The sequence below is a fragment of the Triticum aestivum genome, chromosome 4B, assembly GCF_018294505.1.
Source record: "Triticum aestivum cultivar Chinese Spring chromosome 4B, IWGSC CS RefSeq v2.1, whole genome shotgun sequence".
In the NCBI taxonomy this organism is placed as follows: Eukaryota; Viridiplantae; Streptophyta; class Magnoliopsida; order Poales; family Poaceae; genus Triticum; species Triticum aestivum.
In genome coordinates, this window is record NC_057804.1 from 176,601,091 (window position 1) to 176,673,179 (window position 72,089).

A 72,089-nucleotide genomic window follows, 5' to 3' on the forward strand; every position below is an offset into this window, starting at 1 on the left:
TGGTGTTTGATCATATCTCGCTTGTGAGAGAGGTTTATTAGTCAACAGGTGTGAACCTTTTAGATCCGTGTGTGCTTTACAAATCTCTATGTCATATTGTAGATGCAGCTTCCACGCGCTACTTGGAGCTATTCCAAACAACTGCTCTACTATATGGATCCGATTTACTAATCAGAGTCATCCGGATTAGTTTCAAAGTTTGCATCAACGTAACCCTTTACGACGAACTCTTTTATCACCTCCATAATGGAGAAAATTCCTTAGTCAACTAGTTACTAAGGATAAGTTTGACCACTGTCATGTGATCTATTCCTGGATCACACTTGTACCCCTTGACTGACTCATGGCAAGGCACACTTCAGGTGCGGTACACAACATAGCATACTTTAGAGCCTACGTCTAAAGCATAGGGGACGACCTTCGTCCTTTCTCTCTCTTCTGCCGTGGTCAGGTCTTGAGTCTTACTCAATACTAACACAACCAAGAACTCCTTCTTTGCTGATCTATTTTGAACTCCTTCAAAATCTTGTCACGGTACGTGTTCGTTTGGAAGTGCTATTAAGCGATCTTGATCTATCCTTATAGATCTTGATGCTCAATGTTCAAGTAGCTTAATCCAGGTTTTCCATTGAAAAACACTTTTCAAATAACCCTATATGCTTTCCAGAAACTCTACATCATTTCTGATCAACAATATGTCAACAACATATACTCATCAGAAATTCTATAGTGCTCCCACTCACTTCTTTGGAAATACAAGTTTCTCATAAACTTTGTATAAACCCAAAATCTTTGATCATCTCATCAAAGCGTATATTCCAACTCCAAGATGCTTACTCCAGTACTTAGAAGGATTGCTGGAGCTTTGCATACTTGTTAGCATCTTTCAGGATTGTCAAAACCTTCCGGTTGTATCACATACAACCTTTCCTCAAAAAAATCGTCGAGGAAACAATGTTTTGACATCCTATCTGCAAGATTTCATAAATAATGCAGTAACTGCTAATATAATTCCAACAGACTCTTAGCATCGCTACAAGTGAGAAAGCCTCATCGTAGTCAACTCCTTGAACTTGTCGAAAAATATCTTAGCGACAAGTTGAGCCTTCTTAATGGTGACACTTACCATCATTGTCTGTCTTCCTTTTAAAATCCATCTGTACCCAATAACCTTACGACCATCAAGTAGTTCTTCCAAAGTCTACACTTTGGTTTCTAGACATGGATCCTCTCTCGGGCTTTATGGCCTCTAGCCATTTGTCAGAATCTGGGCCCACCATCGCTTCTCCATAGCTCGTAGGTTCATTGTTGTCTAGCAACATGACCTTCAAGACATGATTACTGTACCACTCTGAAGTAGTACGCATCATTGTCACCCTACGAGGTTCGGTAGTGACTTGATCCGAAGCTTCATGATCACTATCATAAGCTTCTACTTCAATTGGTGTAGGCGCCACAGGAACAACTTCATGTGCCCTGCTACACACTAGTTGAAGTGACAGTTCAATAACCTCATCAAGTCTCTGCCATCCTCCCACTCAATTCTTTCGAGAGAAACTTTTCCTCGAGAAAGGACCTGATTCTAGAAACAATCCCTTTTGCTTCCGGAACTGAGACAGGAGGTATACCCAACTGTTTTGGGTGTCCTATGAAGATGCATTTATCCGCTTGGGGATCGAGCTTATCAGCATGAAACTTTTTCACATAAGCATCGCAGCCCCAAACTTTTAAGAAATGACAGCTTTAGTTTCTCCAAACCATAGTTCACACGGTGTCATCTCAACGGAATTATATGGTGCCCTATTTAAAGTGAATGTGGTTGTCTCTAATGCCTAACCCATAAATGATAGTGGTAATTCGATAAGAGACATCATGGTATGCCACCAATAGGGTGCATCTATGATGTTCGGACACACCATCACACTATGGTGTTCCAGGCGGTATTAGTTGTGAAACAATTTTCACAATGTCTTAATTGTGTACCAAACTCGCAACTCAGATATTCATCTCTATGATCATATCATAGACATTTTATCTTCTTTTCACGATGATCTTCATCTTCACTCTGAAATTACATGAACCTTTCAATAATTCAGACTCGTGTTTCATCAAGTAAATATACTTAGCATCTACTCAAATCATCTGTGAAGTAAGAACATAACGATATCCACTGCGTGCCTCAGCACTCATTGGACAACACACATCAAAATGTATTACTTCCAAGAAGTTGCTTTCTTGTTCCATCTTACTGAAAAACGAGGCTTTCAGTCATCTTGCCCATGTGGTATGACTTGCATATCTCAAGTGATTCAAAATCAAATGAGTCCAAACGATCCATCTGTATGGAGTTTCTTCATGCGTACATACCAATAGACATGGTTCGCATGTCTCAAACTTTTCAAAAACGAGTGAGTCCAAAGATCCATCAACATGGAGCTTCTTCATGCGTTTTATACCAATATGACTCAAATGGCAGTGCCACAAGCAGGTGGTACTATTATTACTATCTTATATCTTTTGGCATGAACATGTGTATCACTACGATTGAGATTCAATAAACCATTCATTTTAGGTGCAAGACCATTGAAGGTATTATTCAAATAAACAGAGTAACCATTATTCTCCTTAAATGAATAACCGTATTGCGATAGACATAATCCAATCATGTCTATGCTCAACGCAAACACTAAATAACAATTATTTAGGTTTAACACCAATCTCGATGGTAGAGGGAGTATGTGATGCTTGATCACATCAAGCTTGGAAACACTTCCAACACATATCATCATCTCACCTTTAGCTAGTCTGCGTTTATTCCGCAGCTTTTATTTTGAGTTACCAACACTTAGCAACCGAACCGGTATCTAATACCCTGGTGCTACTAGTAAAGTACACATTAATATAATGTATATCCAATATACTTCTATCGACCTTGCCAGCCTTCTCATCTACCAAGTATCTAGGGTAGTCCTGCTCAGTGACCGTTCCCCTCATTACAGAAGCACTTAGTCTCGGGCTTGGTTTCAACCTTGCCCTTTCCCTTCTTGAAACTAGTGGTTTCACTAACCATCAACAATTGATGCTCCTTCTTGATTTCTACTTTCGCGGCGTCAAACATTGCGAATATTTCAAGGATCATCATATCTATCCCTGATATGTTATAGTTCATCATGAAGCTCTAATAGCTTGATGGCAGTGACTATGGAGAATCATCACTATCTCATCTGGAAGATTAACTCCCACTCGATTCAAGTGATTGTAGTACCCAGACAATCTGAGCACATGCTCAACAATTGAGCTTTTCTCCCTTAGTTTGTAGGCTAAGAAACTCATCGGAGGTCTCATACCTGTTAACGTGGGCACGAGCCTGAAATCCCAATTACAGCCCTTTGAACATCTCTTATGTTCCGCGACGTTTCAAAATCGTCTTCAGCGCCACAATTCTAAACCGTTTAACATTACTGAACTATCACGTAGTCATCAAAACGTGTATGTCAGATGTTCGCAACATCCACAGACAACGTTTGAGGTTCAGCACACCAAGAGGTGCATTAAGGACATAAGCCTTCTGTGCAGCAATGAGGACAATCCTCAGTTTATGGACCCAGTCCGCATAATTGCTACTATCAACTTTCAACTAAATTTTCTCTAGGAACATATCTAAAATAGTAGAACTAAAGTGCGAGCTACGACATAATTTGTAAAGACCTTTTGACTATGTTCATGATAATTAAGTTCATCTAATCAAATTATTAATGAACTCCCACTCAGATAGACATCCCTCTAGTCATCTAAGTGATACATGATCCGAGTCAACTAGGCCGTGTCCGATCATCACGTGAGACGGACTAGTCATCGTCGGTGAACATCTTCATGTTGATCGCATCTACTATACGACTCATGTTCGACCTTTCGGTCTCTTGTGTTCCGAGGCCATGTCTGTACATGCTAGGCTCGTCAAGTCAACCTAAGTGTTTCGCGTGTGTAAATCTGGCTTACACCCGTTGTATGTGAACGTTAGAATCTATCACACCCGATCATCACGTGGTGCTTCGAAACAACGAACTTTCGCAATGGTGCACAGTTAGGGGGAACACTTTCTTGAAATTTTAATGAGGCATCATCTTATTTACTACCGTCGTTCTAAGCAAATAAGATGCATCAACATGATAAACATCACATGCAATCAAATAGTGACATGATATGGCCAATATCATTTTGCTCCTTTTGATCTCTATCTTCGGGGCTCCATGATCATCATCGTCACCGGCATGACACCATGATCTCCATCATCATGATCTCCATCATCGTGTCTCCATGAAGTTGTCTCACCAACTTATTACTTCTACTACTATGGCTAACGGTTTAGCAATGAAGTAAAGTAATTACATGGCATTATTCAGTGACACGCAGGTCATACAATAAATAAGGACAACTCATATGGCTCCTTCCGGTTGTCATACTCATCGACATGCAAGTCGTGATTCCTATTACAAGAATATGATCAATCTCATACATCACATATATTTCATTCATCACATCCTTCTTGGCCATATCACATCACATGGCATATGCTGCAAAAACAAGTTAGACATCCTCTAATTGTTGTTGCAAGTTTTTACATGGCTACTATAGGTTTCTAGTAAGAGCGCTTCTTACCTACGCCAAAACCACAATGTGATATGCCAATTGCTATTTACCCTTCATAAGGACCCTTTTCATCGAATCCGTTCCGACTGAAGTGGGAGAGACACACACCCGCTAGCCACCTTATGCAACAAGTGCATGTCAGTCGGTGGAACCTGTCTCACGTAAGTGTACGTGTAAGGTCGGTCCGGGCCGCTTCATCCCACAATACCGCCGAAACAAGATAGGACTAGTAATGGTAAGCATATTGAACAAAACCAACGCCCACAACAACTTGTGTTCTACTCGTGCATAGAAACTACTCATAGACCTAGCTCATGATGCCACTGTAGGGGAACGTAGCAGAAATTCAAAATTTTGTATGCATCACCAAGATCAATCTATAGAGATTCTAGAAACAAGAGAGGGAGAGGATGAGTGCATCTTCATACCCTTGAAGATCGCGATGTGGAAGCATTACAAGAACGCGGATGAGGGAGTCATACTCGCGGCGATTCAAATCGCGGAAGATCCGATCTAACGTCGAACGGACGGCGCCTCCGCGTTCAACACACGTACAGCCCGGGGACGTCTCCTCCTTCTTGATCCAGCAAGGGGAGAGGAGAAGTTGAGAGAGAGCTCCGGCAGCACGACGGCATGGTGGTGGAGCTTGCAGTTCTCCGGCAGGGCTTCGCCAAGCACTACCGAGGAGGAGGTGGAGTTAGAGAGGGGGAGGGCTGCGCCAGGGGCAAGGGTGAAGCTCCCATGCACGTCCCCACTATATATAGGGGTGGAGGGGGCTGGTTTCTTGCCCTCCAAGTCCATTGGGGCGTTGGCAAAGGTGGGAGGAAAGAAATCCCATCATTTCCTTCCCCACCGATTGTTATCCCCCCTTTTTAGGGATCTTGATCTTATCCCTTCGGGATATGATCTTATTCCTTCTAAGGGGGGATCTTGGTGCGCCTTGACCAGGGGTGTGGGGCCTTGCCCCCACTACCCACGTTCATGTGGGTCCCCCCATGCAGGTGGGCCCCACTCTGGAACCTTCTAGAACCTTCCCGGTACAATACCGAAAAATCCCGAACATTTTCCGGTGGCCAAAATAGGACTTCCCATATATAAATCTTTACCTCCGGACCATTTTGGAACTCCTCGTGACGTCCGGGATCTCATCCCGAGACTCCGAACAACATTCGGTAACTGCACACTAATTCCCATAACAACTCTAGTGTCACCGAACCTTAAGTGTGTAGACCCTACGGGTTCGGGAATCATGCAGACATGACCGAGACAGCTCTCTGGCCAATAACCAACAGCGGATCTGGATACCCATGTTGGCTCCCACATGTTCCACGATGATCTCATCGGATGAACCACGATGTCAAGGATTCAAGCAATCCCGTATACAATCCCCTTTGTCAATTGGTATGTTACTTGCCCGAGATTCGATTGCCGGTATCCCAATACCTCGTTCAATCTCGTTACCGGCAAGTCACTTTACTCGTTCCATAATGCATGATCCCATGACTAACTACTTAGTCACATTGAGCTAATTATGATGATGCATTACCGAGTGGGCCTAGAGATACCTCTCCGTCATACGGAGTGACAAATCCCAGTCTCGATTCGTGCCAACCCAACAGACACTTTTGGAGATACCTGTAGTGCACCTTTATAGCCACCCAGTTACGTTGTGACGTTTGGTACACACAAAGCATTCCTACGGTATCCAGGAGTTGCACAATCTCATGGTCTAAGGAAATGATACTTGACATTAGAAAAGCTCTTAGCAAACGAACTACACGATCTTGTGCTATGCTTAGGATTGGGTCTTGTCCATCACATCATTCTCCTAATGATGTGATCTCGTTATCAATGACATCCAATGTCCATGGTCAGGAAACCATAACCATCTATTGATCAATGAGCTAGTCAACTAGAGGCTCACTAGGGACATGTTGCGGTCTATGTATTCACACATGTATTACGGTTTCCAGTTAATACAATTATAGCATGAACAATAGACAATTATCATGAACAAGGAAATATAATAATAAGCATTTTATTATTGCCTCTAGGGCATATTTCCAACGGAATAGTGAAACTCAGTGGGACTGATCTGGTTCAAAATGTGAACATTAGGGTTTTTGTTGGGACCAATATGGTCAACTCGGTGGGACCGATGTGCTAGGGTTAAGGCAAAACCTCATCTCGGTGTGACCAAATGCATGAACTCGGTGAGGCCGATTTCAGCAATAAGCAAACAGAGACTTGGTCAAGCAAACTCGGTGGGACCAATTGCACATCTCGGTGAGACCAAAATAATAGCAACAGGTAACAGAGAGTTTGCCAGCCCATCTCGGTGAGACCAAGATCCTATCGGTGAGACTGAACTAATTAGGGTTTCTGGCAGTGGCTATAACAATGAACTCGGTGGCGCCGGATGAATCAAATCGGTGGGGATGAGTTTGACTTTAGGTTTTGAACATATGTGGAAATGAGAAAGTGGTTGCAGGCTTTGGAGCATATCACTAAGTGATGACCCACAAGTATAGGGGATCTATCATAGTCCTTCCGATAAGTAAGAGTGTCGAACCCAACGAGGAGCAGAAGGAAATGACAAGCGGTTTTCAGTAAGGATTTCTCTGCAAGCACTGAAATTGTAGGTAACAGATAGTTTTGTGATAAGATAAACTGTAACGGGTAACAAGCAATGAAAGTAAATAAAGTGCAGCAAGGTGGCCCAATCCTTTTTGTAGCAAAGGACAAGCCTGGACAATTTCTTATAATGAGAAAAGAGCTCCCGAGGACACATGGGAATTATCGTCAAGCTAGTTTTCATCACGCTCATATGATTCGCGTTTGGTACTTTCACAATTTGATATGTGGGTGGACCGGTGCTTGGGTACTGCCCTTACTTGGACAAGCATCCCACTTATGATTAACCCCTATTGCAAGCATCCGCAACTACAAAAGAAGTATTAAGGTAAACCTAACCACAGCATTAGACATGTGGATCCAAATCAGCCCCTTACGAAGCAACGCATAAACTAGGGTTTAAGCTTCTGTCACTCTAGCAACCCATCATCTACTTACTACCTCCCAATGCCTTCCTCTAGGCCCAAATAATGGTGAAGTGTCATGTAGTCGACGTTCACATAACACCACTAGAGGAGAGACAACATACATCTCATCAAAATATCGAACGAATACCAAATTCACATGACTACTAATAGCAAGACTTCACCCATGTCCTCTGGAACAAACATAACTACTCACATAGCATATTCATGTTCATAATCAGAGGAGTAATAATATGCATTAAGGATCTGAACTTATGATCTTCCACCAAGTAACCAATTAGCATCAACTACAAGGAGTAATCAACACTACTAGCAACCCACAGGTACCAATTTGTGGTTTGGATACAAGATTGGATACAAGAGATGAACTAGGGTTTTGAGAGGAGATGGTGCTGGTGAAGATGTTGATGGAGATTAACCCCCTCCCGATGAGAGGATCGATGGTGATGACGATGGTGATGATTTCCCCCTCCCGGAGGGAAGTTTCCCCGGCAGAACAGCTCTGTCGGAGCCCTAGATTGGTTTCGCCAAGGTTCCGCCTCGTGGCGGCGGAGTTTCGTCCCGTAAGCTTGCCTCTGATTTTTTTTCCAGGGTAAAAGCCTTCATATAGCAGAAGATGGGCACTGGAGGGCCACCAGGGGGCCCAGGAGATAGGGGCGCGCCCAGTAGGGGTGGGCGCGCCCCCCACCCTCCTGGCCTGGGTGTGGGCCCCCTCTGGTGTTTTCTTCGCTCAATAATTCTTATTAATTCCAAAACTGACTTCCGTGGAGTTTCAGGATTTTTGGAACTGTGTAGAATAGGTTTCCAATGTTTGCTCCTTTTCCAGCCAGAATTCCAGCTGCCGGCATTCCCCCTCTTCATGGTAAACCTTGTAAAATAAGAGAGAATAGCCATAAGTATTGAGATATAATGTGTAATAACAGCCCATAATGCAATAAATATTGATATAAAAGCATGATGCAAAATGGACGTATCACTAAGCACTTTGAGCAAGTAGACCATTAAGCAATGCCTCATCCCCTTTTAATAGTATTGGCTTTTCCTATGGACTCAATGTGATCTTGGATCATTAAAATAGAAATGAAGAGTCTTGAGCTTTTGCCAATATTTGTCATTAGCATCTTGAAGGGGTTCCACATCCTCTTGTCCATGCCACGCCTTTGTTGAACTCTCTGAAATATACTAGATGAAAATGTTAGTCCAATAAGAGATATGTTGACATTAATTACCAAAATCACCCAGGGAGCACTTGTGCTTTCAATCTCCCCCTTTTTGGTAATTGATGACAACATACATCAAAGCTTTAGATAAATATATGAAGAGTAACAAGTAAAGCTTTGGGAAGACATGTAACATGCATTAGCTCCCCCTACATGTATGCAATCATGTGAATATAGACTATGAAAGCATGTAAATGCATAAGCATGTTAGAGAAAGCAATGAGCTACATGTATCTTGGCTATATGCATCTGAGTAAATGAAGTAAATACAGAAGATGTACCTTCATGCTCATGAGTCCTTCTTGCAAACAATATGTACATCAGCAAGAGATCATCATGCACATGAGTGTGATGCATATACTTACCTTGTGGTCTTGAGATGACTTGGGAAAGGATGAACCTGAGAAAACAGGGTTAGATAACACAAGAACACCTACTACTCAAAGCAAGTTCAGGAAACCACAAGAGTACCAAGATTGGGATGACATGTAGCGAGTGAGTACTTCGTACTCTATTTGGATATAGACATGTCCCCAAGGAATAAAGACATGCAATGAATTCCAAAGATTTTCTTCCCTTAGATATGAACTCTTTCTCCCCCTGAATCTTATATTGGATAATGGGAGAAGATAGGGTAATAGAAAATCAGAGCAAAGACACAAAGAAACATCTACTAACATATCTTCCCCTCTTGAAGGCATGTGACTTCTCTTCTCTATGGATAATAGGCATCTAGAGAAGCTTAAAGTATGATTTCTCTCTTATGTGACAAGCTTTGATATGCTCGCTCTCCCCCTTTGACATCAATTTCCAAGCATGCATCTTCTGGAGCGTGAGTCAAATTGGATTGGTCCTTGAGTCACATGACAAAGCAGCATGTAGTTTAAGATGCGAATAGAGGATAAGAATCATCGAGTGGAGCTGGAAAAGATATGCAGGATGCAATGGCAAAACGTTTTCTGCAGCATTGAAATCATTAACGCCGATTTGTTTTCATCGGTGACACCAAGTTGTCGAGGTCACAGAGGATCCTGATCCGTGCAACCGAGTTAGACCGTGTCAGTTTGACCGATGATCTATGCACAAGAGTTCCTTGTACCTCGGTTAGACCAATAGGTTTGGATCGGAGAGACCGAGTTCAATACAGAGGAAATATTTTGTCATCTCAGCTCACTTGGCAAATAATATCTCACAAAGATTTGCAAGGAATTAACTAAAGGATTTGCAATGAACTAGATGCAGGGGATGCATAAAATAACAGAGAAAAGAAATGAAATCTAGATGAAGTTTTTCTTTTGAAAGGGGAACAAACAAGCAAGAGACAAATGCAAGAACACAAAGAAACACTAGAGAACTTCATCTAGAATTGGTCGACGACAAAGTCACCTATGTTAGAGTATATTGACTTAGGAGTTAAGTGAGGTCACTTGATCATAGGTCATACTCATCATTTAAGCTCAAAATGGGGTTGCCATTTTTCGTTTAAGCACTTTGATGTATTCACATCTTGTTGAGTTGCTTTGACTCATGACTTGGGGTAAAGCTTCTCTATGATGGAATAACATACCTTGGTGGTGGTGTTGATCTTGATCATGTAGTTGAACTTGTGTAGGATGCTCAAGGTTGATGTAGTTCATCAAGAGTTGGGAGCACCGCTTGTAGTTTGAGTTCATCTACCTATATGGGTTAGTTTTGCAAGGAAGAGCACTTGTGTATCCAAAATGACAATCATGAAATTTGATATCAAATGAGATTTGATACATAGAAATTGTCAAAGGATATGTTGAAAGGATTCATGCTTCCTTGTCTTCAACCACCATATTGTAGAGACTTGGTGATGTAGAGATTGCTCAAGATGTGAGTGAGTTGCAATATCATAGATTTGGGCTTATCCAAGTACCTACAATGGTTAGATAACATGCAAGGGTACAAGTATATCCAAGACATATGATCATCATCATAAGAGAAACATCAAGGATTAGTCATAGAAAGTCTCATGTCTTGCATGCGTCCAAATGGAGTTTCTACTCCAAGTTTGAGGCATCAATGATGTTCAATTCACCTCTCAAATGGCAAAATACTTTCTCATCAAGTGGTTTGGTGAATCCGCCAATTGCTTATCAGTACGAACATGCTTAAGATTGATGTCACCTTTAGCAACATGATCTCGGATGAAATGATGCTAAACTTCAATATGCTTAGTCCGATAATGTTGCACGGGATTGTGAGAAATATTAATAGCACTTTAATTGTCACAAAGCAATGGAACATGTTTCACATGTATCCCATTATCTTTAATAGTTTGGTCATCCAAAGTAATTGAGCACAACATGAACCGGCGGCAATGTATTCCGCTTTGGCGGTTGATAAGACTACCGAGTTTTGTTTCTTGGGGGACCAAGACACAAGAGATCTACCAAGAAATTGACAAGTTCCCAAAGTGGACTTTCTATCAACCTTGTCACCGGCATAGTCTGAATCAGAGTAGCCAACAAGATCAAAAGAAGACCTCTTAGGGTACCAAATGCCAAAATTTGGTGTATGAATTAAGTATCTCACTACCCTTTTCACAGCCTTAAGATGACATTCTTTGGGGGCTGCTTGATATCATGCACACATGCACACACTTAGCATAATATCAGGATGGGAGGCACATAGATATAACAATGAACCAACCATAGAACGGTAAATCTTTTGGTCAATCGGTTCGCCATCCTTAGTCAAGTCAATATGTCCACTAGCAGGCATGGGTGTTTTCATACCTTTGCTTTCTTGCATGTTGAACTTATTGAATAAGTCCTTGGTATACTTTGTTTGGGAAACAAAGGTACCTTCCTTAGTTTGCTTGATTTGCGACCCAAGAAAGAACTTGAGTTCACTCATCATAGACATCTCAAACTTCTCCGACATTAGCATTCCAAACTTTTCACTAAAATGATGGTTAGTCAAACCAAATATGATATCATTCGCATAAACTTGACACACAGATAATTCACCATCAACCCTTTTAGTAAAAAGTGTAGAATCATTTTTTCCCATTTCAAAGTTTTTTCAATGATAAACTTAGTTAAGCATTTGTACCACGCTCTATGAGCTTGTTTAAGACCATAAAAAGCTTTTGAAGTTTGTAAACATGATCAGGTTTCTTAGGATTAACAAAGCTGGGAGGTTGTTTAACATAAACTACCTCCTCAATTTCACCATTTAGAAAAGCACTTTTAATGTCCATTCGGTATAATGTGATATCATGGTGATTGGCATAAGCAAGTAAGATGCGAATGGATTCAAGTCTAGCAACGGGGGCATTCAATCATATCACCAAGTATTGCGCGAGTTTTTGGGAGATCATCTTCCACATGTTGATGTCCATGTACACTCAAGTTGGATCCTGTCATGTTAACTCTCGAAAACAAGTGGTCAAAAGAAAAAATAATATGTGTAAAACACTCAGCTCACCTTCTTCCTTACCCAAATTCTAATGATTCCTTGGCGTTTGTGTGGTGGTAGCAAGATAGGAGTGGATGGGTGAATGAAAGGAAGGAAGCTGATGGTTTCTAGGTGGATCTGGGTGGGGTAAAATGAGGAGGGCTAGTGCTGAGATCCAATCGATACAAACCAAATGAACAAGAAAAATGTGTAGATCCTTGCACCATGTTTGAGCTACAACACTTGCCACTACAACTTCTGAAATTTTTCACCAAACTGAATATGATTGCACACTTGCTCAACACTTTCTCTTCACTTTTTTTTGCTCTTTTTTTTGCTTTTTTCACTCTTTTTCTCTCTCTTTTTTTTTTGCTTTTTTGCAACACAATAGATCCAACAACAAGACTCAAAGAAAAATAGCAGCAACTTTGGATAGAACTTGGTTCCAACAGCAACAACTAGATCTCAGCAAACAAAGGCTTGGATTTTTTTGTGGCTTTTTGGCTTTGGACTCTAGGACAAGGAAAATCAAACTAAAAAGGATAGATCTAGCAACAAAGAATACAAATTCTACCGTGTAAACCTTGCTCTGATACCATATGATGCGACACTGTCTTCGGAGAAGAGGGTGTACAAGGAGAGCCCGATCTTCACGATGTAGGATCGTTAAATGGATGGGGGATAACTAGCTGCAAGTAGCCAAAATGGAAAATAAGTATTATGACCCGACGAGGAGGATTCTCACCAAAGCCTGCAATCCAAACATCCGCCGATCCACAACCCGCAATACTATCCCACACAACCACGCTCAAGTCGTGGACCATGGGATAAGTGCAATCCGCAAGGGAAACCATGAACTCTAACCCACACAACACGATCTAGTCATGGAGCATGAATTTGGAGCAATTTCTCAAGGAATCACGAGAATAAGGGTAACAAGAGCTCTCCAGTCTCAGGAGGAGTCTATGTCTTTGGTCTTTGATAGAAATGGAAAAAGTCCCTAAAGAAGGGAAGAGACAGCCTATTTATAATCGGGACAACCCCCCTGGATAGGTGTGAAATCAAACTAGCTTTGGGAACCAGCTTAGGTGTGAAAGAGAACCAGCTTTGGTTTGACTAAATGGCTTAGAGACTTAATGAGGTAGCTTCTGGAAATCTCTTGTTGGAGGTGGTTGGCAATTCCCGACCAAACATTGTTCACTGGGGTCGAACAATGTTTCCTTCAGCATCAAACTCGAGTTCTGGAAACCTTTCACAAGTTAGTATATCCAAGCTCATGCAAAACATTGTTTCGTTAGAATCGGGACAATGTTTCGTCAGTAGACAACTTATTTCTTCATGAACTCCTAACTTTGTTTCTTCGCCATAAAACATTGTTTTGCACGGACTGAAATGTGTTTGGCCTTCTTTGATATTGCACCTAAGTTCAACCAACAACAAAGGAGATGAAAGTGCATCCATGTGTTGAAGATTATAGTATGAACATAAGTTAGCGTTCACCTGCCAATGTATTCGTTTGACACGAATTATTATGATTTCTCCTTTGATGACCGAGGATGTATAAATGGTTGTCATGTCCTCATCATCAACCCCCCTCTTGAAAAGGAGTTGTCCTTGACTCTAAGGGTTCAATGGTTTTTATGTCCTCATCACCATCCTTGCGGATTTTAGGTTTATGTCCTTGCATATTTATTCATAATGAGTTTGTGCTGGTGTCTTTTTGTCTCTTTTGTTGGTGTAGTCCCTTATAACTTTGAAGTCATGCTTTGATGTTCTATTGAAAATCTTGTGATTCAACACCTTGTATTTTTATAGGTGATCATTCTCGGTCCAAGTGCGTTTAACAATCATGGCTTCCCATCCTTTGCAACGAGCCACTCAAGGGGGTTTCCGAAACTTATGAAGATAGTTAAAGTTTGTGCAGGTCTATGAGTGGCGGCTTGTAATTTTAGGTGACTATATTCTCTTTACCAAAGCCTTGGTATGTAAGAGGCGAGATGGTGGTGAAGGTGTTTGCACTCGATTCACTCTCACTAGCTAATTAACAGGTTTGATTACAACAGGGGAGTACAAGGATGAAGAACAGGAAGGCAGAATTGGGGATTAGGGTAGCCGCCACCGTTGCCTTGATCCTCTGGATACCGAGCCCTCTAGTGGTGATGCTATTAAGTAGTGGCGTGGGGGCTGGGCCTCACCGCACCCATGTTGGCCCAGTCACTTGCGGGTTGGGCCTCTTGATCCTGGCGGGTCTGGTGGGAGAGCCCGGCGAGCCTGGGATTGTGGGTCCTCCTTGTCAGCCTGGTCATGGGGAGCAGGGATGCTGACATCCCCTCCCCGTTGTGAGGAGGCTTGCCCCCAAGTCTCAGCCGCCGGAAAACGATCTTTCAAAGCTTCCTTGTCTTCCCAGCTGTTAGGGATGTTTGCTTGGTTTGACCAGTAGATGAGCACTTGTTCGATCATTGAGCCATTCTTCTTGCGCCATCGATTTCCAAGCACTGCGACAGGGACTGCAGGAACGTCAAAATGAACTAGGAGTTCTGAAGTTGAGGTCATACCCGGAACAAGGCAGTGGCGCAGTTGGGAGACGTGGAAGACTGGATGCACTTGAGATTGCTTTGGGAGGTCCAGTTTGTATGCCACTTCATTGATCTTGGCGATGATTTTAAATGGGCCATAATCCTTGAATGACAGCTTGTGGTTGGCACGCCGTGCAACCGAGGTCTGGATGTATGGCCGTAGTTTCAAGTATACAGAATCACCAACCTCAAATGCTCGATGCGAACTGTGTTTGTCCGCTTGCACTTTCATGTGATGTTGGGCTCGGTGAAGATGTTGCTGAAGTAGGTCTTGGATCACGGCGCGGTCGTCGAGCCACGTTTGCAGGGTAGGCACCGTACATTCGGTGGTGTTTGTGATGCCCCAGTGTCGCGGTTCGTGTTGAAAGGAGACATTCCAATGCTTGAATGGTGGGAAGAATTGTACCAAAACTGGGCGAGAGGGATCCAGTAGCTCCAGCGGCGCGGGCAGGCATGCACAAAACACCGTAGATAAGTCTCAGCACACTGGTTGACGCGTTCGTTCTGCCCATCCATCTGTGGATGGTTGGATGTGCTCATGCGTAACTCATTGCCGGCATACTTGAAGAGATTGCACCAGAACATGCTTGTGAACACCGGGTCACGGCCTGAAACGATGGCCCCTGGAAGTCCATGGATGTTGCAGGTGTTGTTCATATAGAGCAGAGCCACCTTGGATGTAGTATACGGGTGGGCGAGAGGAACAAAATGAGAAAACTTGGTGTGCTTGTCGGCCACCACCCATAAGCAATTGAATTTACCAGATTGTGGGAGTCCATCGATGAAATCCGTGGTGATCATATCCCATGGTTGTTGAGGGATTGGCAAGGGTTCCAGGAGTCCACGGGACGCTGCTCTGTCAAGCTTGGCTTGTTGACAAATGGGGCAGCAACGCACATAGTGCAGTACTTGAATCTTCATCTTGGGCCATGCAAACAGGCGGCGAATGCACCGGAAAGTAGCAGGGAATCCAGAGTGCCCACCTACTGGACTGTCATGGAATGCAGCCATGCTCTTCTGTTGGATTGTAGTGGATCCCCCGAACCAGATGCGCCCGCGGAAACGCAGAATGCCGTTCTGGAGTGTGAAACGCCCTTTGGGGTCCTCTCTGATGGCCAGTTGCTCGAGAAATTTTTGCGCCTGAGGGTTGCAATTGTAACTGGCCATCACGTCTTTGAGCCAGCTGGGTTGACAGGAAGTGATGGCGAGCAACATTGTAGTTGGTTTGGAGCGTGAGAGGGCATCAGCTGTTGTGTTCTTGGTGCCTTCTTGTATCTGATTGTGTAACGCGGACCCAGGAGTTTGGTGAATGCTCGTTGTTGCCGAGGTGTTGTTAGCCATTGCTCCTCAAGGTGGATCAAGCTTTTCTGGTCTGTATGGATGATGAATTCACTGTGTTGCAGGTATGGACGCCATTGCTCCACTGCTACCACGATGGCAAGGTACTCTTTCTCATAGGTGGAGAGGCCCTGGTACCTCGGACTCAAACTTTTGCTCATGAAAGCAATGGGATGACCATCCTGCTGTAGCACTGCGCCAATGCCCCTGTCACACGTGTCTGTTTTGATCACAAAGGTCTTGGTGAAATTTGGCAGGGCTAGGACAGGGGTTGAGGTGAGCTGCTGCTTCAACAACTCAAATGCTTGTGTTGTGTTGTCTTTCATAACAAACGGGGGTCCCTTCTTCAAGAGATTGAAAAGAGGTCTGGCGATTACAATGAATCCGTGAACGAACCTGTGGTAGTAACCTGCCAATCCCAAGAAACGGTGGACCTCCCTGGCGTCCTGTGGTGTGGACAACGCCTGGACCGCCTGGATCTTGCTAGGCTCTATAGAGACACCTTTGTCGCTGATCACATGGCCCAGGTACGAGAGTTGTTGTTGCCCAAATTCACATTTGTTGATCTTCAGCTTCCACCGATCCCTGCGAAGGAGATGGAGGACTTGCCGCAAGTGGTCGAGATGCTCTTCCCATGACTTGCTGAAGACGAGGATGTCGTCGAATAATAGGAGGACACAGTGCCTTAGCAAAGGGTGAAATGTGTCTGTCATTGCTCCCAAGAAGGTTGTTGGGCCACTCGCCAATCCAAACGACGAAACTTTGAACTCGTAATGCCCGGTATGTGTTTGAAATGTTGTTTTGAATTCCTCTCCTTCCGCAAGCCTGATCTGATGGTAGCCCGATCTCAGGTCGAGCTTAGTGAACCATCGTCCAACAGTTCTTCTATGATGGGGATGGGAATTTGCTGACACATGTCGTTGCGTTGAGATGTTTGTAATCGATGCAGACACGCCACGTACCATCTTTCTTCTTGACCAGAATTGCTAGCGATGAGAAACTGCTATGGCTTCGTTGGATGACTCCGGACTACAACAATTCCTCCACTTGCCTTTCGATCTCCGACTTATGCTCGGGCTTGTGCCGATAGGGGCGAATATTGACAGGTTGGGATCCGGGCATGAGGGGGATTTTATGGTCACAGGCGCGGCGTGGTGGCAGTCCTGTAGGTTCCCCAAAGACGTCTTGGAATTATGTCAATAGTTGCTGCAGCTCTAGTGGTGGTGGTGTCGGTTTGCTCTGTTGTTCGTCAGCTACTGGATACAGGAGAGCGATATGCAACAGTGAGCCTTGGTGGTACAAGTTCTGCAGCTGGAGGTTGGTGATCAGATGGCAAGTGGACGAGTTGGCTTCATGGCCGAACAGACGAGCTCCCAGTGGTGTTGGAATTTGGATAATCTTGTTCCTCCAGTCCACTATCATGGGACTGTGTTGTTCCAGCCAGTCCATCCCTAGGATGGCGTCGTACGTTCCCAGGGAGAGAACTTTCAAGTCAGTGGTAAAATCCTGCCCTTGTGACGACCATTGACAGCCATGTATGCTCGCAGAGCAGGTGAGCTCACCACCGTCAGCGATGCGGACACGACATTGTTGGCAAAGTGGAATCACTCCGGCTAACTGATCGGCCAGCCGTTGGTTGATGAAGGATGTAGAGCTGCCGCTGTCCACCAACATAAGGACTTCGTACCCTTGGATGGATGCGAGCAGTTGGAATGCCTTGGGAGAAATGCTGACGTCCAGTGCTGCTCGCGAGATAGCCATGACGGAGTCAGTCGGAGGCTCGGTGGTGTTGTGGTCGATGGCCGCATCGATGCTGAAGAGTTCCAGCATCTCTTCGACCACATGGAGCTGCACGATGGTGGGGCAGACGTGCTCGTGGCCCCAGCGCTCTCCGCACTTGAAGCACAGGCTACGGGCGCGCCTGTAGTCTCGGAGCGCCTTGATTTTGGTGTTGTCGACGCGCGCGGCTTCCGTGCCACGGTGATCCGTCGCTGTCGTTGTAGTCGTTGATGCCCCCGGTCGCGCCGAAGGTGGCGGTGGAGGTAGGGGCAAGGGCAGCCCCATGCGCGCAGACGCGTCCTGTGCCCATTGGGAGATGTGCACTGTCCCTTCAGCCACTTCCTCCTAGAGAAGTGCCAGGGCGCACGTCGTACCCAAGTTCGGCGGTCGCTGAACTAGCACCACCATGCGGATATCCTTCCGGAGCCCCTCCACAAAATGAGTGAGAAAGTAGAATGGATGAATCATGTAAGAATAAGAGCTAAGATGATTGATAATTGACTCAAACTGCTCAATATAATATGCCACTGTTGTTGTTTGTCGCACAATATAAAACCGGGGAATCAACGTCTGGTGGCGGTTGTCGGTGTCAAAACTGGCGGATCTCGGGTAGGGGGTCCCGAACTGTGCGTCTAAGGCTAATGGTAACATGAGGCAGGGGACACAATGTTTTACCCAGGTTCGGGCCCTCTCGATGGAGGTAATACCCTACTTCCTGCTTGATTGATCTTGATGATATGAGTATTACAAGAGTTGATCTACCACGAGATCGTAGAGGCTAAACCCTAGAAGCTAGCCTATGATTATGATTGTTGTTGTCCTACGGACTAAACCCTTCGGTTTATATAGACACCGGAGGGGGCTAGGGTTACACAGAGTCGGTTACAGAGAAGGAGATCTACATATCCGAACTACCAAGCTTGCCTTCCACGCAAATGAGAGTCCCATCCAGACACGGGACGAAGTCTTTAATCTTTTATCTTCATAATCCAACAGTCCGGCCAAAGTATATAGTCCGGTTGTTCGAGGACCCCCTAATCCAGGACTCCCTCAGTAGCCCCTGAACCAGGCTTCAATGACGATGAGTCCGGCACGCAAATTGTCTCCGGCATTGCAAGGCGGGTTCTTCTCCAAATCCTCCAAAGTATTGTTGTAACGAGTAGTGTCCGGCTCCCCATCAATGTCGCGCTCCTCGGCTTCTGTGCCTTAATAATGGTTGTCTCCACGTGTCGAGCGAATGCGAGAAGTCGAGGCCTTTTTACATTTGCCACCCCGACCATACGAGTAAATCGTCTATTTAAAGAGACGGGGATCCTCAGATCCAAATCACACCATCTCCTCCCAGCGAGTATTCATCAGAGCGCGCCCGGAAAAATCCATATCACCATGGCCGGTCGTCGCGGTTCCTCCTCTCGCTCCCATATCACTAGGCCAGGCGATTGGGAGAAATGTTCTGTCCCCCACAGCCGACTAGTAGAGTTGCAGACCAAGGGGTTTCTCCTGCCTGCCTACATGGTCCCCGTCCGAGCAGGACTAACCACCTATAATGGCGGGGAGCAAGCGGAGAGCTCTCCAAACCCATCCAAGGAGAGCGTGTATGCTTCGTCCCCTATTTGCTGAGGGGGCTCGGATTTCCAATCCATCCTTTCCTCTGCGAGCTCCTGGAGTTCTACGGCCTCCAGCTGCATAACTTTACCCCAGCCTCCATACTGCATATCGCAGGCTACGTGGCCTTCTGTGAGCTATTTCTGGGCTACGAAGCTCATTTCGAGCTGTGGAAGAGGCTATTCTGCCTCGTACGCCATACACAGGAGGGGTCGGTATATCAAGTGGGCAGAGCCGAAATATGGCGCATCACCGGGACCGGATACCTATCCGGTACCCCGAAGAAGACATCTAAAGACTGGCCTTCTGAGTGGTTCTACGTGGAGGATGTCCCTCTTCCGGACCCTGTTCGGAAGGGCCTTCCCGAGTTTGTAAATGCCCCGTTGAAGAAACGCCACAGCTGGCGCCCCAGGAGCCCCCAGGAAGAAGATAATAGAGAGATCCTTTTCCTGATGGACAGGATAAAGACGCTGGCCAAATCAGGACTGACAATAATTGAGGTTATGTCCATATGTATAATGCGGGGAGTGCAGCCACTTCAATATCGAGGAAAACCCATGTGGCACTTCAACGGAGAAGACGACGCCACCTACTGCGGCCGTAAAGGTCCGGACTCTCCCGCCGCTCTGGCGAAGATACTGTCCGATTTGTACAAAGGAGAAGAGGAGGAGTTCATCCATATCAAGCCACGGGATGGATTCTCCATGTACAACCCCCCAAGTTGGGTGAGTTGCTATCTTTTATTCCAGTCTTTCTCGCATTTTTTAGCACAGATGTTTACTTCGTCAATTCATAGCAGGAACTGCGAAGAGCTATAAAGGATGTTCACAGCCCATCTCCACAGCTAGAGGACCCCAACCGGGCTCTCGACCCCGGACTTGAAGAAGATCTGGACACATTTGTGGAGCTTGTTGACATGACATTTTACCAGTTAAGCTGCGATGGAGTGATGGTGGCCATCATAGCTGATTATCCTGGCCTACTCCCTATATCCCAGGTAAGTAAAGCCAGAGTCCCAACTTCCAAAAAGGATTCCCTCTTTACACTTCACCCACCGCACATGTATTGCGTCTTACAGGGAAGGCCATCGGGACGCCAAGCCGAACCCGCAGTGACTCGCCAACAAGGGGCACCAAAGTCGGGTAGGCTTAAAAGGAAGGCGGTCAGGACCGAGACGCCGTTGCAAAGGTATGCTAAAAACCTGCCACGAAATTATCATCGTTAAAATATAACAATGTCCACTGTCTTCTGACAAAAAAAGCGCTCGCCGGACTATATCCGGAGAGTCTGCCGGTCACGCCTCCACCAGTCGGACTCCGAGGACGGACTCAAGGGCGGAGGTCAACGCGGACGATCCTCCAGCAGAGGATGTGGATAGATTTTCTGCTACAAACTCCGAAGTGGAGAGGCCATGAATCATAGGCGCCATTGGGCCGCACTACGCGGCCCTAATTTCTCCGAAGAGGCGTTCGATGCCTTCCACTCAGGGGACACGTACATCCGGGCTGCTCAAGGTGGCCTCGCCAGGGCCACGGACCAGTACGTAAAGGATATACGGGTAAGAAAATTTGATAAGTATGTATATCAGTAGCCCCTGAGACTTGAAACAGTTGGCACAACTGATTTAAGGATCCTCGTGTGCATAGGTTCTGACAGAGAAGAATACCCAGCTATCCAAAGAGCTGGAGGAGTGCAAGGCCCAACTGCGGGCCGCAATTGACGTGATGGAGGAGTCTACGAAGGCCCCATCTGGTAATTTTTGCTTTAAACAAAAATAATGTCATGGCATGTACCAGTTAAGTATTTGGCATGAATGCAAATCTAACAATAGATTCTGCAGACAATCCCGGAGGCAATTCGGAGATCGTACCAAAGGATGAGCAACATGTTCGGCGACAGCTGAAGGTTGGCGAGTGTGTGCTTACCAACGTTATAAAGGAGAAAAATACTCTCCAGGACGGGAACACCCGGCTTGACGTCAAATTAAAGGATGTTCGGGCCCAGCTTGCTGACTCCATAAAGGAGAATAAGAGGCTTTGAAGCGGCATATTCAGTAAGTGCTCTGACGAACCACTATAAAGTTCGGCGAAGAAGCGTGCTAACAGAATCATGTCTGTAGGCATGCTGACAAGTCGTCCCGAAGAGGAGATGCCCAGATCTGCAGGCGATCTTCTGCCGGAGCTCTCACAACTGCACGAACGAGTTCGGCAGGTGATGCGGGGCATTGCCCAATCCTTGTGGCCATCCGCCCGCATGGGGGAGCTTGTGGAGATGCTCAAGGGAGCACGGCGACGCTTCCAATTATGGAAGGTATCGGCCTGCCGACAAGGTGCGAGGGAAGCCTGGGCCATGGTGAAGACGCAATATACCAAGGCTAACCCGAACCACATGGCCGAGGTCGGACCTGTAGGATCAGATGGGAAAGAGATCCCTGTAAGTCTGGTATATGACCAGGTAGCATTAGCCGCTAAGTATTCCCAACAGGACTGTAGGCTAGACAGCCTGTTGGATGGTATAGGAGAAGAATTTAGTCAGTCTAAGTGACTTTGTACTTCGAAGGACACATTTTGTCCCTAGCCGGATTGTAAATCATTTGTCTTGGCCGACCTTTTCGCTTCAACCTCTGGACCCGGCAGTCCGGAGTGTATCCGAATACCTGCTCAGTTACATGAAAACCGGGGCATGCGTGGAAACCAGGCGTAGGGGTCATAAGTGAAACAGACAAGTACCCAACTAGTTATGTTATATTACATAGGTAGTAAGAAACATCTTCCAGGGAGAATAGTTCTGTTAAGGGTTCCTTTCCCTGGGTGTGCATGCATTGATGTGCATGTCCGAACTGCGAAAACTTACGCAGGATATAAGCATCTGGGGGCATGTTTTGTAATAGGTAAAATACATCTTTTGTTCATCGACTGAATATTTCCTTAAGAACGCTAGCTTTCGGCTTCACCCAGTCTGAGGTACACATCCAGCTGACCCGGCAGTTACAACCGCAGAGGTGCTCCCCTTATGCCCTAGCCGAATTAACGGGAACGTAGGGCATAAACACAAGAGCCAAGCAACCCAGCTTGGCCAAAACTTAAGTCATATCGATGCATATGGTGGTGAAAAAAGGCACATACGGAGAAGTGACGCATATGTGGTGGGCATAAAGCCCAGAAGACAATTAAGCTTCTGTGTAAGAAGCCCCCAGGTATATTGAGCACACATAGCGCGGCCAGAGTGTGCAGTCAAAGCATACTTGAAGCTTTTAAGGCTATAAATGTAAAAGGGAGAGAGAGATAGTATAATTTAAAAAGGAAGAAGGAGGTAAGGAGACAAACAGAGTTCGGCATTAGGCGTAGAATCTTCGGAGTCTGGCCGCATTCCATGGGTTAGGCTCGAGTCGATTGTCCGATGCATCACGCAGACGGTACGCACCTCCAGTGGGAACTTTTTCGATGATGAAGGGACCCTCCCACATGGGCTTGAGCTTGTCCTTTTTCTTCTCTGGTAGGCGTAGAACGAGTTCGCCAATGTTATAAGTTTTGGCCCGCACTTCTCTGCTTTGATACCTTCGAGCTGCTGTTGATAGAATGCGGAACGGGCCTTTGCAACGTCACGCTCCTCCTCCAGGGCATCTAAGCTGTCCTGGCAATCCAGCTCGGCTTCTCTCTCTTCGTACATACGCACTCTAGGTGAGTCATGGATGATATCGCAGGGTAGCACTACCTCTGCGCCGTACATCATAAAAAACGATGTGTATCCGGTTGTGCGATTTGGCGTGGTCCGCAGCCCCCATAATACGGAGTCAAGCTCCTCGACCCAGTGCGTATCTGATTCCTTCAAGGATTGCACTAGTCTGGGTTTAATGCTGCTCATAATAAGACCATTCGCTCATTCGACTTGGTCGTTTGTTTGGGGGTGATAGACGGAGGCGTAATCAAGTTTTATGCCCATTTTGCCGCACCAAGTTTTCACCTCATCGACTGTAAAGTTTGAGACGTTATCGGTGATGATGCTGTCGGGGACACCGTAGCGGTGTATGACCCCGGATATAAAGTCTATCACTGGTCCGGATTCGGCCGTTTTAACTGGTTTGGCTTCTATCCATTTGGTGAATTTATCGACCATGACCAACAAGTATTTCTTCTTATGGCTTCCTCCTTTAAGGGGTCCAACCATATCGAGCCCCCAGACCGCAAAGGGCCAAGTTATGGGGATTGTTTGGAGGGCGGTGGGCGGCATATGGCTTTGATTTGCAAAAAGCTGGCAACCGACGCAGTGTTGGACAAGGTCTTGTGCGTCTGCCCGGGCTGTCAGCCAGTAGAAACCTGTACGGAAGGCCTTGCTTATGAGCGCCCGAGCTGTGGCATGGTGGCCGCCCAGTCTGGCATGAATTTCAGCCAAGATCTGCCGCCCTTCCTCTTCGGAGATGCACCTTTGGAGCACTCCGGTCGTGCTTTTCTTATAAAGCTCTCCTTCGTGGACTTTGTAGGCTTTAGATCACCGCACAATGCAACGTGCCTCATTTTGGTCCTCCGGGAGTTCCTGCCTATTTAAATAAGCTAGGAAGGGTTCCGTCCACGGGGCGATGACCGCCATAATCACATGGGGCGAAGGTGTGATTTCGGTGGTGGAGCCTCCGATTACGTCAGATTGTTCAGGATCTGGGGTTGTATGCGGATTCGGACTAGTATTGCCGGACTCCCCATCCCACACCACGGATGGCTTGAACAGCCTTTCCAGAAAAATATTTAGTGGGACGGGGTCATGTTTAGCGCCAATGCAGGCAAGGATATCCGCCGCTTGATTGTTTTCTCGAACCACACGGTGGAATTCGAGCCCCTCGAATCGAGCTGACATTTTGAGAACGGCATTACAGTAGGCCGCCATTTTCGGGTCCTTGGCATCAAAGTCTCCATTTATTTGAGATATTGTGACATTTTAATCCCCACGTACTTCTAGACATTGAATGCCCATGGAGACTGCCATTCGAAGATCATGCAACAATGCCTCATACTCAGCTGCATCATTGGAATCTGTGTAAAGTATTTGGAGTACGTATTGGACTGTATCTCCGGTGGGGGACGTCAGGGCGACGCCAGCCCCTAGACCAGCTAGCATCTTAGAGCCGTCAAAGTGCATGATCCAATTGGAGTACGCGCCGTACTCTTTAGGGAGTTCGGCTTCTGTCCATTCGGCGACGAAGTCAGACAGTACTTGCGACTTAATAGCCCGCCGTGGTTTGTATGTTATGTCAAACGGGAGGAGCTCGATAGCCCATTTTGCAATCCGGCCCGTGGCATCGCAGTTATTTATTATGTCATTGAGTGGTACTTCGGAGGTCACCGTGATTGAACACTCTAGAAAGTAGTGTCGTAGTTTTCGGGATGCCATGAAGACCGCGTATGCTATCTTTTGATAATGTGAGTACTGTGACTTGCATGGAGTGAGGACAGTGGATACATAGTATACCGGCTTTTGTAGTGGGAATTTATGTCCATCTATCTCTTGTTCGACGACGAGCACTACGCTTACAACCTGGTGTGTTGTAGCTATGTATAGCAGCATGGGTTCGCCAACATTTGGCGCTGCCAGGATTGGATTGGTGGCCAAGAGGGATTTTATTTCCTCCAGCCCAGTCGTAGTTGCATCCGTCCACTCGAAGTGTTCGGTGCGTCGAAGAAGGCGATAAAGAGGTAGCGCCTTTTCTCCTAATCGGGAGATAAAGCAGCTTAGGGCGGCCACGCATCCAGTTAGTTTCTGGATTTGCTTGAGGTCTGTTGGCGTAGCCAACTGTGACAGAGCTCGGATTTTAGCCGGGTTTGCTTCAATTCCTCTATTGGAAACAATAAAGCCCAAGAGTTTTCCGGTTGGTACGCCGAAAACGCATTTTTCCGGGTTGAGCCTGATGTCATATGTTCGGAGATTGTCGAACATAAGCCTCAAATTGTCTATTAATGATTCGACGTGTTTGGTTTTGATGACCACATCATCTACATAAGCCTCCATTGTTTTGACGATTTGTGTTTCCAGGCATGTCTGAATCATGCGTTGATAGGTTGCACCGGCATTTTTGAGCCCGAAAGGCATGGTGTTAAAACAGAAGGGACCGTATGGAGTGATGAATGTCGTTGCGGCTTGATCGAACTCCGCCATCTTGATTTGATGGTATCCGGAGTATGCGCCGAGGAAACACAATGAGTCGTGTCCTGCAGTAGCGTCGATAATTTGATCGATGCGGGGGAGGGGGAAGGGATCCTTAGGGCAAGCCTTATTAAGGTCTTTGAAATCGACGCATAGACGCCAGGACTTGTCCTTCTTTGGTTCCATCACCAGGTTTGCTAGCCAGTCCGGATGTTTTATTTCTCTGATGAATCCGGCTTCGAGTAGCTTGGCTAGCTCTTCTCCCATGGCTTGTCGCTTGGGTTCTGAAAAGCGCCGAAGAGTCTGCTTGACCGGCTTGTATCCCTTTAGTATGTTTAGGCTATGTTCGGCCAGCCTGCGTGGGATACCTGGCATGTCTGAAGGATGTCAGGCGAAAATGTCCCAATTCTCGCGCAAGAACTCTCGTAGTGCGGCGTCTATTGTGGGGTTCAGTTGTGCCCCAATTGATGCTGTTTTTGTAGGGTCCGTTGGGTGGACCTAGAATTTGACTATTTCGTCTGCTGGTTTAAAAGAGGTGGACTTGGGTCATTTGTCAAGTATCACGTCGTCTCTGTCTACTGTGGAGCGCAGCGCAGTTAACTCTTCGGTCGCGAGGGCTTCGGATAATGCCTCCAAGGCTAGTGCGGCAGTTTTATTTTTGGCACGGAGTGCTATGTCCGGATCACTAGCTAGAGTGATGATTCCATTGGGCCCCGGCATCTTGAGCTTCATGTACCCGTAATGGGGTATAGCTTGGAAGCCTGCGAATGTGTCTCGCCCCACGAGGGCGTGGTATCCACTGCTAAACGGGGCCACTTGGAATGTGATTTCTTCAAACCTATAATTCTCCAGGGTGCCGAATACCACATCCAGTGTGATTTTCCCTGCGCATTGTGCCTCCCGACTAGGGATGATTCCTTTGAAGGTCGTACTGCTTTGCTCAATGCGGCTCTTATCTATTTCCATTTTGTTAAGACTTTCCTCATAGATGAGGTTTAATCCGCTGCCGCCGTCCATGAGCACTTTAGTAAGCCGGAATCCGTCCATGATTGGACTGAGGACCAAAGCGGCTGGTGCTCGAACTGTTTGGAATTGAGGTTCGCCGCTGGTGTTGAAGGTTATGGCCGTATCGTTCCACGGGTTTATTGTTGCGACGTGGCAGACTTCGGCGAGGCTGCGGAGCGCTCGCTTGTGCCTGTTATTTGAGGCAAAAGTCTCGAAGACTGTCAGTACTGTATTGTTTTTTTCTGCGGGATGATGCTCTGCGGTATTGTTGATGAGAAGGTCCTCGCCGCTCTTGGCCACCTGCCGTAGTATCCAACATGCTCTAAGGATGTGTGTTGGTATGGTGTCTGGTGTGCTGTGAATTTTGCATTGCCTATTGAGCCATCCCTCCAGTACTGTCCCACGCCCTGTAGAGCGCTTTGGCTTCTTTGTAATTGGGTTGGGTGACTTGCGGGAGCACACCCTTTTAGTTCGGACGAGGGTTTTAGTTAGGGCCGGAGGATCCCAGAAATTTGTTTGGGTTTTCCAGGCGCTTTCCATCGCACAGTACTTCTATACTATGGCCGCCAAGTCGGCAAAGTGTTCTATGTCACGGCGACTTATGGCATTGAGAATTCCCTTGTCCGTGCAATTTTTGCAAAAGAATGAGATTGCGTCTTCCTCGTGATAGTCCTTAACCTTGCTCATTACAAGGAGAAATCTGGCCCAGAAGTGGTGTACTGTCTCTTGGGGCTCTTGTCTGATGTGGGAAAGATCACTTGTGTCTGGGTGGGTGGGTAGACTTAAGTCCACATCCTGACCCAATCTGGGACCCAGGGGCGAAGGAGCTCCTGAGCTTGGCAGCTCGGGCTCCAGGATGTTGTCCAATATTTTTTGCCCGTTGCCCGATTCTAAGTTCGGAGGCTGGGCCACGTCCTCCAATAGATGGGTATCTGGCTCGGAGAGCTCGGGGATCCGGACATAGTTCGTCCTCAAAATAGAGGAAGAATTGCTGTTTTGTTCCTCCACCACCGCAATCTGATGGGTGACCGGCGGAGAGTTAATCTCCCTTAGATCGGATTTAAGCCCAATCTGATCATAGTCCGTAGCGACTCCTAGGGCGGCGATGCGATCCAAGAGCTCGTTTAGGGAGGAGAGCTCCATTGGATCCATCTGCTCGGTGAATTCCGGGCTGATGTGGAGGTTGTTCTTGATGACCTGAGAAGTCATCGTCGGCGCGGCGGCCGAACGGGCGGCCATGACGAAACCGCCCAGCCAGAGAGTTTTGCCTACAGCCAGGGATCCTCCGGAGGTGATGTTGTCCTTGACAATGAGGCGAGCCATCAAGCCTTATCAAGACGGCATAGTGGAACTCTCAATGAAAGCACCAACGTCGGTGTCAAAACCGACGGATCTCGGGTAGGGGGTCCCGAACTGTGCGTCTAAGGCTAATGGTAATAGGAGGCAGGGGACACGATGTTTTACCCAGGTTCGGGCCCTCTGGATGGAGGTAATACCCTACTTCCTGCTTGATTGATCTTGATGATATGAGTATTACAAGAGTTTATCTACCACGAGATCGTAGAGGCTAAACCCTAGAATCTAGCCTATGATTATGATTGTTGTTGTCCTACGGACTAAACCCTCCGGTTTATATAGACACCGGAGGGAGCTAGGGTTACATAGAATCGGTTACAGAGAAGGAGATCTACATATCCGAACTACCAAGCTTGCCTTCCACGCAAAGGAGAGTCCCATCCGGACACGGGACGAAGTCTTTCAATCTTGTATCTTCATAATCCAATAGTTCGGTTGTCCGAGGACCCCCTAATCCAGGACTCCCTCGGTGGTCACGGCCGAAGCGCGTACATAGCAGTGCAGTAAACAACTCCCAATCGAATTCTGCAAGTCATTTCTGGATGGACTGCAACCAGATGGATGCTGAACCAGAGAAGTTCAGTGCAGCCATGGGGACCCAGAACAATGGTAGAATAGCAAACATGGAAAAGTACTGCTCGCAAAGGGTTTTCCACAGTTTCGGATGGTCTCCGGTGAACTGTGGAAATTGGATGGATGGGTGCGCTTGGCCTAGGCCGCTGAGTAGCTGGCTAGCGTGCGCGAACGGGGAGAGAGCAGGGGTGAGGGCGGGTCGTCGTACTGACCGTTTGCCGGGGGCGGTGGCCGCATCTGGAAGGATGCCGCCGGTGGCCCCCGTGGGATGTTGTAGACGCCGTGGCCATCGGGCCCTTGCAGGATTGTTGCCGCGCCAGACGCGGCCCCGATGTGGGCGCCGGTTGTCGCAGGCGGCTGTTGGCCCATCAAAGGCGCCTGGTGGGATGCCCTCTCCGGAGGTGGTGGTGGTGGCGATGCGCGCTGCAGGACCGCCACTGTGTCAGTCAGATCGGCGACGCGCCGCTCGAGGTCGGGGCGCCACATCATGAGATCATCGATCTTGGAGTTGGAGGCATGGATCGCAGCGGTGTGCTCCTTGAGGGTGGTCTCCAGACGCTCCAGGAACGACTAGACGGATGGATCCATGGCGATGAGACGAACTCACGCTTGGCGCAAGGATCTGGTCTCAACAAATTGGGCTAGATCGGCATGGTGGAAGGGTGTGGATTTGGTCTCTGATACCAGATGTAAGAGGCGAGATGGTGGTGAAGGTGTTTGCACTCGATTCACTCTCACTAGCCTGATTAACAGGTTCGATTACAACAGTGGAGTACAAGGATGAAGAATAGGATGGGGGAATTGGGGATTAGTGGTGGCTCCCCTGTCTGCTTCCCTCACTTTTATTTAGTTTGCTACTGGATGAATGGAGGAATCATGGTGTAATACTAGAGACGCACTGGTAAAAAACCTTCGGTAAGGAGCATGGAGGAAGCAAGCAGGATGGGCGACTCTCCTGGCGACCCCGCGGGCGCCCTCGCCGCCGGCGCCCTGCCTCGCCCTCTCCACGGCTCCCCCTTCCTCCTCCGCGGTCCCGGTGCCGCCCTCCCCGGCGTGCGCCCCCTCCGCCGCCGCTCCGCCGGCCAGGTTCTGCTGGGCTGAATGTGTGGACGACCCCCCTTTCCCCCTTCCCATAGCTCCCCCGGGCCCTGTGTCTCCCCGCTCCGGTCGCCGGCTTGCTCCGCCCCGCCGGCCAAGGAGCTCAGCCCCCCACGCGAGGGGTTCGGTTCCTGGCAGGCGGACGCCGCCCTTCCCGTCCCCCCCCCCCTCGGCTCCCCTGAGCCCGGCTCGGGCGGATGCCATCCAAGGGGGGACCTTGGCTGGTCGGTCTTCGCGCCGCCGGCGTGCGCTTGCCTGGGGCGTGGCCGGGCGCTCCGACCGGGGCGCCGCCCGCTCCTCTTGGTGCCGCCCGGTGGTGGTGGCTCGGCCGCCGGTCCCCCCCCCTTCCTCCTCCCCGTCGCCTCTCTCCCTCCCTCCCCTCCTCCCGTCCACGGCGTGCCGCACCGCCCCGTTCAGGCCGTTCATCGCGCATTTCAGATCCTCCAGGCTCCAGGTGCATGCAGACCGGGGCGCCTTGGCCTCTCCTGTCGCCCGGGCTGGTCCCGTGCCGGCGGCGGCACCGGTGGCCGGCCTCGATAGGGTTTCCTTCCTCGCACCCTCTCCCTCCCGGCGCGTGGACCGCTCCGCGCGGTTGGCTGGGCTGCTGGGCCCCGGCCTGCCATGGCTGATGGGCCCCTCACGGCCCGCTTCGGTTCGGCCCACCCCGCAGCTCCCAGTCCGGCCCAGTCTGGGTAGACCGGACTCTTGCCCTAGGCCCAGATCTGAGGAGGCCCCCTCGATCTGGCTCCCATGCGGGCTCCCCCTTCCTCCTCCCCCCTGCACCGCTATTCCCTCCCCTCAACTCGCACCTGCCGAACTCCTCTCCACCTCGGCGACTCCTGCCACCCCCTCCCCCCTTCCGGCCGCCCGGCTTGCTCCCCTCCCCCAGTTCGCGTCTACCCTCCTGCTCTCGCCTCCTCCCCTCTCGCCGCATCGCCCCATGCTGCGGGAGTGGAATGACCCCGCCCCCCGGTACAAGAGGAAGGCGGTGGAGCTCCAGCGTGAGCCTGCCCGCCCCTCTCCCGACGGCATCCGGCGCGAAGCGGAGCTCCGGCGGGAGCTTCGCGAAGCGGAGCTCCGCGACCACCGTCGTTCCCCCGCCCGTCGCGAGGACCGCGGCAGGTCCCGGTCGCCTCGGGCTTTGTCGGGTGATTGGCGCTCCCACCGGCGCTCTCCGTCGCCGCCCCCTCGTAGGGGCCGCTCTCCATCCCCCTCCCGCGCGGCTCGGCTCAGCCCCTCCCACCCCAGGGACGGGATCCTCCCCACTCCGGAGCCGCGCCGCTATCTGCCGCCCCATGCTTCGGCCCCCGGGGGTGTGGCCCCGGCTCCTGCGCCTGGTGGAGGCCCCGCCCGCGGTCGGTCCGGACCTGCCAAGAAAAAGAAGCGGCGCGGCGTTCGCGGCGCGCCGCCCGTGCCCCCTCCCGCGGATCTGGGATCCTCCACCACTCCCGGCCCCGTCTCCGGTCTCCCTCGCCCCCCTGCTTCAACTGTGGGGTGAGGGGGCACTCGCAAGTCAACTGCGTCAACCCCCAGTGCTGCTACCTCTGCAAGGATCCCGGTCACCCCACCCTCCTTTGTCCGGATAGACCGGTGGTCTCGGAGCTCATGATGTATGGGCATGGGATCGAGGGGTTGGGTTTCTTCCACCTCGAGGTCTCTGACGCCCCTCCGCCGTCTCCTTCCCTTTAGGCGATTGTCACGATCGTCGATGGCGTGGCATCCCCGGAGATGATTGAGGCTGAGCTCAACCATCTCTACCGTCACCAGTGGGACTGGGTGGTCACCCCCTCCGCCGGTCACATCTTCTCTGTCGTCTTCCCCGACTCCGTCAGCTACGGCTACGCGACACGTAGTGGCCGGATCACTCTCGCCCTCAACCAGCAGGTTGTCGAGATCTCCGAGCCGGTCCTCGATGCTCAGGCCGTGGCCGCCCTCGACACCGCCTGGATCCTCATCTCCGGCCTCCCCGATATTGCGCGGCCCGAGCTCGTCATCCGCCAGATGTCCCGTCTCTTGGGCAAGGTGGTGGCGGTTGATGAGCTCTCTATTCGCAAGGAGGAGGAGGTCCGGGTCAAGGTCAAGTGCCTCGACTCCTCCAAGCTTCGCACCTCAGTCCGCGTCTTCTTCAACGACCAGGGCTTCGACCTCAGGTTCGCCCCGAGCCTCCCAACCACGTTGGGCGCCCCCGCTCCTTCGACGCCGGCCCCCCAGGTAGCAACCCGGGGGCCGGTGGGGACTACCACGGCCGTCACTGCTCCCGGTCCCACCGCTCGGATGAGGAGGGGCGTCCGAGGACTCCCGCTCCCCTTCCCCCTCGCCTCCTCCACCTGTCGCGGGGGGCAAGGGCCGCCAGGCCGCTCCTCTCCCTCCGTTGGGTGGCCCTTCGCTCGCGGCGGCGTCTCCCTCCGAGGGGAGCGACATCTCCAGTGTGGGCATGGTGGTCTGCCCGGCCTCCTCCCCGCGCTCCCCCGCCTCGTCCCCTCCTACGGAGCGGGACTCGGTGGCCCTGCCCCTCGACGCCCCCCCTGATGCGCCGGCGGCGCCCGCGGAGGGGGAAATGCCGCCTGTGGTGGATCCCCCCTCCCCGGCCGCCGGTCTCCCCGCCGCCTCGTCTCCTCCATGGCTAGGGGATGCCCCGCCCTCGCCTCTGCCGCGGGATGCCCGGGCTCCTGTCCCTGCGACCCTCCTCGCGCCACCTCCTCCGCCGGCTGCGTCGCCACCTCCTGCGCCACTCCTCCTCGGCTGTTCTGGTCCTGTTCAGCTGGCCTCTCCCTCGCCGTCTCTGACGGGGGAGGGTGCGGCTCGCGTGCTCACTCCGATGGCGGCCCAGCTCCCTCCCCCCCGTTCAGCCGCCTACTCCCGTCGCGGTAGGTCGACCTCCTCCCCGGTGGTTGCCTCCCGCCGGAGTGCGCGGCTGGATGCTGCCCACCCTGAGGGCAGCCCGGCTCTGCCCATCCCCGAGCGGGCGGAGCTCCGCGCTGCTGCCCGTAACCTGGAGCCAGGTACGCCCCCCGTTCCCCCCTCTGCTTCGTCTTGTTCCTTCTCTACGCTTGAGTCCATTCCTTTGGGGAACCTCGCCAAAGTGTCCTCCGACTCCGCGATCATCTTCAGAGGGGAGGCTGGCCCCCCTTTAGTCCAGATCGCGGCCATCAGAGCTCGTGATCCTTGATGGGAAGCTCGCGGAGGCCCATGCATCCCTCCTTTTACCTCCGGCCGCCTCTGCGGTGGGGGTGTCTCCCACCCCGCCTGGTCCATGCCGGACGGCGCCCCCCCCCCCTCCGGCGGCCGGGGCGGAGATCCATGGCCGTACTCGCTCCCGCACTGCGGCTCTTCGCGCGCAAAGCGCTTCTCGTGTTCTGGGGTCAAGCAACCCCCCGATGGCTCCTTAATGCGAGCCCTCTTCTGGAACATCTGCGGCTTCGGCCATGATGGTCGTCGCCGCCAACTTGTGGAGTACATGCGGGATGAGCACATCGACATTGTTGCCGTTCAGGAGACCATGCGTCGCGACTTCTCGCTCCCTGAGCTCGACCATTTGAGCTCCCACCTCTTTGTGTGGCACTGGCTCCCTTCTAGTGGGAGCTCAGGCCACTCGGGTGGCATCCTTTTAGGTGTGAAGGATGCCACCTTCGAGGTGAGCAGCATGGATCAGGGGGAATTCTTCGTCAGCATGGAATTATTTGAGAGAGATCTCAACTTCAAGTGGGAGATCATCATTGTCTATGGGCCTGCCGACCATAGTCGATCGGCCGCCTTCCTTGAGGAGCTCCATCGGAAGATCTCGGCAGCCTCCCTCCCCGTGGTAGTGGGTGGCGACTTTAACCTGCTGCGCGTGGCGGAAGACAAGAGCAATGACAATGTCTGCTTTGCCCGGATGCAGTTGTTTAATGACTTCATTGCTGACCTCGCCCTCCGGGAGATTGATAGGATTGGTGCCCGGTTCACCTGGACCAATCGGCAAGCCTCCCCGACCCAGTCCGTCTTGGACAGGGTCTTAGTGTCCCCGGAGTGGGACCTCCGTTGCTCCCTAGCCTCTCTCCGCGCCATCACTAGGATTGGCTCGGATCATGTCCCCCTTCTTCTCTCCTCCGCGGACGAGCGTCCGCCGATCCCCCCTCGTTTCCGCTTTGAGACCTTCTGGCTCTCCCAGTCTGGATTTACCGACGCCGTCTACGCGCGGTGGATCGAGGCTCGGGCCCACCCCCACCCTCGGCCCCCCTCGGCTATTGACGCGTGGCACTTCTGTGCGAAACGTGGCAGGCAGTTTATGAAGGGGTGGGGGGCCAACCTTGGCCGCGACGCCAGGGAGCGTAAGAAGGCGCTGCTTACCGCGATCCAGGCCCTTGACCTTAGGGCCGACGTGGTGGGTCTCTCTCCGGACGAGTGGTTGTCCCGCTATGACCTCGAAGACCAACTCTCCGTGATCTACACCGATGAGGAGGCTTATTGGCGCCTTCAGGGCGCGCAGAAATGGGTCCTGAAGGGTGACGCGAATACTGCATACTTCCAGGCTATCGCCAACGGCCGCCGTAGACGCAACACCATCCCCCTTCTCTGGGATGGGGAGACCCTCCTCCAGGACCCCCGCGACATCCGGACCCATGTCAACGGCTTCTATAGGTCCCTTTTCTCTGCCGCTCCTCGGAGCGGCATCTCCCTCGCCCCTGATTGTTGGGCCGGCCTCCAGCTAGTGTCCAACACGGAGAACGCGGCCTTGATGGCCCCCTTCTCTGAGCAGGAGGTCTGGGAGGCTATCAAGGGTATGAATGCTTCTTCTACTCCGGGCCCGGATGGACTCCCAGTCATCTTCTTCCAGACCTTCTGGAACGTGATTAAACCAGAAGTCATGGCCATCTTCGAGGAATTCTTTGTTGGCTCTATTGACCTGGGGTGCCTCAACTACGGGATCATCTCTCTCATCCCCAAGGTCCCTGGGGCGTCCGACATCCGCCAGTTCCGGCCGATCACGGTCATTAATGTGATCTTCCGGATCCTGGCCAAAGGGTACGCCAATAGGGTGACCCTGCTTGCTGACCGGATAACCCACCCTAACCAGTCGGCCTTCATTAAGGGCCGATATATCCTAGATGGAGTCCTGGTCCTTCATGAAGTCCTTCACGAGGTCCGGGTCAAACGCCTTAAGGCGGTCTTTCTGAAGATCGATTTCCACAAAGCCTACAACTCTGTTAGCTGGACCTTCCTCAGGGAAGTCCTTCTTCGGAAGGGCTTTGATGACCGGTGGATCACTAGAGTCATGCAAATGGTCTCTTGCGGTCGCACGGCGGTTAACATCAACGGCGAGATTGGTCCTTTCTTCCCTACCCTTTGTGGGGTGCGCCAAGGCGACCCCTTCTCCCCGTTCCTGTTCAATATGGTAGTGGACGCTCTTGCCTCCATCCTTGATAAGGCAAAAGCTGCTGGCCACATCCGCGGGATTACCCCACACCTTTCTGGGGGATCGGGGATCTCCATCCTCCAGTATGCTGACGACACGATCATTATGGTCGAAGGCTCGGAGGTGGACATCGCCAACCTCAAGTTCCTCCTTCTCTGCTTCCAACAGATGTCGGGCCTCAAGATCAACTTTGAGAAGAGTGATGTCATGGTTATGGGATATTCCCCCTCTGAGTCTATGGCCATCGCCAACAGACTTAATTGCCGCCTGGGCTCTTTCCCCACCTCCTACCTGGGGACACCCATTAGCGACTCGCGACTCTCCGTCGCGGACCTGCGGCCCTCCGTGACTAAGCTCCAATCCCGTTGCGAGCCCTGGCAGGGGAGATGGCTATCTAAGGCGGCCCGGACTATTCTCATCAACTCTTCCCTCTCCAGTCTCCTTCTGTTCCTTATGAGTTTCTACAGCCTCCATGAATCTCTCCACAAGGAGATCGCCAAAATTCAGTCCCGCTTCTACTGGGCTGGCGAGCATGATAAGCAGAAGTACCACATGGTCAGCTGGCCTGACATCTGCAAGCCCAGGGAGCAAGGTGGTCTGGGCATCATGTGCTCTAAAAGGATGAATATTGCCCTTCTCTCCCGTTGGCTCTGGCGCATCGCCCAGGGTCAAGGTGGCCTCTGGCTCGACATTATCCGGAATAAATACCTGCGGGGTCAGCCCCTAGCCTTCTGCCAGAAATCGGGCGGCTCTCAGTTCTGGCAGTCTATTGTCCAGCTTCTCCCGGTGCTCCGCATTGGGACCTCCATCTCGGTGGGATCCGGCCTCTCGACGCTTTTCTGGTTTGATCGTTGGGCCGGAGACTGCTCCCTTTGCGGCCCGCTTCCCCGCCCTCTTCTCTATCTCCGTCGACCCCACGATTTCGGTCAATAGGGCCCTTCTTGACTTAGGGCGCCTTGCTTTCCGTCGGCCTTTTGGGCCGGCGGAATCCGCCGCCTGGCGTGAGTTGCTTGATTGCGTTGCGTTGCATGAGCCATTGGTGGATGGCAGACCGGACCTTGTGCGGTGGCGTCTGGATCCGTCGGGCTTGTTCTCCACCAAGTCGCTGTACCCGGCCATTGCCCCATCCTCCGCTCCCCTCCCCCTATCGATGGTGTGGTCCGTCCGTGTTCCCCTGAAGATCCACATATTCATGTGGCAGTGGATTCGCGGCCGGGTCCCGTCTGGAGTGGAGGTCTGCAAGCGCAATGGCCCGGGCACCGGTATCTGCCCGCTCTGTGGAGTCCCTGAAGACTCGAACCACATCTTCTTCTCCTGCGTCTCCGCCCAGTTCCTCTGGAGCTGCTTTCGCGAGGTGGTCCGTGGTAGTTGGTGCCACACCAATTTCCCGGACCTTTTTGCTGAACTCCAGTTGTCCCCCGCGTCCTCTCGCCACATTAGGTGGCTTGAGGTTGGCGTTCTCGCCTGGACTCTTTGGACCGTTCGCAATAAGCTTGTGATTCAGCACGCTCCCCTTCGTCGCGCTACTGACGCTCTCTACAAATTCTCGGGTTTCTTGCAGCTTTGGCGGCCGCTTAGCCGCCCCCCGGACCGTGACGCCATCTCCACCTTCATCGCCGACATCCGTTCGATGGCCGTCCGCCTGTCGCCGCCGCCCCCGCCGCCTCCGCCGGATCCTGACTAGACGCCTTGTGTTTGGTGTGTGGGTGTTGTTTTTCTTTTCCTTTTGGGCTTGTTGAGTTGTGCCCTCAGCAGAACCTATGTACTTTGTCGTGAGTTTTGGGTGGGTGGGTGTGGACTTGTTTCAGTTTGTATGCTCTGTGGCGGTTTGCTTTATTTATAAAGCGGGGCGAAAGCCTTTTTCGGTAATTGGGGATTAGGGTAGCCGCCGCCGTTGTCTTGATCCTCTGGATATCGAGCCCTCTGGTGGTGATGCTCTTAAGTAGTGGCGCGGTGGCTGGGCGTCACCGCACCCACGTTGGCCCAGTCACTCGCGGGTTGGGCCTCTTGTTCCTGACGGGTCTGGTGGGCGAGCCCGGCGAGCCCTGGGATTGTGGGTCCTCCTTGTCAGCCTGGTCATGGGGAGCAGGGATGCTGACATGGTAGTATTTCGGGTTGTGAAGATTTATACCACGGAGGAAATGATTCTCAGAAATTTCGCTGTAATTTGTTATTATAAGAATTACTTTGCCATTTCTTGGATCTAGGATACGACCGAATCATTGTATCTGTGATTTCGTGTTTAAACTAACCTACAGATCATTAAGCGAGACAATATACATTGCTCTCGTAGTTTATGGTGCCGCCGCTCAAAGGCATGCGAGCATAGCCAAATAGTTTTCCAGAAGTACGGAGTGGGGGCAGCTGGGAGCCTTGGGAGTTAAAAGGAATCAGGTGAAGAGAAACATCTTTTTTCCGAGACAAGAGACGGATATTTCCCGCGGATCAGCCACCAGATCAGAATCGTCTCCCACAATTTTACATGGCTTCTCATGTCATGTGTGGTACTTTTGCCTGACCTGAGTAGGTGGGACCATCTGGGTTACATATTCTACAACGAATACCATGCAAGACTAATGTCCATCAAAAATGAAACTACAGGCTACGGACCTAATGGTTTCAGCTCACAAAAGCATGGCCGTTTCACAGTTCCAACAAGACAGACGGAAAAAAAATGGATGACCAGTTAGATCAAGCTCGCTGTTTCTTCCCGCTGGGTAGATCGTCATCATAATGCCCTTCGCCTCCATCTTTATCGCCCTTCTTCCTCGCCAGGATCTTGTTGATCTTGTTGAGGTCGTTGCTGAGCTTCTGATCCTTGTTCTGCTTCCTGGTCTTCCTGCCATCCTGCATCTTCACACCAAACTGGAATGCCGCCTTTGGCATGGCTTCCTTCTGATCGTTGTATTTCGCCCACTCTTCTTCCGTCTCAAAGTCCCAGCGGTGAAGACGGCCCTTCGCCTGCTCAGGGATTGTCATAGTTAGCATACAATCATGGCACCAAGGATAGGAATTCAAATAAGCTAGGGTAACAATTTCACTTACCCGTCCACCCATATCCATCTTTGACAAATCATCTTCATCGTCACTCCCTGCAATCTCTTGATTATAACCCTGGTAACCAGGATAACACTCAGAGTAACTATCTGAAATAAAATTTGGGTCTTTCTCCCGCGCATCTTTTTCCCTCAGCTGCTTAAGCCTGTCATCATCACGCTTGAAGACAGAACCTAGACCCTTATCCTTGTCTGCTTGAGTCATCAACCTTGGATCCTGAGATATATTTGGGTCAACTAACACATCGTATCCCACAGTACCCTGTTGCATGTACTGTTCTGGATAAGCCAGCTGCTGTTCCGCATACTGATAGCCTGACCACTCGCCTTGGTATCCAGCAGCTGCCATTTGGGCTTGCATAGCATCATAACCATCCTAACATCACAAGAGATAAACCTTCAGGCATCTGGGTTAAAAGGAAAACAGACATTTTGTTTCCTAAACTACAACAGCTAGTTTTGTAGCACACTGGAAATGTAGACTGATAGTAATATTTACGCTTCGCTAAACAATCAACCTGCATCATTGAAACACTACGTACTATATTCACCAGAACTAATGTTGCTGAACATAAAAAGAAAATTACCATTGGCTGTTGCCAAGCTTGAGCAGGTTCGGATGGTTGAATAGGACCATACACAGGTTCATTCAAATTGGACTGATTCTGATGGATACGTGGGGATTCATCCATATCTTCGGAGATGGGGCTCTGGCTCATTTCCTTGTTAGGAACAGTATAGTCAACTCCATCTCCAATGAATATGTCATCGTCATCTGCTCTAGCAACAGGGACAGAATGTTTCTCCTTTTCACTGAAGTTACTCTTTCGTGGGGGTGGGGGTGGTGGTGGCATATCCTTTTCTGACTGGTGTTTCTGAACAGAACCATCACTTTGGGCAGGTCTTACTACCTCATTGTAGACACCGCCTGCCAAATTACTCTTCCCTGCAATATAAAAAACAAAACAATAGTACAGAAATTATAGTAACATCATACTCCCTCCGTCCCAAAATTCTTGTCTTAGATTTGTCTAAATACGGATGTATCAAGTCATGTTTTAGTATTAGATACATCCGTATCTAGACAAGACAAGAATTTTGGGACGGAGGGAGTATATCACAAATGATTTAAGCCAATTGATTAATTTGTGATGACGGAAATATTAAGATAGTAAGATGCGTATATAGCATATAAATATAACCAATACTAATTTAACTACTGAAATCAATCAGCATTGAACAAAACCAAAATTAGTATACATAACACAAGCACCAGAAGTTAAATCTTGACAGAAGTTTATAAGAATAATTGAATTAAAACTAAACCATCTTAAGTATTAATCTTACTTTTTCGATATTTTCTTTAGATAAAAGGCGCAAGGGGCGCTCAGCTTTAAATTAATAAAGCCAAACAAAGGCCAGACTTTTCGATGTCCGTGACTATATAAACACTCATCCAACATTTCTCCTTCATCTAGAAAAAATACTCTAGCATGTTTTCTCATGCCTTAATGAAGAACACTTTCCTGTAATCCTGTTCTTAGGTCTCACTCTAATATCCTCTACTATGATAGATTGATAGAACAACCACTTTCATTTGAAGCACATACCTTTTGTATCCCTTTCCTTTTTCTTCTTCTTCAATACCTTCCCTGATGATCCAAGTCTAAGGTATGACATGATTTTGGCAATCCTGTCAAGTACAGAGCCATCTACGCTGACAGTGACCATTTCCTGTAGAAACAAGATGACCGTCTGAGCAAAAAAAAAACACAGTTGCAAAAACAGCGACACGGCTACTGTTCCAGTACCTCTGGGACAGGGCAATCAGCTTTGCTCCTGTGAAGAGTTGTTGGAATATCACTGTTAAGTCCATCCTCCTGGTTGGAACAAGAAAAACGATTAACCGCACATTGCGTATACTGAACAGTATTAAAGCACTGACCACTTCCATAAACAAGAAATTCTCATTAAGCCTACTGTAGGAAGTCTGATCGTTCCCAGGAAAACAGGAAAGAAATTACAGTGTACACAGCATGGCCCCTATTACTACAAGTGAGATGTGTATAATCATCGCCATTACGTAAAGCACACGAAAACACCAACACGAGAAATTTTAAAGACAATACCATATTGTAAATAAATGCCATCCGGCCAGGAAGAAACATGTCATTCGCCTTTATCATGCTTTGTTGTTGCTTTACAGTCCACTGGTAGACAGACTGCAATCAATGAAAATGTCAATCAGTATCCATTTTATGTTACATAGGGTGTGTGCAAGTTACACTGATAAACAAAATGAATTGTACCTTTGCAATTGCAGTGCGGAATGAGACCGCCCGGTCTTCTTTTGTTTCCCTGAAAAGGACAGTGAAAAATAATGTAGAATGCTCTCAAAATACTAAAGAGATCTAGAGGAAGGGCATAACGTCATGCTTCAGAGGGGTTCACCCCTGCTTTTCCAGTTCAAAAATTTCAGAGACACTATATTTTGTTTAATTCTGACACAAGGTGGTGCTGTGAGTGGTTCAGGAAATAGGTTGGTAATGTTATGAAGAGCCGCAGCAGACAATGGTGGAGCTTCATGTAGGCCAGGAGGGTACTGGCCCATCCTATCCCTTGAAAAGTCCTTGGTAATGTGCACATGTTTAGCATACCAAAATGTTTGTGTTTGTTTCACTAGCTTGGCCCCCTCTTGGGTTTAGCTTAAGCTCTGGTAGCAGACATAAATGTAAATTATCCATCAACAGAGAGGCAGAGATAGAGCAAGTTTAGTTTGGTCTCTCTCTCTCTCTTGTAAGCCATCAGACAAAATGTTCATTTCTAACAGATAATGGAAACTGCATTCATCATAAGAAACTCTTGTCCAAGATCCCAACAGGAGGGTACTTGGCCTCTCTTCTCTCTGAAAATCATGTCAAAATCCAACGAAGAGCTAGCAAGAGGTTGCCCAGTTTGTTCTTCCATAGTGAATTCAGCTTAGTTATCATTAGTTCACTTTTCATACAAATGAAATTATGCAAGTGACAACACTCTTGTTGGCATATTTAAAGGATCCTAAATGTGCATTAAAATCTGGTTATTTTCATAAAAGCCCTACTCAATGTTACAGTAGTGTTATGTAGCTAAAACTATACTGTGGTTGCAAGTACCTCGCCTTGGCATCCTTCCCATCCTCTGCATCAGGCTTCTTGTCAATTTCACTCCGTACTTTGTTAAGTAGAGCAAAATCCAACCCTTTGACCAAATGAGTATGCTCCAGATCGCCTATTAAAAGCATAAAGTGGAAATGGCACATTAATCATAATGCAGTACCAGAGAAAGATAAAACTGAGTATCAGAGATCTAAGCTACCATTTCCGAAACAACATATCATGTTACCTTCAAAAGTGTGTCCTTCTAAATTAACTACTTTTCTTTTCAATTAAAAGAATGTTAAAGAGGATTAACTTCACAAATCAGATCTTTTCCAGACTAGAAAATACATGTACTTAGAGAATGACAGGTCAAAATAGCTCTATTGGGGGAAGCAAAACTAGCCTCTTGTCGACTGCACGTCAAAATGGAACAGATAAAGGCTGCTTCCACAGTTTTGATGACTGCACATTACTGATTGATCAGATCAATCAATCATCATGCAGATTTCGTTTTTTTTTTTCATCGCATGCAGATTTCGCTCTTCATACTTCATTCAGAAATAGAACTTCTAAAACCATGGCAGGTTTTGTCATGGTTGGATTGCACTCAAGAGGCATGTCCGTCCAGGATAGCAGCAAGCCTCTGCAGGCATTAATTAGGTAGTAGTTTGGCTTTTATGTCTGGTGTCTGCATTGTGTTACGAAAAGAGTTTAATTAGGAAAGCTTTGGAGTTCAGTCCAAGTCTGTCTCATGGTTGTAACTAGTTTATAAGGAGAGGATCATGGTCAAACAAAAGGGCAGGCAATAGAATAATCAATCTGTCATCTACCTCATGATTCTCTCCTACCCCTAGCACCCCTCTCCTATGCGCATGCTATTCTAGACACTGCTGCATCTTACCATGGCTAGCCGGCGGCGAGGCTACAAGCCAAAGCTACCTGTACTGGCCGTGACAGGTTTACAGACATAAGGATTTCTTTTATCACTTATCATTTACATTAGAAGTCTGAGGCAAACTTATCACAATTCAGACACCGCATGCATATCCTTGCACTCATGTGCATACATTTATTGAGTGCAAGAGGAAACACACATAAAAACAAGCAGAAGATGCTTGTTATCACAAATAAATATGACAACTATACCAACCTCCAAGGTATTTGCTTTTCTCAATTGAAATCTTTTGGGCATCTTCTAGCCTGTAATGCAAACAATTTCAGAACTTAAACATAGAAGAACATTATGACAAATTGAGCACAGGATGGCTGTAGGAATAGGAGACATGTGAATCATGGGGTCTGTTACCTCAAATCTGCTCCAGGAGGTGCCACGGCATGAAACGAACCAAGCTCTGTAGGTTCATAGTCAGGGTTTTGATCTTCACGACGCTCCTTTGCACGATCTCGGTACCTTGGTGTCTCTGGTTCTTCTTTTTTGTTCTCCTCCCTTCATGAGGAGATCAATGAGAATTAAGTGAGCAAGAAAGGTATGTTTGAGGTAGTTGAGCATGTATCTGATTTATCATGAAATTTCCTGTTTCTACATGATTTCAGGTTCCAAAAACTGGTACATGGAAAGACAAAGAAAGTGTTTGAATTGTGCCCAGTATGACAACATGGCCACTATGGTCTAAGTAATGAACATTAACCAGAGCCCTCCAGAGTTGTGGGAGACTATTGAGTCCCATGGATTTGCAGGACTCCATTTATTCAGCGCTATCGCTATTTAATCATGGTTCTGCTGCTGCAGCAGCAGCAGCTCATGAAACATGCTTACAACGATAATCTGATGAACAGGATTGGTATGTTTCTGTAATTTTCCCTCAAATTAGTACCAGAACCATCGCCCCAGCTATGTCCACTACGTGATAAACGTCATTCAAATTCGCAAGCCACATGATATAAACATCGGTACATCACCAACCATGCTATTAGAACAAATCGAAAACAGAAGGTGCAGATAGACAGGTATGCGAGACTCACTTCCGCCGCGCCATCTTCTCCTTATAGTTGCTCTTCTTCTTCTGCGTCGACGACATCTTCCCTGTGTCCCGGGAAACAAAAGCCGGAGGAATACGGCTGCAACCCTAGCACAGGCGACGGGGGGCGGGGGGATTCCGCGAGGGGGAGGGGGCACGGGATGCGAGGTGGTGGTTGGCGCCTGCTATCTCGGGTTTGTAATGATACTGGAGTTTGCGCTGAGTTAGCGGGCGGCGGACTGGAGCTCCGGCGGCGGCGACGCCGGCGTAGACGGTCGGGTCCGTACGAGAGTGGCCGGGATGGGTGGAGACTCGGGTCTGTGGAGGGAACCGATCTGCGTGCTTGGTCAGGACGGTAAAGAGGAGATGGCATCCAACGGTACACGTTTTCTGAGCAACACTGTCACGTTACACTTGAACAGCGATTGCAATTTCCTGCTTTTACGTCGGACCGGGTCACTGATAAGTGAAAAGGAGAGGTTTTACCACAGGTCCGCAAACTATTTCATAGATTTTTCTTCGGGAAACGTTTATAATCAGCGGTCCGGCCGAAGCTTCGGCCGGTCACGCCCCTTGCTCGCCTCGACTCGCACTTCTGCACATGGGGCCACGCACCAAACGAAGTGCTCCTCCACTCGTTTCTTCCTCGCTCCTCTGCCTTATCCACAACAAAACTTAGCCCGTCCCGCATCCACTTTCTTGTTTCTCCGATCCCTGCCGGCGAGCGTGCCAGCACCCACACACTCCTGGCTCCACTCCGGCTAGCCGGCCGCGGCCATGGCTCCGTTTCTCCACTCCCCACAGCAAACCGCCATGGATCCCTAGAGAATTTTGGAGCTCTTTTCATGGTGCTTTTTCTCTCCTTCCTACAGACCTGAAAGCTACAACGGCGCCACCCAACATCGGTGCTGCAACCAGCACTAACCGGAGCTGGAGACGACAACAAACAGATGTTGAAACCCGCACCTGAGAAAGCTACCACAGGTGAGAAGGAAAGCTTGAGCAGAGATACACAAAAGCTGGGGCGGGTACCCATGGAAGCTGCAACCGGCGCCTGAGAAGCTACAACCATTGTGGGAAAAGCTACAACGGGTGAAACAAAAAGCTTCAACCGCCTGCAGGCGCCGACGTGCTGCACGCGGATGCTTCAACCATCTACGGAAAAGCTGTTAACGGCACTCGACGAAGCTACAAGCAGCGACGGAAATTGCTACATGCGTCATTCTTTCTTGCAGGGACAAGAGAGAAGCAGGTGTTACAACCGGTGCACATCAGAGCTACAACCGTCAACCCAAAATGCTATGACCGATGGCATTTTTTGCTGGAACCAAAGAAAGAATAGGCTTCGACGGACGTGCGTCATAGCTGCAACCATACTGAAAAATGCTACGTCCGGCAACCAAAAAAGCTACATCCAATTTTGAAAAAAACTTCAACTGGATACGGGGTAGCTGGAGGTCGGCCACCGCACAGCCGAAAATGTTGGGGAACGTAGTAATTTCAAAAATTTCGTACGTACACGCAAGATCATGGTGATGCATAGCAACGAGAGGGGAGAGTGTAATCTACATACCCTTATAGACCGAAAGCGGAAGCGTTAGAACAACGCGGTTGATGTAGTCGTACGTCTTCACGACCCGATCGATCAAGCACCGAAACTACGGCACCTCCAAGTTCTAGCACACGTTCAGCTCGATGACGTCCCTCGAACTCCGATCCAGCCGAGTGTCGAGGGAGAGTTCCGTCAGCACGATGGCGTGGTGACGATCTTGATGTTCTACCATCGCAGGGCTTCGCCTAAGCACCGCTACGATATTATCAAGGTGGACTATAGTGGAGGGGGGCACCGCACACGGCTAAAAGATCCAAGGGATCAATTGTTGTTGTGTCTTTGGGGTGCCCCCCTGCCCCCATATATATAGGAGCAAGGGGGGAGGCGGCCGGCCTATGGAGGAGGCGCGCCAAAGGGGGAGTCCTACTCCCACCGGGAGTAGGACTCCTCCTTTCCTTATTGGAGAAGGAAAGAGGAAGAGTAGGACTCCTCCTTTCCTTGTTGGAGAAGGAAAGAGGAGGAGAGGGAGAAGGAAAAGTGGGTTGCCCCCCTTGTCCAATTCGGACCAGAGGGGGGGGCGCAGGCCTCCTTCCTTTTGGCCTCTCTCCTCTATTCCCGTATGGCCCAATAAGGCCCATATACTCCCCGGCGAATTCCGGTAACTCTCCGGTACTCCGAAAAATACCCGAGTCACTCAGAACCTTTCTGAAGTCCGAATATAGTCGTCCAATATATCGATCTTTACGTCTCGACCATTTCGAGACTCCTCGTCATGTCCCCAATCTCATCCGGGACTCCTAACTCCTTCGGTACATCAAAACTCATAAACTCATAATATAATTGTCATCGAAACCTTAAGCGTGCGGACCCTACGGGTTCGAGAACAATGTAGACATGACCTAGAACTATTCTCGGTCAATAAGCAATAGCGGAACCTGGATGCTCATATTGGCTCCCACATATTCTACGAAGATCTTTATCGGTCAAACCGCATAACAACATACGTTGTTCCCTTTGTCATCGGTATGTTACTTGCCCGAGATTTGATCGTCGGTATCCAATACCTAGTTCAATCTCGTTACTGGCAAGTCTCTTTACTCGTTACGTAATGCATCATTCCGTAACTAACTCATTAGTTACATTGCTTGCAAGGCTTATAGTGATGTGCATTACCGAGAGGGTCCAGAGATACCTCTCCGACAATCGGAGTGACAAAACCTAATCTTGAAATACGCCAACCCAACATGTACCTTTGGAGACACCTGTAGTACTCCTTTATAATCACCCAGTTACGTTGTGATGTTTGGTAGCACCCAAAGTGTTCCTCCAGTAAACGGGAGTTGCATAATCTCATAGTTACAGAAACATGTATAAGTCATGAAGAAAGCAACAACAACATACTAAACGATCAAGTGCTAAGCTAACGGAATGGGTCAAGTCAATCACATCATTCTCCTAACGATATGATCCCGTTAATCAAATGACAACTCTTTTGTCCATGGTTAGGAAACATAACCATCTTTGATAAACGAGCTAGTCAAGTAGAGGCATACTAGTGACACTATGTTTGTCTATGTATTCACACATGTATTATGTTTATGGTTAATACAATTCTAGCATGAATAATAAACATTTATCATGATATAAGGAAATAAATAATAACTTTATTATTGCCTCTAGGGCATATTTCCTTCAGTCTCCCACTTGCACTAGAGTCAATAATCTAGTTCACATCATCATGTGATTTAACACCAATATTCACATCTGTATGTGATTAATACCCACAGTTCACATCGTCATGTGATCAACATCCAAACGGTTTACTAGAGTCAATAATCTAGTTCACATCGCTATGTGATTAACACCCAAAGAGTACTAAGGTATGATCATGTTTTGCTCGTGAGAGAAGTTTAGTCAACGGGTCTGTCATATTACAGAGTCGTATGTATTTTGCAAATATTCTATGTCTACAATGCTTTGCACGGAGCTACTCTAGCTAATTGCTCCCACTTTCAATATGTATCCAGATTGAGACTTAGAGTCATCTGGATCGGTATAAAAACTTGCATCGACGTAACCCTTTACGACGAACCTTTTTTTCACTTCCATAATCGAGAAACATATCCTTATTCCACTAAGGATAATTTTGACCGCTGTCCATTGATCTACTCCTAGATCACTATTGCACTCCCTTGCCAAGCTTAGTGGTAGGGTATGCAATAGATATGGTACACAACATGGCATACTTTATAGAACCTATGGCTGATGCATAGGGAATGACTTTCATTCTCTTTCTATCTTCTGCCATGGTCGGGTTTTTGAGTCTTACTCAATCTCACACCTTGTAACACAGGCAAGAACTCTTTCTTTGACTGTTCCATTTTGAACTACTTCAAAATCTTGTTAAGGCATGTATTCATTGAAAAACTTATCAAGCATCTTGATCTATCTCTATAGATCTTGATGCTCAATATGTAAGCAGCTTCACCGAGGTCTTTCTTTGAAAAACTCCTTTCAAACACTCCTTTATGCTTTGCAGAATAATTCTACATTATTTCCGATCAACAATATGTCATTCACATATACTTATCAGAAAGGCTGTAGTGCTCCCACTCACTTTCTTGTAAATACAGGCCTTTCCAAAAGTCTGTATAAAACCATATTCTTTGATCAACTCATCAAAGCGTATATTCCAACTCCGAGATGCTTGCACCAGTCCATTGATGGATCCCTGGAGCTTGCACATTTTGTTAGCACCTTCAGGATTGACAAAACCTTCTGGTTGCATCATATACAACTCTTTTTTAAGAAAAACCATTAAGGAATGCAGTTTTGACATCCATTTGCCAGATTTCATAAAATGTGGCAATTGCTAACATGATTCGGACATACTTTTAAGCATCGATACGAGTGAGAAAATCTCATTGTATTCAACATCTTGAACTTTGTCAAAAACCTTTTTCGACAAGTCTAGCTTTGTAGATAGTAACACTTACTATCAGCATCTGTCTTCCTCTTGAAGATCCATTTATTTAACATGGCTTGCTGATCATCAAGCAAGTCAATCAAAGTCCACACTTTGTTCTCATACATGGATCATATCTCAGATTTTATGGCCTCAAGCCACTTTGCGGAATCTGGGTTCATCATCGCTTCCTCATAGTTCGTAGGTTTATCATGGTCTAGTAATCATGACTTTCAGAACAGGATTACCGTACCATACTGGTGCGAACCGTACTCTGGAAGACCTACGAGGTTCTGTAGTAACTTGATCTGAAGTTTCATGATCATCATCATTAGCTTCCTCACTAATTGGTATAGGAATCACTGGAACTGATTTCAGTGATGAACTATTTTCCAATTCGGGAGAAGGTACAATTACCTTATCAAGCTCTACCTTCCTCCCATTCACTTCTTTCGAGAGAAACTCCTTCTCTAGAAAGGATCCATTTTTAGCAACGAATAACTTGCCTTCGGATCTGTGATAGAAGGTGTACCCAATAGTTACCTTTGGGTATTCTATGAAGACTCACTTCTCCGATTTGGGTTTGAGCTTATCAGGTTGAAACTTTTTCACATAAGCATCGCAGCCCCAAAATTTAAGAAACGACAACTTTGGTTTACTGCTAAACCATAGTTCATACGGTGTCATCTCAACGGATTTAGATGGTGCCCTATTAAACGTGAGTGCAGCTGTCTCTAATGCATAGCCCCAAAACGATAGTGGTAAACCAATAAGAGACATCATAAATCGCACCATATCAAGTAAAGTACGATTACGACATTCGGACACACCATTACATTGTGGTGTTCCAGGTGGCATGAGTTTGTGAAACTATTCCACATTGTTTTAATTGAAGACCAAACTCGTAACTCAAATATTTGTCTCTGCGATCAGATCGTAGAAACCTTATTTTCTTGTCACGATGATTTTCCACTTCACTCTGAAATTCTTTGAACTTTTCAAATGTTTCAGACTTATGTTTCATCAAGTAGATATACCCATATCTGCTCAAATCATCTGTGAAGGTCAGAAAAATAACGATACTCTCCGTGAGCCTTAACACTCATCGGACTGCATACATCAGTATGTATTATTTCCAATAAGTCAGTTGCTCGCTCCATTGTTCCGGAGAACGGAGTCTTAGTCATCTTGCCCATGAGGCATGGTTCGCAAGCATCAAGCGATTCATAATCAAGTGATTCAAAAAGTCCATCAGCATGGAGTTTCTTCATGCGCTTTACACCAATATGACCTAAACGGCAGTGCCACAAATAAGTTGCACTATCATTATTAACTTTGCATCTTTTGGTTTCAATATTATGAATATGTGTATCACTACGATCGAGATCCAACGAACCATTTTCATTGGGTGTGTAACCATATAAGGTTTTATTCATGTAAACAGAACAACAATTTATTCTCTTACTTAAATGAATAACCGTATTGCAATAAACATGATCAAATCATATTCATGCTCAACGCAAACACCAAATAACACTTATTTAGTTTCAACACTAATCCCGAAAGTATAGGGAGTGTGCGATGATGATCATATCAATCTTGGAACTACTTCCAACACACATCGTCACCTCACCCTCAACTAGTTTCTGTTTATTATGCGACTCCCGTTTCGAGTTACTACTCTTAGTAACTGAACCAGTATCAAATACCCAGGGGCTACTATGAACACTAGTAAAGTACACATCAATAACATGTATATCAAATATACTTATGTTCACTTTGCCATCCTTCTTATCCGCCAAATACTTGGGGTAGTTCCACTTCCAGTGACCAGTCCCTTTGCAGTAGAATCACTAAGTCTTAGGCTTAGGTCCATACTTGGGCTTCTTCACTTGAGCAACAACTTGCTTGCTGTTCTTCTTGAAGTTCCCCTTCTTCCCTTTGCCCTTTTTATTGAAACTAGTGATCTTGTCCACCATCAACACTTTGATGTTTTTCTTTGATTTCTACCTTCGCTGATTTTTGCATCGCGAAGAGCTTGGGAATTGTTTTCATCATCCCTTGCATATTATAGTTCATCACGAAGTTCTACTAACTTGGTGGTGGTGACTAGAGAATTCTGTCAATCACTATCTTATCTGGAAGATTAACTCCCACTTGATTCAAGCGATTGTAGTACCCAGACAATCTGAGCACATGCTCACTAGTTGAGTGATTCTCCTCCATCTTTTAGCTATAGAACTTGTTGGAGACTTCATATCTCTCAACTCGGGTATTTGCTTGAAATATTAACTTCAACTCCTGGAACATCTCATATGGTCCATGACGTTCAAAACGTCTTTGAAGTCCCGATTCTAAGCTGTTAAGTATGGTGCACTAAACTATCAAGTAGTCATCATATTGAGCTAGCCAAACGTTCATAACGTCTGCATTTACTCCTGCAATAGGTCTGTCACCTAGCGGTGCATCAAGGACATAATTCTTCTGCGCAGCAATGAGGATAAACCTCAGATCACGGATCCAATCCGCATCATTGCTACTAACATTTTTCAACACAATTTTCTCTAGGAACACATCAAAATAAACATATGAAAGCAACATCGCAAGCTATTGATCTTACAACATAATTTGGAAAATACTACCAGGACTAAGTTCATGATAAATTTAAGTTCAATTAATCATATTACTTAAGAAGTCCCACTTAGATAGACATCCCTCTTCTCCTCTAAGTGATCACGTGATCCAAATCAACTAAACCATAACCGATCATCACGTGAGATGGAGTAGTTTTCAATGGTGAACATCACTATGTTGATCATATCTACTATATGATTCACGCTCGACCTTTCGGTCTCCGTGTTCCGAGGCCGTATCTGCATATGCTAGGCTCGTCAAGTTTAACCTGAGTATTCCGCGTGTGCAAAACTGGCTTGCACCCGTTGTAGATGGACGTAGAGCTTATCACACCCGATCATCACGTGGTGTCTGGGCACGACGAACTTTGGCAACGGTGCATACTCAGGGAGAACACTTCTTGATAATTAGTGAGAGATCATCTTAAAATGCTACCGTCAAACAAAACAGAATAAGATGTATAACAGATAAACATCATATGCAATCAAAATATGTGACATGATATGGCCATGATCATCTTGCGCCTTTGATCTCCATCTCCAAAGTACTGTCATGATCTCTATCGTTACCGGCACGACACCATGATCTTCATCATCTTGATCTATATCAATGTGTCGGCACATGGTCGTCTCGCCAACTATTGCTCTTGCAACTATTGCTATCGCATAGCGATAAAGTAAAGCAATTATTTGGCACTTGCATCTTATGCAACAAAGAGACAACCATAGGGCTTCTGCCAGTTGCCGATAACTTCAACAAAACATGATCATCTCATACAACAACTTATATCTCATCACGTCTTGACCATATCACATCACAACATGCCCTGCAAAAACAAGTTAGACGTCCTCTACTTTGTTGTTGCAAGTTTTACGTGGCTGCTACGGGCTGAGCAAGAACCATTCTTACCTACGCATCAAAACCACAACGATAGTTTGTCAAGTTAGTGCTATTTTAACCTTCTCAAGGACCGGGCGTAGCCACACTCGGTTCAACTAAAGTTGGAGAAACTGACACCCGCTAGTCACCTGTGTGCAAAGCACGGCGGTAAAACCAGTCTCGCGTAATGTCGGTCCGGGCCGCTTCATCCAACAATACTGCTGAACCAAAGTATGACATGATGGTAAGCAGTATGACTTGTATCGCCCACAACTCACTTGTGTTCTACTCGTGCAAATAACATCAACGCATAAAACCTGGCTCGGATGCCACTGTTGGGGAACGTAGTAATTTCAAAAATTTCCTACGTACACACAAGATCATGGTGATGCATAGCAACGAGAGGGGAGAGTGTAATCTACATACCCTTGTAGACCGAAAGCGGAAGCGTTAGAACAACGCGGTTGATGTAGTCGTACGTCTTCACGGCCCGACCGATCAAGCACCGAAACTACGGCACCTCCGAGTTCTAGCACAAGTTCAGCTCGATGACGTCCCTCGAACTCCGATCCAGCCGAGTGTCGAGGGAGAGTTCCGTCAGCACGACGGCGTGGTGATGATCTTGATGTTCTACCGTCGCAGGGCTTCGCCTAAGCACCGCTACGATATTATCGAGGTGGACTATAGTGGAGGGGGGCACCGCACACGGCTAAAAGATCCAAGGGATCAATTGTTGTTGTGTCTTTGGGGTGACCCCCTGCCCCCATATATATAGGAGCAAGGGGGGAGGCGGCCGGCCTATGGAGGAGGCGCGCCAAAGGGGGAGTCCTACTCCCACCGGGAGTAGGACTCCTCCTTTCCTTATTGGAGAAGGAAAGAGGAAGAGTAGGACTCCTCCTTTCCTTGTTGGAGAAGGAAAGAGGAGGAGAGGGAGAAGGAAAAGTGGGTTGCCCCCCTTGTCCAATTCGGACCAGAGGGGGGGGGGGCGCAGGCCTCCTTCCTTTTGGCCTCTCTCCTCTATTCCCGTATGGCCCAATAAGGCCCATATACTCCCCGGCGAATTCCGGTAACTCTCCGGTACTCCGAAAAATACCCGAGTCACTCGGAACCTTTCTGAAGTCCGAATATAGTCGTCCAATATATCGATCTTTACGTCTCGACCATTTCGAGACTCCTCGTCATGTCCCCAATCTCATCCGGGACTCCGAACTCCTTCGGTACATCAAAACTCATAAACTCATAATATAACTGTCATCGAAACCTTAAGCGTGCGGACCCTACGGGTTCGAGAACAATGTAGACATGACCTAGAACTATTCTCGGTCAATAAGCAATAGCGGAACCTGGATGCTCATATTGGCTCCCACATATTCTACGAAGATCTTTATCGGTCAAACCGCATAACAACATACATTGTTCCCTTTGTCATCGGTATGTTACTTGCCCGAGATTTGATCGTCGGTATCCAATACCTAGTTCAATCTCGTTACTGGCAAGTCTCTTTACTCGTTACGTAATGCATCATTCCGTAACTAACTCATTAGTTACATTGCTTGCAAGGCTTATAGTGATGTGCATTACCGAGAGGGTCCAGAGATACCTCTCCGACAATCGGAGTGACAAAACCTAATCTCGAAATACGCCAACCCAACATGTACCTTTGGAGACACCTGTAGTACTCCTTTATAATCACCCAGTTACGTTGTGATGTTTGGTAGCACCCAAAGTGTTCCTCCAGTAAACGGGAGTTGCATAATCTCATAGTTACAGGAACATGTATAAGTCATGAAGAAAGCAACAACAACATACTAAACGATCAAGTGCTAAGCTAACGGAATGGGTCAAGTCAATCACATCATTCTCCTAACGATATGATCCCGTTAATCAAATGACAACTCTTTTGTCCATGGTTAGGAAACATAACCATCTTTGATAAACGAGCTAGTCAAGTAGAGGCATACTAGTGACACTATGTTTGTCTATGTATTCACACATGTATTATGTTTATGGTTAATACAATTCTAGCATGAATAATAAACATTTATCATGATATAAGGAAATAAATAATAACTTTATTATTGCCTCTAGGGCATATTTCCTTCAGAAAAAAGCTGCAACCAACGTCGAGAATAGCTACAACCCGCTTCTAAAAAAGTTTCAAAATGAAAACAGCTAGATAACAATGGCGACCGGCGACGAATGTGCTGTGTGGCGGTGCTACGATGGGCGCATGGCGAGCTGATAGCAGGACGGTGGCGACGTTGGAACCCTCATCCAGTGGTGCTACAATCAGGCGGTGTGACACACGTCGAGATGCAAGGTGGAGGTGCATCCGACGAGCTGCGACGGCCTCGGCGATCTGTGACATTGACCGGCCCCCGTGAGTTGCAATGTCGAGCAGGCCCGGCGAGGTGCGACGGGGCGGTCGAGCAGGCCCGGCGAGCTGCGACGGGGCGGCCAAGGGCGCGCACGAGGAGGCTGACCTACAGATTTCCTTTTTCCCTCACGCAAGGAAGAAGAAGGTAAGGGGGAATCATTTTCTTTGGCGGGATCCAGCGGCCCAGGCGGTCGGATCCAATGGCTGCTGTGCGACCGGCCCAACAATTGGGCCGGTGCGCCGACGCAGATCGTTGCCCTTTTTCTTTTGAGAAACACAATACGAAAGATGCTCATATGTTATAAACACGTATGTATGTTTATTCTAAAATGAACACACACGCTCATTCTATCTGCGCTGAGGCAGCAAATCTAAGAGCAACTCTAGCAGACCCCGCAAAAGGCTCCGACCCGCAAAATAACCGTCAAAATGCAGGTCGGCGCGGAAAATACCGCTCGAACGGACTCCGCATCCGCGTCCAATCCGGAAAAAAAATTGCGGAGCGCGGCAAAAAATCTCCCCCGACTTCTAGTTTCACGGGGCGGGAGCACGACCTGAGCTCGGCCCCTATCCGCAACGAGATTTGGCGGGAGGGACATTTTCGCGCAGCCGTCCCCGCTCCTCCCACCTTCCACTACCATTGCTCCCGCCACCTCCCGCTCCAGTTCATCTTCCCCGGCGATCTGTCGCCACCATGGATGACACCTTGCAGTCCCCTGTCTCCATCGAGGTCACGCACGCTCAATCCCTTTGGGCGAATCTCGTCGCCGACCATGTTGGCCCCCCGTCGCCCAAGGGGCCACCGTGGCCGCCCGCAAGCGTCAGGGCAACGCGCTCGTGCAGGGGCGGGAACCCGGTTGCCCCCGCCGGCTGGGCCCGCGCTTCGGGCGCCAACGCGGCTGCGTGATTCCGGCCACCGGCGACGAAGGTCGCCAAGGTCCCGGGTGCAAAGCGAAGGAAGATTTGAAGGAAATATGCCCTAGAGGCAATAATAAAGTTGTTATGTATTTCCTTATATCATGATAAATGTTTATTATTCATGCTAGAATTGTATTAACCGGAAACATAATACTTGTGTGAATACATAAACAAACAGAGTGTCACTAGTATGCCTCTACTTGACTAGCTCGTTGATCAAAGATGGTTATGTTTCCTGACCATAAACATGTGTTGTCATTTGATTAACGGGATCACATCATTAGGAGAATGATGTGATTGACTTGACCCATTCCATTAGCTTAGCACTTGATCGTTTAGTATTCTGCTATTGCTTTCTTCATGACTTAAACATGTTCCTATGACTATGAGATTATGCAACTCCCGTTTACCGGAGAACACTTTGTGTGCTACCAAACGTCACAACGTAACTGGGTGATTATAAAGGTGCTCTACAGGTGTCTTCAAAGGTACTTGTTGGGTTGGCGTATTTCGAGATTAGGATTTGTCACTCCGATTGTCGGAGAGGTATCTCTGGGCCCTCTCGGTAATGCACATCACTACAAGCCTTGCCAGCAATGTAGCTAATGAGTTAGTTACGGAATGATGCATTACGTAACGAGTAAAGAGACTTGCCGGTAACGAGATTGAACTAGGTATTGGATACCGATGATCGAATCTCGGGCAAGTAACATACCGATCACAAAGGGAACAACGTATGTTGTTATGCGGTTTGACCGATAAAGATCTTCGTAGAATATGTCGGAGCCAATATGAACATCCAGGTTCCGCTATTGGTTATTGACCGGAAACAGTTCTAGGTCATGTCTACATAGTTCTCGAACCCGTAGGGTCCGCACGCTTAACGTTACGATGACAGTTTTATTATGAGTTTATAAGTTTTGATGTACCGAAGGTTGTCCAGAGTCCCGGATATGATCATGGACATGACGAGGAGTCTCGAAATGGTCGAGGCATAAAGATTGATATATTGGAAGCCTATATTTGGATATCAGATTCGTTCCGGGTGAAATCGGGATTTTACCGGAGTACCGGGGGGTTACCGGACCCCCCCCTCCCCCCCGGGGGGGGGGTTAATGGGCCTACATGGGCCCTAAGGGAGAAGAGGAGGGCCGGCCAGGGTAGGCCACACGCCCCCTCCCCCCCTAGTCCGAATAGGACAAGGAAGGGGGGGCGCGGCGCCCCCCTTTCCTCTTTCCCCTTCCCCCTTTCCTTCTCCTACAAGGCAAGAGGGGGGAGTCCTACTCCCGGTGGGAGTAGGACTCCTCCAGGCGCACCCCTAGGGGCCAGCTGCACCTCCCCCCTCCCTCCTTTATATACGGGGGCAGGGGGCACCCCATAACACACAAGTTGATCTTCGTGATCGTTCCTTAGCCGTGTGCGGTGCCCCCTCCACCATATTCCACCTCGGTCATATTGTTGCGGTGCTTAGGCGAAGCCCTGCATCGGTAGAACATCATCATCATCACCACGCCATCGTGTTGACGGAACTCATCCCCGACACCCTGCTGGATCGGAGTCCCGGGATCGTCATCGAGCTGAACGTGTGCTGAACTCAGAGGTGCCGTACGTTCGGTACTTGGATCGGTCGGATCGTGAAGACGTACGACTACATCAACCGCGTTGTCATAACGCTTCCGCTTTCGGTCTACGAGGGTACGTGGACAATACTCTCCCCTCTCATTGCTATGCATCACCATGATCTTGCGTGTGCGTAGGAAATTTTTTGAAATTACTACGTTCCCCAACAGTGGCATCCGAGCCTAGGTTTTATGCGTTGATGTGTTATGCACGAGTAGAACACAAGTGAGTTGTGAGCAATACAAGTCATACTGCTTACCAGCATGTCATACTTTGGTTCGGCGGTATTATTGGATGAAGCGGCCCGGACCGACATTACGTGTACGCTTACGCGAGACTGGTTCTACCGACGTGCTTTGCCCACATGTGGCTGTCGGGTGTCGGTTTCTCCAACTTTAGTTGAACCAAGTGTGGCTACGCCTGGTCCTTGCGAAGGTTAAAACAGCACCAACTTGACAAACTATTGTTGTGGTTTTGATGCGTAGGTAAGAACGGTTCTTGCTAAGCCCGTAGCAGCCACGTAAAACTTGCAACAACAAAGTAGAGGACGTCTAACTTGTTTTTGCAGGGCATGTTGTGATGTGATATGGTCAAGACATGATGCTATATTTTATTGTATGAGATGATCATGTTTTGTAACCGAAGTTATCGGCAACTGGCAGGAGCCATATGGTTGTCGCTTTATTGTATGAAATGCAAACGCCCTGTAATTGCTTTACTTTATCACTAAGCGGTAGCGATAGTCGTAGAAGTAATAGACGGCGTAAACGACAACGATGCTACGATGGAGATCAAGGTGTCGCGCTGGTGACGATGGTGATCATGGAGGTGCTTCGGAGATAGAAATCACAAGCACAAGATGATGATGGCCATATCATATCACTTATATTGATTGCATGTGATGTTTATCTTTTATGCATCTTATCTTGCTTTGATTGACGGTAGCATTATAAGATGATCTCTCACTAAATTTGAAGATAAAAGTGTTCTCCCTGAGTATGCACCGTTGCCAAAAGTTCGTCGTGCCTAGACACCACGTGATGATCGGGTGTGATAAGCTCTACGTCCATCTACAACGGGTGCAAGCCAGTTTTGCACACGCAGAATACTCAGGTTAAACTTGACGAGCCTAGCATATGCAGATCTGGCCTCGGAACACTGAGACCGAAAGGTCGAGCGTGAATCGTATAGTAGATATGATCAACATAGTGATGTTCACCACTGAAAACTACTCCATTTCATGTGATGATCGGTTATGGTTTAGTTGATTTGGATCACGTGATCACTTAGAGGATTAGAGAGATGTCTTTCTAAGTGGGAGTTCTTAAGTAATATGATAATTGAACTTAAATTTATCATGAACTTAGTACCTTATAGTATCTTGCTTGTCTATGTTGATTGTAGATAGATGGCCCATGATGTTGTTCCGTTGAATTTTAATGCGTTCCTTGAGAAAGCAAAGTTGAAAGATGATGGTAGTAATTACACGGACGGGGTCCGTAACTTGAGGATTATCCTTATTGCTGCACAGAAGAATTACGTCCTGGAAGCACCGCTGGGTGCGAGGCCTGCTGCAGGAGCAACACCAGATGTTGTGAACGTCTGGCAGAGCAAAGCTGATGACTACTCGATAGTTCAGTGTGCCATGCTTTACGGCTTAGAACCGGGACTTCAACGACGTTTTGAACGCCATGGAGCATATGAGATGTTCCAGGAGTTGAAGTTAATATTTCAACCAAATGCCCGGATTGAGAGATATGAAGTCTCCAATAAGTTCTATAGCTGCAAGATGAAGGAGAATAGTTCTGTCAGTGAGCATATACTCAAGATGTCTGGGTATAATAATCACTTGATTCAACTGGGAGTTAATCTTCCGGATGATAGCGTCATTGACAGAATTCTCCAATCACTGCCACCAAGCTACAAAAGCTTTGTGATGAACTATAATATGCCAGGGATGGAAAAGACAATTCCCGAGCTCTTCGCAATGCTAAAGGCTGCGGAGGTAGAAATCAAGAAGGAGCATCAAGTGTTGATGGTCAACAAGACCACTAGTTTCAAGAAAAAGGGCAAAGGGGAGAAGAAGGGGAACTTCAAGAAGAACAGCAAGCAAGTTGCTGCTCAGGAGAAGAAACCCAAGTCTGGACCTAAGCCTGCAACTGAGTGCTTCTACTGCAAGCAGACTGGTCACTGGAAGCGGAACTGGCCCAAGTATTTGGCGGATAAGAAGGATGGCAAGGTGAATAAAGATATATGTGATATACATGTTATTGATGTGTACCTTACTAGAGCTCGCAGTAGCACCTGGGTATTTGATACTGGTTCTGTTGCTAATATTTGTAACTCGAAACAGGGACTACGGATTAAGCGAACACTGGCCAAGGACGAGGTGACGATGCGCGTGGGAAATGGTTCCAAAGTCGATGTGATCGCGGTCGGCACGCTACCTCTACATCTACCTTCGGGATTAGTATTAGACCTAAATAATTGTTATTTGGTGTCAGCGTTGAGCATTAACATTATATCTGGATCTTGTTTGATGCGAGACGATTATTCATTTAAATCAAAGAATAATGGTTGTTCTATTTATATGAGTAATATCTTTTATGGTCATGCACCCTTGAAGAGTGGTCTATTTTTGATGAATCTCGATAGTAGTGATACACATATTCATAATGTTGAAGCCAAAGGATGCAGAGTTGATAATGATAGTGCAACTTACTTGTGGCACTGCCGTTTGGGTCATATCGGTGTAAGGCGCATGAAGAAACTCCATACTGATGGACTTTTGGAACCACTTGATTATGAATCACTTGGTACTTGCGAACCGTGCCTTATGGGCAAGATGACTAAAACGTCGTTCTCCGGTACAATGGAGAGAGCAACAGATTTATTGGAAATCATACATACAGATATATGTGGTCCAATGAATGTTGAGGCTCGTGGCGGATATCGTTATTTTCTCACCTTCACAGATGATTTGAGCAGATATGGTATATCTACTTAATGAAACATAAATCTGAAACATTTGAAAAGTTCAAAGAATTTCAGAGTGAAGTTGAAAATCATTGTAACAAGAAAATAAAGTTTCTACGATCTGATCGTGGAGGAGAATATTTGAGTTACGAGTTTGGTCTACATTTGAAACAAAGCGGAATAGTTTCGCAACTCACGCCACCCGGAACACCACAGCTTAATGGTGTGTCCGATCGTCGTAATCATACTTTACTTGATATGGTGCGATCTATGATGTCTCTTACTGATTTACCGCTATCGTTTTGGGGTTATGCTTTAGAGACGGCCGCATTCACGTTAAATAGGGCACCATCAAAATCCGCTGATACGACGCCTTACGAACTGTGGTTTGGCAAGAAACCAAAGTTGTCGTTTCTAAAAGTTTGGGGCTGCGATGCTTATGTGAAAAAACTTCAACCTGATAAGCTCGAACCCAAATCGGAGAAATGTGTCTTCATATGATACCCAAAGGAAACTGTTGGGTACACCTTCTATCACAGATCTGAAGGCAAGACATTCGTTGCTAGGAATGGATCCTTTATAGAGAAGGAGTTTCTCTCGAAAGAAGTGAGTGGGAGGAAAGTAGAACTTGATGAGGTAACTGTACCTGCTCCCTTATTGGAAAGTAGCTCATCACAGAAATCTGTTCCCGTGACACCTACACCAATTAATGAGGAAGTTAATGATGATGATCATGGAACTTCAGATCAAGTTGTTACTGAACCTTGTATATCAACCAGAATAAAATCCGCACCAGAGTGGTACGATAATCCTATTCTAGAAGTCATGTTACTAGACCATGATGAACCTACGAACTATGAAGAAGTGATGGTGAGCCCAGATTCCACAATGGCTTGAGGCCATGAAATCTGAGATGGGATCCATGTATGAGAGCAAAGTGTGGACTTGGTTTGACTTGCCCAATGGTAGGCAAGCAATTGAAAATAAATGGATCTTCAAGAAGAAGACTGACGCTGACAGTAATGTTACTATCTACAAAGCTCGACTTGTCACAAAAGGTTTTCAACAAGTTCAAGGGATTGACTACGATGAGACATTCTCACCCGTAGCGATGCTTAAGTCTGTCCGAATCATGTTAGCGATTGCCGCATTTTATGATTATGAAATTGGCAGATGGATGTCAAAACTGCATTCCTGAACGGGTTTCTAGAAGAAGAGTTGTATATGATGCAACCAGAAGGTTTTGTCGATCTAGAGGGAGCTAACAAAGTGTGCAAGCTCCAGCGGTCCATTTATGGACTGGTGCAAGCCTCTCGGAGTTGGAATAAACGCTTTGATAGTGTGATCAAAGCATTTGGTTTTGTACAGACTTTTGGAGAAGCCTGTATTTACAAGAAAGTGAGTGGGAGCTGTGTAGCATTTCTGATATTATATGTGGATGACATATTACTGATCGGAAATGATATAGAATTTCTGGATAGCATAAAGGGATACTTGAATAAGAGTTTTTCAATGAAAGACCTCGGTGAAGCTGCTTACATATTGGGCATTAAGATCTATAGAGATAGATCAAGATGCTTAATTGGACTTTCACAAAGCACATACCTTGACAAAGTTTTGAAGAAGTTCAAAACTTATCAAGCAAAGAAAGGGTTCTTGCCTGTGTTACAAGGTGTGAAGTTGAGTAAGACTCAAAGCCCAACCACTGCAGAAGATAGAGAGAAGATGAAAGATGTTCCCTATGCTTCAGCCATAGGCTCTATCACGTATGCAATGTTGTGTACCAGACCTGATGTGTGCCTTGCTATAAGTCTAGCAGGGAGGTACCAAAGTAATCTAGGAGTGGCTCACTGGACAGCGGTCAAGAACATCCTGAAATACCTGAAAAGGACTAAGGATATGTTTCTCGTATATGGAGATGACAAAGAGCTCATCGTAAATGGTTACGTTGATGCAAGCTTTGACACTGATCCGGACGATTCTAAATCGCAAACCAGATGTGTGTTTACATTGAACGGTGGAGCTGTCAGTTGCTGCAGTTCTAAACAAAGCGTCGTGGCGGGATCTACGTGTGAAGCAGAGTACATAGCTACTTCAGAAGCAGCAAATGAAGGAGTCTGGATGAAGGAGTTCATATCCGATCTAGGTGTCATACCTAGTGCATCGGGTCCAATGAAAATCTTTTGTGACAATACTAGAGCAATTGCCTTAGCAAAGGAATCCATATTTCACAAGAGAACCAAGCACATCAAGAGATGCTTCAATTCCATCCGGGATCTAGTCCAGGTGGGAGACATAGAAATTTGCAAGATACATACGGATCTGAATGTTGCAGACCCGTTGACTAAGCCTCTTCCACGAGCAAAACATGATCAACACCAAGACTCCATGGGTGTTAGAATAATTACTGTGTAATCTAGATTATTGACTCTAGTGCAAGTGGGAGACTGAAGAAAATATGCCCTAGAGGCAATAATAAAGTTGTTATTTATTTCCTTATATCATGATAAATATTTATTATTCATGCTAGAATTGTATTAACCAGAAACATAATACTTGTGTGAATACATAAACAAACAGAGTGTCACCAGTATGCCTCTACTTGACTAGCTCGTTGATCAAAGATGGTTATGTTTCCTGACCATAGACATGTGTTGTCATTTGATTAACGGGATCACATAATTAGGAGAATGGTGTGATTGACTTGACCCATTCCGTTAGCTTAGCACTTGATCGTTTAGTATTCTGCTATTGCTTTCTTCATGACTTATACATGTTCCTATGACTATGAGATTATGCAACTCCCGTTTACCGGAGGAACACTTTGTGTGCTACCAAACGTCACAACGTAACTAGGTGATTATAAAGGTGCTCTACAGGTGTCTCCGAAGGTACTTGTTGGGTTGGCGTAGTTTGAGATTAGGATTTGTCACTCCGATTGTCGGAGAGGTATCTCTGGGCCCTCTCGGTAATGCACATCACTACAAGCCTTGCAATCCATGTAGCTAATGAGTTAGTTACGGAATGATGCATTACGTAACGAGTAAAGAGACTTGCCAGTAACGAGATTGAACTAGGTGTTGGATACCGACGATCGAATCTCGGGCAAGTAACATACCGATGACAATGGGAACAACGTAAGTTGTTATGCGTTTTGACCGATAAAGATCTTTGTAGAATATGTAGGAGCCAATATGAACATCTAGGTTCCGCTATTGGTTATTGACCGGAAACAGTTCTAGGTCATGTCTACATAATTCTCAAACCCGTAGGGTCCGCACGCTTAACATTACGATGACAATTTTATTATGAGTTTATAAGTTTTGATGTACCGAAGGTTGTTCGGAGTCCCGAATATGATCACGGACATGACGAGGAGTCTCGAAATGGTTGAGACATAAAGATTGATATATTGGAAGCCTATATTTGGATATTGGAATCGTTCCGGGTGAAATCGGCATTTTACCGAATTACCGGGGGTTACCAGACCCCCCCCCCCGAGGGGGGGGTTAATGGGCCTACATGGGCCCTAAGGGAGAAGAGGAGGGCCGGCCAGGGCAGGCCACGTGCCCCCTCCCCCTAGTCCGAATAGGACGAGGAAGGGGGAGGGGGCGGCGCCTCCCTTTCCTCTTTCCCCTTCCCCCTTTCCTTCTCCTACAAGGCAAGAGGGGGGAGTCCTACTCCCTGTGGGAGTAGGACTCCTCCAGGCGCACCCCTAGGGGCTGGCCGCACCTCCCCCTCCCTCCTTTATATACGGGGGCAGGGGGGCACCCCATAACACACAAGTTGATCTTCGTGATCGTTCCTTAGCCGTGTGCGGTGCCCCCTCCACCATATTCCACCTCGGTCATATCGTTGCGGTGCTTAGGCGAAGCCCTGCATCGGTAGAACATCATCATCGTCACCACGCCGTCGTGCTGACGGAACTCATCCCCGACACCCTGCTAAATCGGAGTCCGGGGATCGTCATCAAGCTGAACATGTGCTGAACTCGGAGGTGCCGTACGTTCGGTACTTGGGGCCAGTTCTTTTGGGCGGCTTAAAAAATAAGCCGCATCTCCCCGGCTTAAAAAATAAGCCACCACAAAGTTTGTTGAGACTTCTAAATTAGTTATTCCATAACTAGTTTAGAAGCCCCAATGAATAAGAGAGGCGGCTTATGGGAAAAGCTGGGAAAGAGGCGGCTTATTTTTTAAGCTGCCAAAAGAGCTGGCCCTTGGATCGATCGAATCGTGAAGACGTATGACTACATCAACCGCGTTATCATAATGCTTCCACTTTCGGTCTACGAGGGTACGTGGACAATACTCTCCCCTCTCGTTGCTATGCATCACCATGATCTTGCGTGTGCGTAGGATTTTTTTTTTGAAATTACTACGTTCCCCAACAAGATTCCGGCTGCAAAGCAGCTAGCTACTTCATCCACTCCCGCCGGCCCTAAGATAGGTTCCCCGGCGATCCCGCTCAACGGTGCTGCTCCCACCGCGGGCGACGTGTTCGATGAAATGGGTGCAAGGTATGACTCGGTCATCTGTTCACTCTTCGGTCATGGAAATATTCTTTGCTTTCACGATAGTTTGTGACTTGTTGTCGTTCGCTATAGCGGTGGTTCGGACAATGCAACTGCCGAGTTTGTGAACTTGTTGGACACCAACGCTGTTGACATCGATGAGGCCCCATTCGCCGCATTTGAGTACAATGAAACGGAAAGGCGTGGATGATCATGGAGGTGAAGAAGAATTGGAGGAGATCGATTAGATGACGTATGAGCAATCGCAAGCAAAGAGTGGAAAAAGCCAGAGATCGAAGAACTACACGATCATGGAAGATCAAATCTTGATCAAGGCATGGAGTGCAGTATCTCTTGATGCATGCACGGGTACTTCTCAAACCGCCAAGAGGTATTGGCAAAGGATCTAAGATCAATACTTCCGCATGATGGCAAAGTATCCCAATAGGACTTCACGCATCTTTCGGTCGCTCCAAGGCCGTGGGACGTGATCAAGCCCATTTACAGCCATTGGGCAGCTTGCTTGGAGCAAGTACGCAATGAGCAAGTACGCAATGCACCTTCAAGTGAAACCGTGGAGTCCGACTATGTGAGTTCATTTTACCTTTGTTCAAGTTGTGCACATCACATTGCATCATTCAAAATGATTGCATCATATGAAACATTTGCATCGTTTTAATTGCGTGGGACAAAATTGCCAAACATAGATACAAAGACATGGAGGCTCCGGAAGGCAAATTCTTCAAACTAGATCATTGTTGGGAGTTGCTCAAGAATTGTGACAAGTGGGCGTTGATAGAGAAAGACTCCCCACCAAAGAGAGGTTCACTTACAAACATAGATGAAGATGAGGATGATGATGGAACAAGGAACTTGAACAAGCCCGATGGCAACAAGAAGAGTAGGGAGAAGATCAAGAGAGAGCACGAAGCGTCGAGCTTGAGGGAGAAGATTGATGCCATGGTGCAATCAAATGAGATGATGCTTTTGAAGTCGTTGAAGATCAAGAAAGAGTTGGCCGAGAAGAAGGCACGGGAGAAGCAAGAGAAATGACATTTGCTCAAGGAAGAGGGGCTGCGCAAAGTGGCCATTGAGGAGAGAAGAGTACGTGCCGCTGAGAACAAAGCCACGTCCATGTTGCTCGCCGAAGAAAACAAGATCATGTCAATGAACCGCAATGACATAGACGACCTCACCAAAGAATGGCATGATATGGCAAGAAGAGAAATCTTGAAGAGGAGAATGGTTGCGTCGGCCAGTGCGTGTTACAGTGCGGGAGGTGGATTTGGTGCGGGGTTTGGAGCCAATGTCGCAGATGCGTTCAGTGCACCAGCCGATGATTTTGGTGCCGGCGTTGGCACAAGCGCCGGAGATGGATTCGGTGGCTACAATGATGTCCATGGACTCGATGGCGCGGAGTGAAGATCGACCAAGATGATGTCGGACGTCCATGGACTCGATGGCGCGGAGTGAAGATCGACCAAGATGATGTCGAACGTGGTCGTCGCTTTTGCAAGTCCTTTTGCGTTTGTCCTATCAAAACTATGATTTTATTTCGGACGCGAACTATGTTTTAGCGTTTGAATTTGAACTCATTTGTCCGAATGACTGTCTAATGTGCCTATTGGGGTTTTAGGTTTGCGGGTCGGCGCGCGCTGCCCGATCAGACCCCGCATAGCCGACCCGCTAAAACGCATAGTCGGTGAATATGCCTTTTTACGGGTCCGTTTTGCGGGGTCTAAGTCTATCCTCGCCCGTGCTGGCGTGCATACGCCCTTTTTCGCGAACTGCAAAACACTTATACGGGTTCGCATTTTGTGGGGTCTTCTACAGATGCTCTAAGTCTTGAACCTCCAACCACAATAAACTAACCACTTGCTCATGTCACTTTCACTAGTAAGTATCAAAGCACTGAAAATCACCATCTCAAAAATGCAACTAGTGACTTTCGCTCGCAATGATATTTCACCGTCTAGTTGGCTCTATTTATCTTTACCTAATCTATATCTATATCTATACCTACTAATAAAGTAAGGTGATATTCTTAGTTTCGTCCCGCGATTAGATGATTTTTTTGAGTTTTTTTATCTGGCGAGGTGGTACTATTCACATGTTGGGTTTCTGTCGTCCGTCGCACAATTTGCCCCTGGAGTTCGCATGAATTACCCACCTATGCCACCGGTAAGTTGGAAAAACGATTCGTTTTTTTTCTTTAAGTCGGCCGTTTGTTTTGATACAATAAGGAGCCAACCCACCAGCAAATCACTACTGCATGGCCAGACCGACTGGCTAGACCCTCGCGCTCCCACCTAGGAGACCCAGGTTTGACCCCAGAATCTCCACTTTTTGCTCCTCTTTTCTCTATTAGATATAAGATGCCTGATTGGGCCAGCCCAACGCGGCCTACAACACTTTTTTTTCTTTCTTTTTCACTTCTATTACATTCGCTTTGTATTTTCTTCTTTTGGCTTTATTTCGAAATACTATAAATATTTTAATTATAAAAATCACTTATATGCGGACTTTGAAAGAATGTTAATCATGCATTAAACAAATGTGAAGCTTGTATAGAAAAAATGTTTTCATTATATACAAACAAGTACAGTGTGTATAGAAAAATAATAATATATTTTTCATTCTTTAGTAAATGTTAATCGTGCATTAAAAAAATTAAATGTGCATGGAAAAAATGTTTCTGATGTATATATAAAAAAATGTATACAAAAACATATACAATGTGTATGGAACAAAGTAGACATAAAAATTATAAGTTTTCAAAAATATTATCATGTACCATGTTGTTAAACGTGTACGTAAAAAATGTTCTTGATGTATACAAAAAAGTAGAATGTGTATAAAATAAGTAGACATAAAAAATAAATAGGTTTTGGAAAATGTTAACCATGAAATTGGAAAGTATTAAGCGTGTATATAAAAATGTTTCTGATGTAGGAAAAATGTACAATGTTCCTGATACAAGCTTTACGTAAACCAATGGCTTGACTTTAATTTTCATATTGTTTTAAATTGTTTCCATAATTTTTTTCTTGAGAATATCGATGTTGATATGCAAACTTGAACATTTGGTATGCATTCCCTTGCAAATTGATTGTTTTCGATGGAGTTGTCTAACATGTTTGCGACCAAATTAATACTTGACTTGGATTACAAAAAACACATATATCAAGGAGGCAAAAATAATGCTCTTTTGCAAATGTTATTTTCATCATAATGCAAATATTTGTTGGGCACCACCGAGAAGGAACGACAACAAATGCGTAAAGAGATACTTGCAACTAGATAGATATTTATATTGTCTAAATTGGAAACACCTTGAATACACTTTAAAAATCATCACGTCTTTATGTTTTTGCGCAACATCACTTATCATTTTGTTTTTCATGTGACATCGTTCACGATTTCAAGAGATTTACTGATGTCTCGAGAGTGTGTATGAAATGTGATTTTTTTCGCTCCCGTTGCAACGCACGGGCTTGTTTGCTAGTAATAATAAAGCAAATTCGGTTTCTGTCGTCCATCGTCGGCTTTTTTGCATTAAAGTCCCTTTTTCTGAGAATTCAACCCGCAGTCCCTTTTTAAGTTGCTATCTCAGAAAACATTTCGTTATTACAAAAAGAACCCTGCCGTTTTGAGAATTCAACCCGCGGTCCCCCTGGAAAGAAAAAAAAACCTAGCCACACGAACGACCCATGAACCCCAATCTCATCCACCTCCAGCGCCGCCACGCCCTGCAACGCCGCCGCGCGCCGCCGAACTCCGCCCCGTCGTCGCCCCGCCGGAATCCGCCGGAACTCGACCCGCCGTCGCGCCGCCACTCGAGCCTAGCTTCTGGATCGGGTCAACGCGGTGGCTCGAGCGGCTGGGGGCGGCGCGGTGGCTCGAGCGAAGCCGGCGGCTGGAGATTGCAAGGGCCAGATTCATGCGCGGCAGGGGCTGGGGAGGCGTATTCGGAGGCGGGCGGCTCGACGGGAGGCTCCTTCCGCCGCTGCCACCCGCCTGATTCACCTCGCCGTGTTCTTTCCCGATTTACCTGATGGACAACACGGGCGTCCATGAGCGGCGGTTGCAGGTGACGACCCGCTCTCTTCTCTTCCGATTCGCCTATAGGGGCCGATCCTTGCTTTCACCAGATCCGACGGCCGGGCACACGCGTGGGGATGTGGCATCTAGGATGGCCGGGCCGAGCCACTGTCACCGGGAGGTCGAGGAGGGAGGGTGGGTGGAGCCGGATGATGTAGATCGAGGATGCGCCGCACCGGGCCTCCTTTGAAGGAAGCGGAGGGGCAAGGCGCCGCGCAGGAGTCACGGGTTTGGCCATGGGAGCACAGCCGCCCCGGATCTGCCACAAAGAGACGCACCGACGCGCGTACGGAGCGCTGAGCTGACCGCCACGAGGGGGCGCACGCAACGGGCCAGCCGGGAGGCGACGAGAAGCCCCGCCCGGCGCCACCGCCACGACGGAGGCTTCGCATGGTGGTGGCCTCCGGACTCCGATGACGGCGAGGGGGAGGAGCTGGAGATGGGGTTGCTGGTAGCGGCGCACTACCGGGGGAAGCGGCCTGTGGGGTAGTCGCCAGGGTTTCCAGTGATAGCTCGTCAACAGTCGCCACTCGTCAGGCCGGCTGGAAGCAACGGGTGCTCGGCAGGGATGCGAGAGCGGAGAGATGGAGAGATAGAATAGAACGAGAGCGGTGGAGGTGGAGACGAATGGATAAGCTTTGAAGCATGGCCTCTCTAGAGCGAGGTACACGTGACGTGATGGATGGTGTACGTGTCGGCTCGAACTAACCAGCGCTATTTCTATTAGCTGATTGATTTTTTTAATCCCCCACAAAAAGGAGGACATGCACAATGCATTTTTTTACTGAGCAAATGCACGTATTTGTACTAGAACGGGAGTATGTGAGAGACGCATCATGAGAGAATATCATTTTTTCTTGCGTTTGGACCAAGCCCAAATAGTGAAAAGAACCATTAGGATTGAAATATAATCTTACAAATAAAAAAAATCTACAGAATCAAAATCATTGGTTTCAAATCTTTCGACGATTCTCTAAAAATCATTTAAGTGAATTACACTATATGTTTCTTCCTAAAAGACTATTTCATGCATCACTATTCTTTCGCCTAATAGTAGTGCAGGCCTTAAATATGCGTTAATAAAGGACGATGGGTTGGCCTTTTCGTATAAACACTCCATGATCCAAAAAAAGATAATGCAATCTGTGACAACACACACGCATATGCACCTCACGGAGACGAGGGTGACCCAATCTCAGCATTGATCCCATGACCTTATGTGCATGACCTTCAAAACCGAAGCTACCATTTCTCTCTAACAGAAGTAAACTTATGTTTTTTCAAGCAATATAAGTGCTTATCAAATAGGTGTTTACTAAATAAAATGTTTTTTACACAACCACATTAATATGAATAGGTAAATCATGAGCTAACCTACTAGCGTGACCGCATCGTTCCACCAACTTATGCACATACTTTTAGTTTTAGTTATTTATTATTTTGAAAATACAAATATGTTTTCAACCACAACATACATTGCTTGCTTGAGCTCACCCTATGAATGCACACACCTCCAACCTCCGGGAGGAGGTCAAGAAGGCAATCTTTGATCTACCAAGTGACAAAGCTCCGGGACACGATGGATTCACCGGTGCCTTCTTGAAGGAATGTTGGGAGATCATCAAAGGAGACATTATGAATGCGGTCAACCACTTCTCGTGCTTGCACACCTCCAACCTCCATTGGCTCAACTCAGCGAACATTGGCCTCATACCTAAGAAAGATGGGGCGGAGTGCATCTCCGATTACCATCCCATTAGTTGTTGGGGAACGTAGTAATTTCAAAAAAATTCCTACGCACATGCAAGATCATGGTGATGCATAGCAACGAGAGGGGAAAGTATTGTCCACGTACCCTCGTAGACCGAAAGCGGAAGCGTTATGATAACACGTGTCGGTGTCAAAACCGGCGGATCTCGGGTAGGGGGTCCCGAACTGTGCGTCTAGGCGGATGGTAACAGGAGACAAGGGACACGATGTTTTTACCCAGGTTCGGGCCCTCTCGATGGAGGTAAAACCCTACTCCTGCTTGATTAATATTGATGATATGGGTAGTACAAGAGTGGATCTACCACGAGATCAAAGAGGCTAAACCCTAGAAGCTTGCCTATGGTATGATTGTTGTTCGTCCTACGGACTAAAACTCTCCGGTTTATATAGACACCGGAGCGGGCTAGGGTTACACAGAGTCGGTTACAATGGGAGGAGATCTTCATATCGTATCGCCAAGCTTGCCCTCCACGCCAAGGAAAGTCCCATCCGGACACGGGACGAAGTCTTCAATCTTGTATCTTCATAGTTCGGGAGTCCGACCAAAGGTCATAGTCCGGCCATCCGGACACCCCCTAATCCAGGACTCCCTCAGTAGCCCCTGAACCAGGCTTCAATGACGACGAGTCCGGCGCGCAAGTTGTCTTCAGCATTGCAAGGCGGGTTCCTCCTCCGAATACTTCATAGAAGATGTCGAACACCAAGATAGTGTCCGACTCTGCAAAATAAGTTCCACATGCCACCGTAGAGAGAATAATATTTGCACCAATCTAATCTGCTGACGTATTCCGCAGCGTGACATCACGCCACGGTCAGGTTTTCATTCATTTCACTATTCCACCTCAGCGCATTTAGCGAGGCGGTTTCCTTGGCACATCTTGTCAAAGCGAAGATCGTGTCCCCTTATTCCGGGATTCTCATCAATACGGGCGTGGGTAACCCAACCGCGCCATTAAACACGGCGCTTGGGAGATAAGCGAGTTTTATCAGGCTGGTGGGGGCTCGTAGTTTCGGCCGCCCATATAAGGGGATAAGAATCCGCCCTTTCCATTCACGCCTTCTTCCTCCTTTGCTTATTCGTCCCTGCGCGCTCGAGCTCCAACGCCCAAGCCCGCACTTCCCACCTCAACCTTCTCCAATCATGTCCGAAGCGGGAGGTAGATGGATGGCCTCCTCCGTCATGGAGAGGCATATCAAAAAGTTGAGGAAGGCCCGATACTTGTCTGTCGACATCGCGCACCGGCTTCCAGATGAGGGGCAACTCATCCCCACCCCCAGGCCCCATGAGAGGGTTGTTTTTCTTCCCCATTTCCTCCGCGGACTGGGTTTTCCTCTTCACCCGTTCGTCCGGGGGCTCATGTTCTACTATGGCATGGACTTCCATGATCTGGCCCCAAACTTCATCCTCAACATCTCGGCGTTCATCGTGTGTGCGAGGCCTTCCTCTGCATCCAGCCCCACTTCGGCTTATGGCTGAAGACCTTCAATGTCAAGCCGAAGGTAGTGGGCGGCCGCCAAGCGGAGTGCAGAGGCGCCATGGTGGGCCGGATGGCCAACGTCCTAGGGCTCGAAGGCTCCTTCGTGGAAATAATAAAGGGATGGCAGTCGGGGTGGTTCTACATCACCGAGCTGCGCGATCCCAAATGGGCGGCGGCCCCCGAATTCCGATCTGGCTTCCCCACACGGCTCACCTCCTGGAAAGAGACATGCCTAACATGGGGGGATTCGGAGGAGCTGACCGGACTTCAAACCTGCGTCCAAAAGCTGGTGAACAAGAACCTCAAGCTTGTCAACGTAATCCAGGTCATGCTTATCTGCCGGATCCTCCCATGCCAACAACGGGCCTTCAAATTGTGGGAGTTCGATCCGGCACGGCACCAAACCTTGAGCGGGCTTTTCAATACTTCGTATGAAGATGCCTGGAAGGTGCTGTTTAAGGGTGCTGAGGCACCCGCATCCGCTACCGAAGATCGCGGATTTAGCTCACGGCGCCAGGCCAGCGAGGTAAGCTACTCTACCCTTTACGAGATTCTCGTCTTTCATAGTCTGACTCCATGTGGGATCTAAACTCCCTCTCTTGTGACAGAACTGGTTGGAGACATCCGGGCAGATGAACTGTCCGACTCCCTTACCAGAAGACCCAGCGGACGCCCAATTGACAGGGCTGCTGGTTACGGCACCCCACGTGGTGCCGGAGAAGAGGGCCAAGAAGAAGGCCACGGGGACCCGAAAGAGTTCCCGGCGCCTGGCGGTGTCGGATTCGCCCGACAACCCCGACGCACCCTCCGCCTCTGAAGACGAGGATGAGGAAGAAGAAGAAGAAGCCTCTCCCTCTCCAACGGGGGGAGGAAAGAAAAGAAAGGCCGCCCCAACTGGGGAGGCCGGAGGGTCCAAGAAGGGGAA

The 72,089-nt window shown here is 47.8% G+C and overlaps 1 protein-coding gene across 1 annotated transcript; it reads right to left on the reverse strand.

Annotated features, from left to right (window-relative positions):
• Positions 1-37,607: 37,607 nt before the first annotated feature.
• On the reverse strand, positions 37,608-43,727 carry LOC123091678 (suppressor of mec-8 and unc-52 protein homolog 2). Its single transcript, XM_044513267.1, has 11 exons — positions 43,389-43,727; positions 42,712-42,852; positions 42,556-42,605; positions 41,421-41,535; positions 40,578-40,626; positions 40,398-40,490; positions 40,080-40,148; positions 39,879-40,002; positions 38,856-39,214; positions 38,258-38,644; positions 37,608-38,173 (listed from the first exon to the last, which is right to left on the reverse strand). Exons 1-11 carry the CDS (start codon positions 43,442-43,444, stop codon positions 37,904-37,906), a joined length of 1,713 nt encoding a protein of 570 aa, XP_044369202.1. The 5' UTR covers positions 43,445-43,727; the 3' UTR covers positions 37,608-37,903.
• Between the last annotated feature and the right edge of the window lie 28,362 nt (positions 43,728-72,089).

Excerpts from the sequence above, each read along its gene's own strand:
- LOC123091678 (XM_044513267.1), bottom strand. The coding sequence starts at position 43,444 with ATGTCGTCGACGCAGAAGAAGAAGAGCAACTATAAGGAGAAGATGGCG. Across the intron at positions 42,606-42,711 it reads CCTCCTGGAGCAGATTTGAG|GCTAGAAGATGCCCAAAAGA; the intron begins GTAACAGACCCC and ends TTTGCATTACAG. Across the intron at positions 40,491-40,577 it reads TCCGCACTGCAATTGCAAAG|TCTGTCTACCAGTGGACTGT; the intron begins GTACAATTCATT and ends CATTGATTGCAG.